We start from the raw sequence: 72089 nt of genomic DNA, 5'->3' as shown, positions 1-72089 counted from the left end.
ATGATTATCTTCTGGGTTACCCAACAATATCACGTTGGCCAAGTCCGTCCCAAAGAAGATGGCTAAATATGTAATCCGAGGGTCACTGGAACCCACAGATAACTTTGATATAATGTTTGTTAAATCATAGAACCAAGCATCTATAGAACCCACCTGGCCTAAATGCATTTAGGCCAGGCTTTCTTTAACATTGTCTTGGGTGGACTCTCTGAGCATACATACATACATACATACATACATACATACATACATACATACATACAAACATACATACATACATACATACATACATACACACACACACACACACACACACACACACACACACACACACACACACACACACACACACACACACACACACACACACACACACACACACACACACGCACGCACACACACACACCCCCATCCATCCATCCATCCATCCATCCATCCATCCATCCATCCATCCATCCATCCATCCATACATACATACATACTCCCAGCCAGAGCGTTGTGGGTTAAATTGATTAAAAAAATCAATCAATAATCACAAACAATTTTAAAAAAGTATGTTAGTATATAAATGTGTGCACAGGCGTAAGGTGTAAAAAAAAAACATATTCACTAATAATAAACCAAGGGGTTACTAAGGAACTTGATATGTCATCAAAAAAGACTCAAGACTCACCTGTTCAGAGTCCACCTCGACACTGCATAGCCACCCTCCCCCTTCTGGCCACCATTGTACACTGTATTGTGTTGTGTTGTATTGTATTGTATTGTATTATAGTACTGAACTGTGTAGCAACTGCAGTAGCTGCTCTCATTGCTGTAACATGGGGAATTGGTTAGCCTAGCGATTGTTGTACTTGCACTTGGTTCTATGAACATCCTTTCTGTACCGACAGCGATATATTGATGCACTTCTTATGACAAATGTACTTAATGTAAGTCGCTTTGGATAAAAGCGTCTGCTAAATGCCGAAAATGTAAATGTAAATGTGAATGTAAAAAAAATTGTGGACGCATTTCATGGGAGGAATAGCCAGAAAATAAAGAAATGATCAGAGCAGTAGGGAATGAGATAAGGGAAGCAAACATAAAGTGAAAGTGAAGATGGAGCATTGGTACAGTAGTGCTGATCTGGGGACAGCCTGGAGGTGATGTCCTCAGTCACTCAGAGAGCCACTGACAGTGACAGGAACCTTTTAAAATCCAGGGAGAAAAGATGCCCATCTCCCAAATATTTATACTCTGAAAAACATGACTTTTCCGTAAATATCTCTCTCCTTGGAGTCTCTCTCTTCTGACTCCGATACTGTTATCAGGCAGGAATGTGTTAGAGATCTTTAGGAATGGGTAAACATCCACAAGGCCCCTAGTGAAGATCACATCTTTTGGCCCACAATGTGATATTATGCTGACCAGCGGTGTCCTTCACCATATTTTCACTTGCCTGTAACCAAATCCCTACCATCTTGAAATCTTCGCCTGTGATGCCTGTTCCAAAGTACACAAATCCCATGCTATTTAATAATTGTGCTTCAATGAATCTACAATGAAGTGCAATGCATTTCATTGTAAATTCCTTGACTGGTCTCTAGTCTCTCCTGACGGCGACTGGATGACTTGCTCTTTGTGGGGGGGGGGGGTGTGAGTGTAAGTGCTTTGTGAATGTCGGTAAGATGAGACATGCCTGTAGGACGAACTGATAAACAAAGAAAGAGCTATTTGCCGACCAGCCTTTATTAATTTGTAGAATATATCAGTTGCAGGATGTGAATTCATTGATAACATTATTTCACCGGTCATCATATTTAAAGGTAATTTCAAGCTACAAGCTATGGGAAATGTTTTATTGCAACTTTTAACTTTACGAAAGATATATATTGTGTTTCTGTATTTGTGTCATCCTTTTTATTTCCGTTTCACGTTTCATTGTTTCCATCGGATTTCCTTTGATGGCTATTACTGTCTCAACTTGAGGCAGAAGTTCAAACTCATGTCCTTTGCTCACTCTCACAGAGGAAGCGGGTTTGAATGAAACTCAATGAGAAAAACGTTCAATTGTGACTGTTTGTTACGCTACCTGTCACATCTCTGTCAATATCATTGATCTCTCGTATTGACAGCCATGTTTTATTCATGTGTAGCGCATCGGAAAAGAACATCGTAGAGAAACAAATAGTAGGAGAACTGGGCACTATCTCCTCCTCCACTCCTTTATTTGTTTCCCTGGTGCTTTTCATTAAATGTCAATTCACAGCAGCTCAGGTGAAGTGGAAGGAAGTCGGTATATACCGCCATGACAGCTTAGCTCCAGGATTGAAGGCTGTCCAATGTCTGCTGCATCGATGCACTACGAGAAGTAAAGAAAAGAAAAAGTGTACAGTACTTCAAAACGAAAGAAAATGGAAGTTAATTATGTTTTAAGATTGCAATTAGCACCTTTCAAATAGTTTACTTCCAAATCAGAGATTTTCTATGGCGTGGTGGTTCTTAGACATCGTAAGAAGTCCTTATTGTAACATAACAGCATCACATCAGCATGACATGATATATGTAAAAAATTGCATGATAGAAATTTCTTATTAAGCATACAACTTGTAGGCCTGAGCTATGGAAAGGGATCATCATGACGACCGTACTTCCATCAACATCAGCCAGAGTGTCGCACCGCAATAGTAATAAAGTGCGGCTACAGGAGGTCCCCACCCCCCCACAGCTGTAAGTCCTCACACTGTTGAATCTAATAACCAAATGATGGCTCCTGCTGGTGGTAATGTTGCTGTAAGGTTATGGCTGTCAGTGATCATCTCCAGCAATGAGCATAACAGCCTAAGTCCTCCCAAGAACCAGTCCAGCAGAGGCTATAAAGGCTACCCTGCAACACCCCCCGCACCCAAACTTTCAGATCAGCCAATCAGGATATATCCATGGACATTAGCTATCAGAAAGCCAAATGGTGCAATTGAACTCTGACCCGCTTTCAGTGGAGAATGAATTGATAGTGAATTATTCTCCCCCTGCTAAGTTTTCTTACTCAGCAACGTCCAGAATAGCTGCCCAACTCTAATTTCCTTTGACAGATCGTTAAAGAGCGCCCTGCACTCACGTGTTAATCACGTCCACTTGTTAGAAACACAGGCTGCTAACACGCCCGGCTCCAGCCTCAGCTACACACCGTAGAATAAGAAACACCTCGATGGGAAGAAATAACTGAGCTGAATCAAACTCCCTTGTATTTCATTATGAGAACCAAGCCAAGGCCCTCATACATCATTATGAGCACCAAGCCAAGGCCCTCATAAAGCTCTTATAAGAAGAGGGGATATTTATGTTATCCCCATATTTTGTTAACACCAATAATATTAGATCTACTACTGCTATGATAACTACTACCACTACTGCCTCTACTAATACTACTACTACTACTCATCATCATCTCAAACATAACCTCCTAACCCTGTTATCTTGCACGTATTTCTACTTGGAATACAATGACTGAAATATATTGATCTATTATGTTAAATTCCAATGAAAGATTGCTGACCAGATCTAACTATATGTGAGTGTGTTTGTGTGTATGATTTCACATGCATAAGGCACACATATCTGTTTGTTATGCGAGAGGCATGCATTCAGACAGCTCACACACATGTGTCTGTGAGCTGTCTGGATGCATGGCTCTCACGTTACAAACAGAAATGTGTTCGGAAATTAGCACTGGTCAGATGCAGACTCACAAGCAGCATGGAGCCGATTTCTACGTGAGACAGCAGTAATAAGCCCTCCAAATAGCGACAGCAGATTAAGCAACACCGCTGACGGATGCCTGCCACTGGCTCGCCAACACCTCCCGAAAAGGCAATGTCAATGTATGGTTATTATTACCCCTTTATTTACCCAGGCAAGCAAATTAAGAACAAAATTCTTATTTTCAGGTGCAGCCTGAAACAAAATGGTAAACAAAATGAGCATTCATCGCAAACACTCAGAAATGATAGATCGCTCCTGCCATTGGTTGGGTTCTCCAAGCAGCAGCCTGTGTTATATGGCCAGTGTGTGTGTGATTCAAAATCATTACTTGATTGCATTTGTGAATGCGGTAACTCAGCGTCATATTTTAAACATTATACTCGTAAGGAATAGCATTTTATTGTGTATTTAGGTGTTGATGCTGGTGGAAAGGTATAAAATCCTGGAGAGATTAAAAATGGTCATACAAATAGCAACTAATAATGACGGCAAAACAAATGCAATAAAAGCATAGGGGCCTCTTTATATCCTCTCAATACAATGGTAGCGGTCATTAAATATTTTATAAAAAAAAAAAAAATTTGACTGAGACAACATCATAATATTTTTTGTTATACAAAAAATGTCCATCATAAGCATTCTGAAAATAGCATTGAAACTGAAGGAGTTCCTACACTCTTATTTTGCAGATCGCTCACATAAGGTCGAGCCCCAATAACTCATAAACTAAAGATTACAGTTGGATGATACGATTGGATGTGTGTTGTGACACATATTTGACCGTTCCCCACATTATTTCCATTCAACCCGGTATCACGAGGTATCACGTGATTTCGTGCTCATGCGCACGAATAAAGTCTGACAATCGTGCTCTTGGACACGATTCAATAGATTAACGTTTGTGCGCTTGAGCACGAAATAGGTGATACCGGGTTGTTCCATTAGCTCTTTGACATGCAGGATATGACTTATTTTCCCTATAGGATAATTCTGGTTGGGCAACAAACCAAACACTATTTGTAGATTCCGCAATTCAGAGAACATGGTTGTTCTATTTTAAACAAATTAATTTAAAGGGCAGTAAAAAACATAGTCGCTCTTTAGCTTAGTGGCTCAGATGGAAATAAGCAGGCACAGTCCTGTTAAAGGGGCGGTTCACTAAATGATCTTCAATAGACTCATCTACAGCCGTTGTATCACTGTTACTGAAATCAGACCATCATATAGTGAGCATAGGACTAAAATCTGAGTTTTTGCCTCCAAAATAACTCTTGTGTCGATGAGGTGTCGATGAGGTGCAACAGGGGTGTGTTGATGTGTGGAGCTCTGTCCAGCAGCGCCGGATACTGATTGCACCGTCCGAGAGAGGGTTACGCTTCCCAAACACTTTAAATATAACGCCACACTGCGTGTGGATATGTGGACCTCTATCCATGCAGCTTTTGATGTTTGCGTCCTATAGTGGGTAATGCTTCCTGGACACTTGGTTTTATAGAGACAGATTGTGTGGCGCATTTCATACACAAGACTGCTCATTATAACGCTCCTACACAATGAAGGTACTAAAAAAGTTGAATAAATGAGTCATAGCATTTGTTGCCAGGTCGGATTTGCAATTTCCAGCCCAACTAGAGTCTTAATACTGAAGAAAACCGATAAAGCATTTACATTCTTGCAATGGTAAACATGCGAATACAGACCAGAATACAATCTAATTATTAACTATGACTTCATACATTTTTCCTCTATCTCTCCCACACGCACACATGCACCTCACCAGCTCCGTAAAGAACACACTGACAGCAGCAATCGATGAGCTGACATTAAAAAACAATACAACATAGGCATGTAAAAGGCTAATGGTGAGCATAATAAACACCTAAATGTGACTTAATTAGCGAAATAACCATAACGATAGGTGTTAACAAGGAACTTCGCTCTCACACATACACACGCACACATACACACACAAACACACACGCACACACACACGCGGTGTACAAGGGCACAGCCACTGAAAATGTATGCTATATGTATGGTATATGAGCTGAAATAAATCAACCCTCAAAATAGTTATGAATAAAATGACCTTACATTAAAGTATAACTTAAACTTGAAATCATCTTTAAGAACTTAAAAAACATCAACCGGAGAACTATATCCATTCAACACCAGCTTGACTGAGACATCATGAATCAAATCCCCCAACAACTGGCACAGAGGTTTGAGTGACAGGTCTGATGGCCCTCCCTCGCCCCTAATTACTATTGGACAGGTGTCCATCTCCCGCCTCTTAATACTAACATTATTGGGTCAATTCGAAACGTCAACCTCAATTTATTGGTATGAATGTTTGTAAAAAAATGCTGACAGTTCATCCTGACAGTTTTTCCAAAACCAGCCTGAATTGTATGTACCCGCCCAATTGTAATTTTTCCAGCATAACGTGATCCAAAGTTGCCCAATTGGGTGGGAATCCGCCCAATCTGACAACACTTGTCAGGTCCATGGGATAACATGCCCCCCCATGTCCTTCCTTGAACCCTCATCCCAAAGCACTTTTCTTTTTTGTTATAGTGTTCAAATTCAAGCTGAAACAGGAGGGTTCACTTACATTTAAAAATGTGGTGCTCCTCTGGTCCTTTTAGATACACATTGTATTTTCCTGAAATCAATGAATGTTAGCAAATCAGCCCTTTTGCTATGCTATTCACTGTTCTATTACCCCCATGTGCATACAATTTTAATAATAATACAAACATTACATTTACACAAAACCAATGACAAATAGATACAATTAAATACAGTCCAAGCCTTGGCTTGAATATGAATCATCATTGATCAAGTGTCTGGGTGTGAAAATTAGAAAGTACAAATTACAGCAGAACAATGTGGTTGGTTTTGCGTCTACAGCATATCACATAAAAGGGAAAATCCCTCCATTCTGTTGAGCTGACTCACCAGTAACCTGTTGTGAACATGCAGTGGATTTGTAGTGTGTCATCTAATCCTTTCTTAATTGTGGGGGAGGGAGAAACGATTCAACCCTTTTGTGGCATGCTCTGGGTCTAATACTGCTAAGTCTGTTAGAATCGAACCATGGAGGAAGGCTTTGGGGAAGCCTTTTGTTGAGGAGATGTTGGTGCATAAGCGATAACAAGATTTAGCTGCTCTCATGTTTTAACAACAAAGTTTAGGGGGTAATCCACCGACGGCGGAATGGGTAATCTAGCGTATCAGCAGAAGGGAAGTGGGCCTCCGGACAGACCTGAATGGTTGGATTTCAAGAGAAAATGAACCAATTCTGTTTTGACTCTAATTGATTTAGGAAATGGAACCTTGCACTGATGACTCCAACCATGACTGAGGAAGACAAACGTGAACTCCAAGCTTCAAACTTTAGATTTTAAAGAGTTATCGATTGAACAGGTTTAGCAAACACCAAATTAAAGGATAATTCTGACATGGCAAGGGTGTAAACTATAATGAGGTACAAGGGTTAACGTCATATTTAGCAATTATTCGCCGAAGGCGAAGTGAATGGTGGGGAATAGGGCTATACACGTGAACATTCCAAAAACAAGAAGATAACACCTTTTGCCGGGATTTATTTGTTTTTATTAGCGATTCATTTGTATTTATTAGCGTGACGAGACGACCGTCACGCGCATGAAAACAATATCCCGAGTTTGAAATCTCAATGATGGAATATTGCCCAATATCCCGAGATAGGACACCAATCAAATTGCGCCATCTTAGGAGGTTCACGTGTAGCATATACTAATAAACATTAACGTTATCATCATCGCATAATGCCTGTGAATTGTCTTATTCATATTGAAGTTGATGTCAGGTGGTCTGCTTGACAGTGTTGCAGTGGACATACTTTATTGAGCACATTTAGCACACAACAACTTGATTATAGAACGGCTGAAATAAGAACATGATATATTGTATGTTTGCGTCCGACAGATGGATTGTGGATTGGTCACTGGGTTACGTAAGGTTGCATTGATGTAGGCATACGGTGTTGCCATGGTGTTTTGCTATGGCAGTGTGGGCTTTTCATCACTTGAAGAAAAGCCACAACAAAAAATTATACAGACTACACAGGATAGATACACAGCCGTTTTCATATGCCATCTATTGTATACAATTATTAAACATAGTGGTACTAACAAGGGATGATTAGGTAAGTGAAATTTTGGTTCAGTGTAAATGTAAGGTATTTCAAAATGCATTCGTAAAACAAGTGTACCTTTAAAAGCACAACTTTACTATTACAGTAAATACTTTACTGTAATAGTAGACACTTTACATTATGGGTATATTAACTAACCACTAATTAACGGTAGTTATTGCAGTTATACACATTATTATAGTGCATAAACATTATCCCCTTGCGTTGCGTAGCATTGCGTTGAGCTGCAAGGAATGATCCAGCTCTGATCACTGAGAGCTACTGCACCGAGCCGTCAGAGAGCAGCAGACAGGCGGACCACTCGAAGCAAAGTGTTCAAATAGACTAGAAATCTATTTGGACACACGTCGACTTGTGCCTCCACAACTGAATCTATGAATAAACATCCATTTGTGTGCGGTTTCAAAGTTCAAGTACATAATCAAAACCTAGCAATTTTAATGTTTAAAGGAGCATTTCACCGGTGGAGGCATGAATATGTACTGCAATTGGGTCCTATATGTAGTCAAATGTAGTAAAATTCTAATTTGGCGCCGTCTTGACCGAGAAAAGGCAGAGAGTGACTTTTTGGCACTTGTGGATTGAAGACAACAACTCCCACCATGCACCACGATGCACAGCTTCGCTGGCCACTCCCGCTGATCTAGATCTCCGCCTATCGGACACCTCGCTGTTCCATCTACCAAGCTGATACCGCAAGACTGCTTGAAAATCATTTCACTCAACATTTCTAGTGAAGAGTATTAGTTGGTGAAAAAGATCCGATTTCGTTTTATGCGGTTCAGGGATATCTCCGTAAAGACGGAGTCATTTCGAAACCGCATCGAGCTGTAGAAACGCTGTAGTAAATATTCAAGGCGCTGGTTCTCCACAGAAAAAAGTGGAGCGCATCAAGCCTGCGCGCCGTATACAAACATTCAGTCACGAGGAGATTCAACCTTTTAAATTGAGCAGAAATACTTTTTAATGTACAGTTAGTAAATACATTTATCAAGGGGCTTTATTTAAAGCTACAAAAAGAATACAAACTAGAACTGCAAGCAGTTATGCAGGGGTCCAAGAAGTGTGCATTTCGCCGGCACAACGCGACAAGAAATGTGCGTTTCGCCGGCACGACGCGAAGCATGTGTTCAAAACGCTACCCTGAACCTGTGGATACAAAGAATTTGACTGTGGTAGGAGTAGCGAGAAGTCAGTGCAGCGTTTTCGCGGCGAAATTTTGTAGAAGATATACAATTTCCTCGTTTATGGCGCCCCCTAATGGCGAAATTTTGCGTTTTTTGTATCGAACGACATTAAGGTTAGCACCAACATGTGTGTACAATTTGGACTCGATCCGATGTCTACTTTTGGATTTTTGGGGATTTTTGATATTCCACGTCTGATTTAGCTAATAAACCAATATTCAAAACGCTACCGTTTCGTCGTCGAAGGTCGGATCAAAAAACTGTCTCACGATTCCTTTGCGTGTGCGTCTGAAGATGTCGTGTGCAAAGTTTGGTGTCGATTGGTCAAGAAATGTGGGAGGAGTAGGGAAAAAACAGTTTTGCGGTTTTCGTGATTTTGCGAAAAAAAATTATTGACGCAAATGGGCGTGGCCTATGCCAAAAGATGCAGCAGACTCCAGTGAATCTGTGCGTGTAAGGTTTTGAATGTGGGAGGTTCGGTTTGGGAGTTATAGCCCCAAACGCGTCTTTCCTTGGTATAGCGCCACCTAGTGGCCGGCGTGTCTGGATTTTGTCGTCTGCCTAGAACTCAGGGACCTGGATCTAGTCATGCAATTGGCGTGTCGGCACCATTTACGGTTTGGGCTGTGGACCCACTTCTAGGGGGGAAAAATAATAATAGGAAAAATCCTTACAAAAACAATAGGGATCCAACCTGTTGGCTTGGACCCCTAATAAAATAATGAATAAAAAATTCAACGCAACTCTGACGTCCCCCAGCTAGTGGGGGGCTAATGCCATCAAGCGTTTCAGACGTCCACACGAATCCTAACACAAAACCGCATAGGTCCGGATAGATTTGAAACCACCTCCGAGGGTGGTTTCAGAAATGTGCGGTTTCCGGCACCGTCTGGACGGTCGGCCGAACGGACAAGACTTATGCGGTTTCACCAAAAAATCGGCTTTGTGTGGACGGGGCCTTAGAAGGCGAACACACGTTCACCAAGACGGGGAGACAGCGCCGGGCGATTTACGCCACTATCTGCCAATGGATCGTGCGTGGATGCCTGGGCTGATATATCAGTCTCAACTGTGGTCCAAGCTTTCACAAAGGCAGGAATAATCACTGAACTGCAAGGCAACAGCAACAACACTGACTCAGATAATGACGAGAGGGAGCCGGGCATGTTGGATGCCGTACTCGCCCAACTGTTCAATTCGGACACTGAAGAAGAGGAATTCGAGGGATTCGTGGACGGGGAATGAACTGAAAAAGTGAGCTTTGCACTAACGTTTGAATTAGCGGTAACAGTCTGTGTTTCTTTTACGTGTTTACAACTGAACAAGGCTGGGAGATAGTTAATATGCACATTAACGTTAGAACATCGTTACCATGGGAGTGAACGGAGTTTTCAGAACGCTTAATAAAGTTTGACTGCAGTATCTTCTACTATGCGCCTTATAATCCAGTGCGCCCTATATATGAAAACAGTTCTAAAATAGGCCATTCATTGAAGGTGCGCCTTATAATCCGGTGCGCCTTATAGTGCGGAAAATACGGTAGTCCTCGTTTGTATTTCTTTTGAAATGGTGAACTTTTGCATGGTGCCATCTTCTATGTCAGATCCAGTACCCTCCGCCATTGTACTTCAGTTTTATCAACAGCCTCTGTTAGCTTAGCTTCAGACGCTGTGGATGTTATTTTCTGCTGGTGAAGTCCCACCCACTGGCACTGCTCTAATAGGTCTGTAGCGTCAGTGGGTCCCACCCCCTATAGAGGGGAGGGACTAGTGGTTGTAGTCTTACGAGAATCCTCCCCTCTTACACTTCGTATTTACTTCTACGCAAAAATCGTCATATTGCGTCATCTTAAACAGGAAGTGTTGGAGATCGATACAGATCTCTGCAGTCTCTCCAGAAAATAAGGGAATGATGCACGACCATTCAAAAATATGAGTGGGTTTCTAACGATACAAAGCTTAATGGAAATGGGGGAAGTTTCCCTTCCCGTGAAAGATATTTCATGTTGTTTTCGGTGACCGTCCCTCACTGCCGCTCAGACGATTGTTACAAATCTGGCACATACCTGTTAGTTGCATCCTGCAGGGGGCTGTATTTAAAGCTACAAAAAGAATACAAATAAAAAACAAAATATATTCAACGCAACTCTGATGTCGCCCAGCTGGTGGGGGGCAATGACGTCATCGTTCGCGTTTCAGGCGTCCACACGGATCCTAACACGAAACAGCATAGGTCCGGATATATTTTAAACCACCCTGGGACATGGTTTCAGAAATGTGCGGTTTCAGGCACCGGATCCGCCGGCTCCGTCTGGACAGTCGGCCGAAAAGCGCAAGACTTATGCGGTTTCACCAAAAAATCGTCTCCGTATGGACGGGGCCTTAGATAAGATTTGAATGACCATTTTCAAATATTTTAATAGCTTGACAGGACTAGAAATAATGCACAAATAAAATAATGCATGAATTACTACTGTAGCTCTGATGAACCATTACCATTACCATTAGTAAACATGAAAACCATAAGTAAATCGTTACTTGACCATTAGTCAACTGATAATTAACTGCTGGTTAAGGATTATTCATGCCTTTACAAATTAAATAGTTATTTGCGTTAACCTTATTGTAAAGTTTTACCAATTCACATTGTTTCACTTCCATTTCATTAGGCTGCTTATGATTGCCTTTCTCTGAGCAAGAAATCTAATCTTGCTTTTACAGAAGCTTTCTCATTCCACTCATTCATTTGATGAGAAGTGGCTGAAGGGAAGGAAATTCTCGGGATGGATAATACTTCTGCCAGGTAAAGCCTTAACACACTGCTCCTGTATCTTGCCAAAATGTTAATTGGCACTCAGTTTGTATATTCAACATAGAGCTGAAACTGAAATATTCTTAGAGGGCCAGCAAGACAACTCAAGTTTTGAAGTTTACAGAGTGGAAGAGGCTGGTAATAAATATTGATAAAGTCACCGTTCCAAAGAGCAAAAACAATGTCTGCTTACCTTCTACCTCACCAACCACCACCAGCTTTCCACTACGAATGCTAAATTTTTTGTCACATTTACTTCTAGTACAAATACTGCTACTGCTGCAACTACTATGTGTCTATACAACAACTATACCTTTACTATTATTGCTACTACGAGAAACGGCTAATATTACTACTACTAGAGTTTGAGTTTGAGCGCACACATATTGCGTGCGCTCAACCTCTTGTAATTAAACCCATAGTAATAATGTGGAAATCCCAGTGGATAATGTAACAATAATAGTGCATAATATAATACCATTTTGCCTATAATTTAACAACGTATAACATTCGTTGACCACAAATTACTTAAAAGCAGTGCCAACATTTTAATATTTTTTAACCATTCATCGAACAAAAGGCAACAGGCTGATCATTTAGGGGGCCACTCAATGACATGCAGAACCGTCATCAACACGCCTACTGAAGTGGTGTGAGAAATACCGACATTCACATATAAGTTAATTAGCATTTCCTACAGAGAAAACATTACCTCAGGGTTAGTATTTTTCAGGGTAGAAATGTCAGGATATGTTGTTCACACAAACAGTCCATCAGGAGAATATCAGGACTTACATGTGTGTCTGAAAGCAGCTAGTGTGTGAGCATTTGATTACGTTATAGAATTAGTCAATTTATGGTAACAGGGGTAATTGTTCAATGGAAAGTGTAGTATACTATGCATGCAAATTAATTATTAAATAGCTTTTAGTGTTATTCAGGGCTGAAAAGTGCTTTGACATTTTAAAATGCAAGGCAACTTCTTGTGTCAGTTGAAAAATAATAATAATCATTGTGATTAAACGTCTCTTCCAGTGTCCTGGCCACGACATGTAGCATTAGCCTACAGTCACACATAGCATACACACAAAACATAAGAAAAATAAAACATCTAAAACAGTCCAAAGGGGGGAGGAGGGGATATCGATGTCGCAAGACATTTGGGGAGGCTCAAGGAGCAGAGTAATATAAAGTTTGAGCAACAAAGTGTAAAGACATTTCGGGAGACTAAAGGAGGAAAAGTAATATTATATTTGAGCAACAAAGTGTAGTCTTGTGGTGGACTCTATAGACATTATTCATGTTATGAATATAACATGTTATTGACATGTGTGTTATCACGTGACTTCTTTGTTGATATGCCGGTCGGTCCGATGTTTGAATTTAACGGTTTATATGTGACAAAATGAACGACCCGCCGTTGCTTGTCGAGGTGAGAAATTGTCTTTTCTCTTATTTTATTGCAATTTCTACAGTCTATAGACAGAACGTGTTACCTGGCAGAGTTTGTCGACGTATTTAAAAACATCTTACCTGGGTGAGTGTCGTTTCGGTGTGTGCGCGTGCGTGTGTGTTGTTACCTGCGCGTGTGCCGAGGGCGGAGCCGCTAAACGTCTTTACCTATGCGTGCGTGTGTGTGCACGCGTGTGTGCGCTTCCATGCATGCTGCGCTGCCTCTGTGTTGACGTGCGGTGTGTGCGCTTCCGTGTATGCTGCGCTGCCTCTGTGTTGACGTGCGGTGTGTGTGTGTGTGTGTGTGTGTGTGTGTGTGTGTGTGTGTGTGTGTGTGTGTGTGTGTGTGTGTGTGTGTGTGTGTGTGTGTGTGTGTGTGTGCGTTTCCGTGTATGTTCGTGTGCATGTGCTTGCTTGCGTGCATTGTGCGTTCGTGCATATACGTTTTACACTTGAGTAACTCGAGTAACTGGTGCGACAGGCCTGCTATTAGTAGTAAGATTATTATCAGGAGTAGGCTTAGTAAGGTCTAGTAGCAGGCTCATTATTACTACTGCTTCAACGTTTGCAACTACCACTATTTGTAGTAGTGTACAAAATACATTCAAACATAAGAATAGTAAATTATTGTTATTAGTTTTTTATTATTGTGACTATTGTTATTATTATTATTATTATTATTATCTTTAATGATGTAATGATCTCTTCAAATATCCTTACCCCATATTTGTTCAGTATATTTTTCTTGTACGTTCATTCTTCGGAGCATCCTTTATTCAGCAGCGGTTGCATGTCCGTGCATCAATATTGACTTGTCTTGTGTTAACAAACCTTAGGTTCAAGTCCTTGACTTGTCAAGATACAAACTTAAGTAAAGTCATGCTGGATTCAGCCCATGTACTCTCGACCAAATCTCATTCGGTCTGCACTGAGATTGGCCTCCGAGCTGGAGTTTGCTCAGGGGCAGACGTGCTTTGGTCTCTCTCTCTCTCTCTCTCTCTCTCTCTCTCTCTCTCTCTCTCTCTCTCTCTCTCTCTCTCTCTCTCTCTCTCTCTCCTCTGCAGGTTAACAGAGCAGGGGCCATGGCCAGAATCACTTCCCTGAACCCTCAATTCTATCTATCCCCCAGCGCCAGCTACATTCTCATTGGCTTTGGTGATCGTCTCGTTAGATATCCAGGGATCCCAACCAAATGGATTGTGCTGTGTGTGTGTGTGTTATTGTTTGTTACCAAACTTAGGTTATGTCCGTGTGTTTTGTTTATCCCTGTCTGTGTGTCACCACCCGGTGATCCTCCAGAGGCCAATCACCAACCTCTGCTCGGACGTCTTAAGAAGAGCAGTCCCTGGGGTTGTGAACCTAGGCTCTCACGGATCAAGGAGCTCTGCAGCCTTGACCCCCGGGCGTTCCTCTCCGCGCAGGTTCACCCCGACACTATCACCCCCCCCCCCCCCCCCCCCCCCGCCTTCCACCCACAGTCCATACGTCTAATTAAACCTGGGCCGTGGACAATGGGCAGCCGGACTCAAAATAATGACCTCACCACCAGCGGCTCTACAATACTTTCTCAATAGCTTTTCTCTTCTGCTCTTACTTTTTCCGAGCTAATCAAACTCCAGATCTGGTGCTCTGATGATGTACTGTGTTGAGCAAAGTAAACAGAAGCAGGGGGGAATGGACTGAAATTGGCAGTAATTATATTGAAAGGGGAGCGACTTATCTCTCTTAAAATCCTGCTTAAGACATTTTCCTCCTATTGATTGAGAGATTGACTTTTTAAAATGCAATATAAGTACGCATCGCTATCTAGCAAGCATGGTGATTTTTAGCGACAAAGACATCGATTTGCTGAGAGGCCGTATAGATCCGGAGAGATAATGTTATCAATAAGTTAGCAACCTTGTCAGGGTAAGAAATTCCGAGGGAATTCTTCAGACATGTTATTTATCGTCCTCAATAGTTAGCGGCTGAAGCTGCTGCAGTAGTTGGTAAAACCATGGCAATGCCATGTTCCATTTACTGTAATCAAATCAGGGAAGCGACAAGGCCTGGGCTAGTAACATCTTTATTATTGAAAAAGGTGAGTGTTTTTCACCTGACTAAATACCTGAATACTGTAATAATGTCCAATCATAATGTCTTAATCTAACTGCATACAAATTGCTCAAACTGTTTTATTGGTAATGTTCAGTTATTTGCTGATAATAAAAATACTTACTATTAGTATAAACAATTCATATGCCTCCACCGGTTTATCCCATCTATCCAACTACCGTCTATGTATCTCTGTTCGGCCCTCCACCTACCTACTATCTACCCGTCCATCCGTCCCGCCGTGGATCTAATCAAACTATCTATCTTAGATATATCTATCTTACATTGAAACCATCTGGAAATGAATCCATAAGAAATGCAAATAGAAACTTCGGTTTCATATCTCTATTTGCATTTGAGATGATGAATACTTCGGACCCTACTTTGCATCCGGCGCAATTTACTTTCTACACTGACGCATGTGTCGTTGCTAGTTTGCAACTGGCGCAGAGCATTATTTTCCCTCCACCGCCACGCACCTGTAAATTAGGGAAAGATCTTGAGCCCCAAGAGGCGGTTCGGCGAAAGGAGGAGGCGTGTTTTGGCGCAAACGTTCCCTGGTGCTATTTTGCAGTTTCAGAAAACAATTGCGCCACAAACCAGGAAATACTTGGTTTAAAGTCAGTGGCGTGTTGTTCAGATGCTATTTTAAGGGCGCATGCATAATGTTGGTTGTGCACCTCGCGCATACAGTTTGCTTCTCTCATCTACCTAGCCACACATTCCTGGTAAATTATTTGGGAAAGAACAGCTGATACAGCGGTAATAAGTTGTACTTTTAAATCAATGCATCTGCAAACACCATACAGCAATCACATATTTTCTTGACACAGACATCGTGTACAAGCCCATAACTATTAGGATTGCTGATTATTTGATCTTGAGAAAACATTGTTTTACCGCGAGTGAGTGTTAAAAAGAATGAATGAATGCGGGTGAGCGTGTGTGTATGTGTAAAATAATTAAAGAAAACGGGCGCTCGTGTGTGCGTCCATCTGTAACACACACAAACTAAAAATGTAACGCATAATACAGTCCATGGCAATGTATATTAACGGGGGGACACATGCTATTAGGAACTCAAGTCTCAAGGACTCAGTGTTTCTGAAGATGTGGTAGAAATCGCTATTACATGTGTGAATTAGGCCATATTATTTACCCAAAAACTGAGCCATTTGAAGTTTGAAGTTCATATGGTCATGCATCTGTCTCATCGGAGACTGCAAATGCGCTGTCAAAATATCAACTCGTCAGATTCAAATGCGCTCATGGCTCTTAAAGGGGATGGGAGATGGCACTCTCATTGGTATATTGCACGTTACGCCCAAACCACACCTACGGGTAATTAGGCTACTTCATACAAACCCTTTTTTTGATTTGCGCCGGGCGCAAGAGTAATTTATGCGCCGGTAAAATAGCAACATCACCATAGAACCGCCCACAAAGCTACTTGCGCTTGCCGCTTCTCACATGCGTTTCATACATTTAAAAAAGGGCCCTTCATGTCCATACAGTATGGACATGAGGTAGTATGACGTATGTATGACGTACATCTGTATGCATATAGATGTACGTCAGGATTGTGCTGGATAGTGCGATGGCAGGGGAAGCATGGTGCTGGGGGGGTTTTGAGGGAGAATGGTCCGTCTGTGTGGTGGATCACTAAGATAAGACATAGCATAAAAGCCACGTGGAAAGTGTGGAAGTTAAAAGTGAATGGTATAACAGGCAGCTTCTGCACCATGTATATTTATTGGCGCTCCATTTGACTGAAAGATGTTAGAGCAGCTGTGCTGCTCGCCAGCAGGGCTTTGGGATGTTAGTTTACTTAGAACACTTAATTTAGAGCAAAAAAAATAATTACAACAAACTTACAAACTAAATGATGCCTTTTACTCTAAGATGACCGCCCCAGTGTGTACAACATACTCTGAGAAGCTGGTGCATGTTTTGTACCCTCATATGACAAATTAATAAATACCATGCTGAATATTCAATTGGTACATTTGGCACAATTACAATTAGCATACTTGCTGAAGACAATTTATACGAAAAAGGCCAGTAGGCATACACGCGAAAATCTGTAAGAACAACATTAAAGATATGTCAGAAAAAAGAAGATACTGATATATAGCCAAGCAGAGATAGCTAAACAGGTACATCGATAAATGGATAACTACATATTTTGTATCTACCAATACCCTGATTCTCTCTCACAAAAAAACAGCTCGCACAAACACACACACACATGCACACAGAACACTACCTAAATGCCCCAATACATATAAACATAAATGCAGACAGTAGCTACCTTTACTCCTACTCACACTTTACTTTCCGTTCCCATAATCCCTGGCAGCCCAGCTGCAGTGTTCCAGGAGGAGCCTGTCCATCATTAGCACTTTGTCCACTTTGCACAGGCCCTGGCAAGAGGCCCTGCCTGCCTTTTCCCTTTCTCTCTCTCTTCTCCTCCCGTTGGCACACACTCCAACGCCTTGTGTCTTAAATTGTAGGAGGAAAAGAATGAAGCTGTGTGGGGCTTGTTTGTTAACGACACAACACCCTCATGAGTGTGTGCTGGCAGAGCGCCTAGCCCAGCGCTGTAGCGCCCCACATTAGAACAAGAACTGGAGTGAACCCAATCTGGTTTAAAACATGCATATTTATTTAGACATTTACCCAGCAGTCATCAGGGGCTACGTGTGCAGTTTTCTCACTATTAAGGCCGTGTCTGAGTAATTATATCAAACTTGCTCTTTGGGTTTTCATTTGTTTGCCATAGATGATATGAAGTAGGGCCCGCCTCGGATGGCTTCTTCAGTGATTGAAATGTTTGCAGCTGCTTGCAGAGTTTATTTTGCTGCCAACACCAGCCAAGGTGGCATTTCCCTTTGTAATGGACTACAGCTCTGTACAAGGGAATCCAGAACCACTCTTAATTCCTCCGCAATAAATGTAACAATTATTAATAAAATATAATACAAATTTTATTCACAACCAAAATAATACTTTTGCAGGCACATTTGTGCACACTGAGAGATGCACAGGCCCCAAGATGCACTCTCGCTAGAGTCTTGCATAAGAATGAAATCTAACTTTCCAACCAACCTAAAATAAAGGTGAGATATTATTTTCACCCATCCCGTAACTCGTCAAAGCACTCAGACCACCATTAAAGATGCACACATTCAAGACAACACATCTTCACAGCTCGGGGGGGACTGACTGTACAGTCATTCACAAAGGTGGTTCAATATTTAACATGTTAATGGGCCCAGATGGACTTCAAAGGACCGCATATTCTTAACCTCATAGTCTTTTCTTTCTACCCTTGGAAAATTTTTAATAATGCACGGAACCTCTTAAGGTGCCCATAGGCAAATGTAGCGGTCTTATAAACTTTTAATAACGAGCAGTGATAGCGTATAACCTTGATGGGATGATGGGGGGGATTATGCATTAATGATTAGGGTGGTTGTTCCTTTCTGCCATAAGTGCCCGAGCCTTTGGGTGGCCTGACCGGCAGGGGACCAATGGTTAATGTCTGGCTTTGCAGATAATAGACCAGGATGATGCAGAAATACGTCCAATCCTACATACATTAGTATGACTCCTATATGGATATGGTTATATATATATATATATATATATATATATATATATATATATATATATATATATATATATATATATATATATATATATAATGTTTGCATATACATATATATATGTGTAAATGTATATGTATGTATATGTATATGTATATATATATATATGTATTACTGCTGTCAAGCGATTAAAATATTTATGCACGATTAATCGCATTATGTCATAGTTAACTTGCGATTAATCGCGATTAATCACGCATTTTTTTTCTATTCTAAATATCCCTTGATTTAGTGCTGCTAGCCTTATAGTGAGATCAGAGAGTGTTGAGAAGGACAGTAAGAAGAGAGATCCGCAGTGAATTCAACCCGGTCGACTTGGCATCGAGTAGGTGCATGACAGTGGTAGGCCTACCGTAAAACTTCAATAGCCTAGGCTTTTATTTGTTTCAATCACTGAACTTTCGAACAAAACTCTTGCTCAGCAAAGATGGGAAATACTATAACATTTATTATTTAAACCAGTATGAATATTCCTACCGTACGTAGGCCTATACACATTACCAGTGTTATATCCTCCATTCTTCACATAAACACGGACAACGACGTTGCATTAACTGTTTACCACCATGGCACGTGAACAGTGGTAACAACCGAGAGGGGCTTCCCCCGAATATTACCCAGAATACCCCGGTGCTTCCTTACTACGGAATCCTAGTAAGCCCAGAATACAAAACATCTCCTCCCCTCTTACAAAGAACATACTTTTGTGAAACAACCATAAATGATATAACATTGCAGATGTCTGACACATCAACCATTAAACAGTTATGAATAACGTAAAATTTACAACACAGGTCATTATTCTCTATATAGCTACCTAGGGGTGAGGATGGACTACCTCAGTCCCCCGACCGTACCTATTCTGCCCCAGCAACTTGGATCAGTCACTAACTAAATCTCTACAAGTCCATACGAGCAGGAGGCCGTCGCTCTCTGGTAGGGTATCTATTCTCCGAAGACATATTAATCTCATGGTCTTCCAAAGGTGAACTTGATGCAGGTGCTACTGTAAGGGGCGGTCTCTCAGCATCTGCTACAGCCGCATCCTCCACTGGAACAGTTGTCTCTGGTGCAGTTGGGTCCTGCACTTGTGAGGGTAGATGAACCGGTGTAGTGACAGGTGCATCTGGAAAATTCCCCAGTACCAGCACCGCCGGCACTGACGGAGTCTGCAGGACTTGATCAACGTGTCTTCGCCAAACACTATCAGCGGTCTGGACCGTGTAAGACACCGGACCAGTTTGTGCAATAACAGTGGCGGGAATCCATTTAGGTTTGCCACGCTAGTTCCTTACCATCACAGATTCTCCGGCGGGGAAAACACTTTCTTTGCCCTTCTGTTCTCTGTACCCAACCTGTTTCTCTTGTTGACTTTGGACAACGTCCTTCACCGATGAGGGTTTTAAGAGGTCAAAGGTGGTGGGCAGGTCTCTCTTTAGCATTAGGCTAGCAGGAGAAGTCTTGGTGGTTGCATGTGCACTGTTGCGGTAGGTCAGCAGGAAGATATGCAGTCTCTGATGTAGTGTTCCTTGTCCCTGTTATGATTTCAAAGCATGCTTCATGGTCTGAACGAACCTTTCAGCAAAACCATTTGTTGCGGGGTGGTAAGGAACTGACTTAATGTGTTGAACTCCATTAGCTTGTAGGAACCCAGCCATTCCCTGTGAGACAACTGGGGTCCATTGTCAGAGACGAGCTGTGCAGGAGATCCAAACCGACTAAACATTTCCCCCAACTTCTCAATAGTCTTCTCTGCCGTGGTTGATCTCATGATAGCCATCTCCGGCCATTTACTGTGTGCATCAACAGCAATAAGAAACATTCTGTCCTCAAATGCTCCCGCAAAATCAATATGCACACGCTGCCATGGTCCTTGTGGAAACTCCCAGGGGTGAAGAGGTGCGGCGGGGAGGGTTGTTTCTGACTTTTTGGCATGATGAAATTTCGGCAAGCTCCTCAATTTGGCTATCCATCTTAGGCCACCAAAAGTAGCTTCTTGCTATTTCTTTCATACGTACTATTCCACTGTGTCCCGAATGCAGCTGTTGCAGCACTTTTGTGCAAAGTGACAAGGGAATGACGACCCTCCTCCCCCACATCAAACACCCAGACTGGACAGACAGCTCCAACCTCCTTCCGAGGAAAGGTTTCAAGTTTGCGTCATCACCAGCAGGTCGACCCTTGATAATGATGTCCATCACAGCAGACAACTCCGGGTCATTTTGTGTCTCTTTCTTAACCTGTACAGCTGAAACAGGTGCTTTTTCTACCTCCCTAAAGTAGAATATGTCCACTGTGTTAGACTCCGGGTTCGTGACAGGCAGTGGCAGCCTAGATAAACCATCCGCATTGCAGTGGGAGTCTGCCTTCCGATATTTGATGTCATATGTATGTGCTGACAACAACAAAGCCCACCGCTGCAGTCGGGAAGCGGCAAGCGATGGTATACCTGTGTGTGGACCAAGGATGGTTTTGAGGGGTCTGTGGTCAGTTAGGAGTGTAAACCGTCTCCCATATAGGTATTGATGAAACTTCCGAACTCCGAACACAATGCTCAGTGCCTCCCGTTCTAGCTGAGCATAATTAGACTCTGCCTTGTTTAATGTCCTTGATGCAAAAGTAATTGGCTTTTCCTCACCACTTGGTAAAACATGAGAAAGGACAGCCCCTACTCCGTATGGGGAGGCGTCACAGGCGAGCTGAAGCTGAAGTGATGGGTTGAAGTGAGTCAGGACCTCGGACGACGTCGGCATATTTTTAGCCTTTTCAAAAGCCTCCTGACAGCCAGCCGTCCACTTCCAATTTTTATCTTGGCGTAGCAGTTCGTACAGCGGTTGTAGCAGCGAAGATAAATTGGGAATGAAGCGCCCGTAGTAGTTCAACAGTCCTAAGAAGGATCGTAGCTGGCTGACGTTCTGGGGCGGAGGTGCATCTACGACTGCTGCTACCTTTGATGGTGCAGTGTGTAGCCCATCTGCATTAATTACATGCCCCAGATATTCCACTGATGGTCGGAAGAAGTAACATTTCTCGTTACGGACTCTCAAGCCGTAGTCATTCAGTCTTTGGAGGGTAGCGTCCAAGTTGTGCAGATGTTCATCATCGCTAGTTCCGGTGCACAAGATATCGTTGAGGTAGCACTGCACCCCTGGCAATCCGCTGAGGATCTGATCCATCGCCCGCTGAAAGAGCGCTGGGGCTGAGGTGTTGCCAAAAGGCAGTCTGCCGTATCTAAAAAGTCCCTTATGTGTGTTGATGGTCAACATTTCACGTGACTGAATTTTTTTCCCCCACTCAGCCCAGAAAACAAGTAATCAATTAGGGGAAGGGGATATTGTTCTGCTAGTAACACAAGATTAAGCTTTACTTTAAAGTCTCCACAAGTCCGAATTCCCCCGTCTTTTTTTGGTGACGGAACGATGGGCGTGGCCCATTAACTGATCGTCACAGGCTCCAAAACGCCATTCTTGACCAGAGCATCCAGGGCCACTTCCACCTTGCTTCGGATTGCATATGGCACTGGTCTAGCTTTCATGAACACAGGCTTGGAGTCAGCTTTGACATGTAACTTCAGAATTATATCTTTCATGCTGCCTAATTCGTCACGGAAAACATCAGAGTTTTTCTCCAGTATCTCCTGTAGGGGAGTGAGACTGTGTGACAGCTTCCTTACCACCTGCCTCATGTATTTCTTGTACAGTTTGTGCGACAGTAATGATGCTTTAGAACCCGTGTCTATCTGCATTTTTACTGAGTGCCCTTCCAACTGTGGCTCAGCCCAGTAGCCATCTGAGCTCCCATCCACACTCATTATCCGCACAGTATTTACTTCTTCTGAAGAGGAATCACCCCTCTCATTTTTATGCTGGACAGTGCGCACATGTCTTTTCTGTTTGTATTTGACATTGTCTCTTTTGTTCTCCATTTTTGAGCTTGTGCCTGTGCTCGTATTACTTCTGCATGCCTGTTCTACGTGGCCTTTTTTTCCAAATTTATGAATGTCCAACTCTTTAGCCCAGCATGTCGCTGAAAGGTGTCCAGATTTACCACAGCAAAAATGTTGCCCTTGTACGTATGTTTTATCACTGACGAGTTGGTGTACTCTTCCTGTAGCATTTAGTTGTTGGGCTTCCTTTGATGCCATTTACATTGTCACACTAACATTTATGGCTTTTTCCAGCGTCAATGTTCTTTCTGTGAGCAATCTCTTCTGTGCTGCTTCATTTCTCAGTCTACATACCAGCCTGTCCCTTAGTGTGTCATTTAACCCATCCCCAAACTCACAGTGTTCAGCCAACTTGCGTAGGGCTGCCATAAACATAGGGACAGACTCACCCTCTTCCTGGCAACGTTTGTGAAATCTGAATCTTTCTGCAATTACCAGGGGTTTGTGTGAAAGGTGGTTTGTCAGTATATCCACTATTTCCTCGTATGTTTTACTGCCTGGCTTTACTGGTTGTAGCAAATCTCGCAGCAGGTTAAACGTTTTTGGTCCCATTATACTCAAAAAAGTGGGCACCAGTTTCTCATCTGTTATTCCATTAGCCACGGCAAAGTAGCCAAAACGCTCTGTATATGAGCTCCATTGCTCGATGCTCTCATCAAAGGTGCCGATTGAGCCAATAATTGCAGCCATTTTAAGCCCCTTGCTATAAGTGCTGCTTCCCCCTCAAATAAAACTCACAACGTCATAGATTGTCCGTTCTTCCCTCCAGCTGACTTGTCCGGAGCACACCCCGCACGCTGAAGTCGGCAGTCATGCGAACCGCGAGGCATCAGCGGGAAACAGAAAACTCCACTTCTAGTAGACAATACGCGCCGGTTCAGACGTCCTCGTCGCCAGTTTTGTTATATCCTTACTTCTTCACGTAAACACGGACAACGTCGTTGCGTTGACTGTTTATTAAGCCACCATGACACGTGAACAGTGGTAACAACCGAGAGGGGCTTCCCTGAATATTACCCAGAATACCCCGGTGCTTCATTACTACGGAATCCTAATAAGCCCAGAATACACAACAACCAGGCTATCGAATAATGCCTACACACACACACACACACACACACACACACACACACACACACACACACACACACACACGGTGACGGAGTGGTAATCGGGAGAGTCGGGAGAATTCCCGGTGGGCCGTTAACGTTTCGGGGCTGTCGGGCTGATTACTGCTGGATAACAACATTACGTTTATAAAAGTTCCTTGCAGCGCCGTCCGGCAGCCTGAGCTTTGCGCCCGCAACCTCTCACTCACTCAACACAACAGACGCAACACTCACAAACTGTCAACATCGCAACCAAGTCGATTTTGTCTAGAGGGCAGTAACTGAGCGGCCTCTCCCGAAGTGGTACAGCCCAGATGGGCCTTGAATTCAAGTAACGGCTGCGGCCTGCGGAAAGGCGGGGCTTGAGCTCCAGCCGGTCAAGCCCCGCCCATTGCACACTCGTCACACGCCAAGCCCTGCCTAGAGTGCACTATGTCATCGTGGTTTGTTCAGGGACAGTCGGGAGTTCCACAAAAGTGAAGTCGGTGAGTGAAATTACGTTGCTACAATAAATGACAAACTTTATTGACATCACACAGCGCTGTTGTTGGTGTATATTTAAGTCAGTGGCATGTGCTCATTATACCACTGTGAAGGGGGTCGCCGGCCCTCCGCTGCGCGTCGGGGCCAGACAACGCCCCTTAACAGTGGTATAATGAGCACATACCACAGCCTGGCGTGATCTATTGCTTTTATACAACGGTTACTATTATGGCGAAACGAAAGTCATAGACACACTACATTTAAAAAGAAACCAAGAAAGTCAAAATAGCCGTTTAATTAAAGAATACAAAAAAGTAGTCCCTCCTGGCTGCCGCTATGCATCGACGGTCGCTATGCAACACACTTTAGCGTCCCTCCGAGAGAAGGCTCCGATAGAGTGGTTCGCCGGCAATTTATCCTATGGAGCAGTTCACTCGCCGTGTGCCTAAGCTTTCGTTAGTCTCTCCATCGCCTTGCTCACTCCCGGAGTAACAAGATTTACACGCTCTCCATCATCCAACATATGTTTTACTTTGTAACTGTTTCTACTTCCAGGCGCGGAGTGATATGCAAACTTTCACAAAATGATCGGGCGTCATAGCAGTTATGTGTACGCTCATTATACAACAGTTGGGAACCAATCAGATCGCTGGATTTAGGTCCCCCGTTGTATAATTCTGTATAACGTTTGCGTATTTTGGCAGTTTAATGGCCAGCATTCAGCATGTGTGATAACATTCTACACAACGGTAGCGTTAGCATTAGAGTTGTTGTAATTTTAATTTAGCTGTGTGTGTGTGTGTGTGTGTCTGTGTGCCCGCGCGTAACGTTATATCGAAAGTGACGAATGTGACAAAGTCTTATGAGATGGCAAGGTTAATAGAAAGAGTTATATTTTTCACATCTCACAGCGCTTTTGTTGGTGTATATTTTTGTATAACGTTTGGGTATTTCGGCAGTTTAATGGCCAGCATTCAGCATGTGTGATAGGTAGGGATGTCCGATATTGGCTTTTTTGCCGATATCCGATATGCGATATTGTCCAACTCTAAATTTTCGATTCCGATATCAGCCGATACCGATGTCGATATTTGGGTTATTTTTCCTCAAACCTAATTTAGGTAACATTACATATCTCCTGTTGTGGAATTAACACAACATGCTTAATGTTATTGTGATGCCCCACTGGATGCATTCTTGAATGCAACAAGGCTTTCCAAATGTTAACATTGTCTGTGCAAAATAAGAAAAATACTTCAACTTAATTTAAGGGAAAAGTGCCATGTTTATTTTTAGTTTTTTAATGGTCTCAGATAACAGTTTGGATTACACTCTCCCTGAGATAATCTTGACAATGCCCACAACAAATAGGGCAAACTTGACTTCACAAATGATAAAACATTGTACCTGAACAACTATGTGCAACATAGCAGTATGTTTCTTTAACTAAAACTCAATAACCTTAATTGAATAAATGCACAAATATGAGTCAATTACAATGTGCACTGTACTGCACAATTTTGAAAACATTTATTTGAGCTATAAAAAAAAAAAAAAAAAAAAAAAAAATCGGTTTTAAGGCAAAAAAATCCGATACCGATATTGACAGATACTACATTTTTATGCTAATATCGGGCCGATAATATCGGTGGGCCGATAATATCGGACATCTCTAGTGATAGGCTACATTGTTGCTATTGTGGAATAATGTGTCCTCACATCTATAATCATTTCAAGTAATTCAATATTTCCATTTGTCTTGAAATGTTTGTTTAGTAAACATTTATGTAGTAGCTACTAGGGAAGAACAACATGAAATCCGACATCCAGGCAAATCCAGGCGCTGCTTCGACCGAATTTCTGAAATCCCGACTGTCCCTGAACAAACCACGATGACGTATAGTGCACTTGGCGTGTGACGTGCGTGACATGGGCGGGGCTTGACCGGCTGGAGCTCAAGCCCCGTCTTCCCGCAGGCCGCAGCCGCTACCCGCTCCTTGAACTGCAATTGGTCAGAATGACGTAACAGCATTGAACTCTCGTGCAGGCTCAAACAGACTGACACATAAACTCCCACACACACTTTTGAGGAGTTTTTAATCGGCTCCATATCCTTGCTTGCCCCAACAAGTTTGTGCGGCGTGCTTGTTGTTTTGTTTCCGGTGTAGCTAGATCCGGTATGGTGTTGTAGTTTTTCTAACGTTACTAGTTGTCGCTAGACAGCAGGTGAAAAAACGACAACGTTTGCCAAGCCAAAAGAGCGTTAATCGCGCAATAAAACAATTAACGCCGTTAAAATTGGTTTGCGTTTACGCCGTTAATGACGCGTTAAACTGGCAGTACTACATATATATATATATTAAACTGGCAGTACTATATATATATATATATATATATATATATATATATATATATATATATATATATATATATATATATATATATATATATATGTATAAGTTGAAGGTATTTCTGTAGTGCTTATTACATTTCTACATCTATGTGTCAATAGATTTTCCTTTCCTCCATCCTACGCTATCAAGGGGGCAGCTCAGTCGTAGCTAGGGTGATCGACTCCCAAACGGATGGCACTGAGTTTGACCCTTGTCTCCTAGTCTAGTCTCCCAGAGAAAGAAGCCTAGTCCCTAACTGCTCTGTAATATCATGTACAGTTCTGATCTATTGACTGTGTGTTGCTCAGATAAAGCATCTGCTAAAATGCTAACTAATATTTATGATCAACAGTAATTTTCTCGAACCCCTGACTAACTTTTGGGTTCAGCAGCAGCCCCAGTGCTCTGATGTGGCAAAACGCCTTGATGTGTCAAAATACGTCCATATTGAAATGCAGAATCGCTTTTAACATTCCAAGTTGTTAAATAATACTTTCAATCAATCAAGACGTCTGTCCAATGTGAGGTGAGGTGACATCAAAAAAAGTTCCCCCACAATAATCCTCCACATGACACGACTGTGTTGACATGTGTGTAGACGCCTATAGACAGGTGGAAGGAAGTAACGTGAAATGGGGGAGAAGGATTGACGTTTGGGGATTATGATTATTTGCAGTTCTATAAAACCCCACTGAGCCCAAGACAAAATATATCAAACAAACTACCAGGACGGAGCCAAGAGTTTTCATGTTTGCACAAGATTTAGAGATGGGGGTGGGGAAGCAGTTGTAGGTTGTCAGAAACCTGTAAGGATGAATAAATCTGATGAAGGGCCTTAATTACGTGATTGCTGGCTTGGAAACCGTATCCCTGAAAATAGACAGAAAGCTCTGTGGGGAGGGAGAGAACTCCTACGCTACTCACAGTAAGAGAATGACAAGTCCTGTTTTTATAGGGATTTTGAACGGTCTATTTCCAATGTGTAGATTTCACCGTTAGTTCTCAATAGCTCAGCAGGTTCCTAATCTACGTTCACTATACTAACATTATTGGATGAAGAAAATAAACTAGCCCATCTTTTACAAATCAAAATCCTCTATATGAAATTGGATCAATATTAATAATGTAATAAGTTTTTGCCATTTGGTGGATGATTTTTATCCAAAGCATGTGAGAGCATGCAAGAGTGTGTACATTTCTTAACTGATGGCCGCAGTCTGGATAAAATCCCTAATGCAAGGCAGTGTTGCTATCCTTAAGCAACAGAGCTACACGAAGAGCCTATATCTATATCACTCCAGTCTCCAGCAAGCTTCAAAAAGAGTTTCAAATATGGAAAGAATCCAATAAACGGGGAATCTTAATGGACAATAGGACAGACTGTGCAGCAACTTTCTAATGTGGCCGATGCATACAGAGGATGTTAACATAGCTCAGGATAGATATTCAGAAAGGAAGGCCAGGGCTTCCACCGGCCCTCTCCTCGCTCCGATTAGCACCTGAAGAGATGGAGGCTGAAACAAATACTTAGTGAGAGGTTGTTTTTCCCTTCTAAAAGAACAACAAACTTAGCATTTCTGAAGCACGTATCCCGGCAGAGTTAACTGGAGCAGGAGGGCTCCCAATTGATTCTTACTCCCTGTGGCTCCTTCACAGTCTAATCAAAGTTAGGAAACAATGACACAGGTGTCCCCTGAAGATACTGCCAGAGCCATTAAGTATTTAAATACAATGGCGTGCCTCCGAGGATGTATTCCTTCGCTTCAAGTGCAACCTACTTCTCTCTACTGATTGAATACAAATGCTTGTTGCCGCGGACTGCATTCTGTATTTTCTTTAAATAAAAAACAGTATTTAAAATTCACACATTCCCATTGAAACCATGTTCCCTGCTGTGGACGACAGATGCTAATAATAATTTAGAAAAATTAACATGTTGGAACTGAAAATAATACAAAATTAATGGTTCGGAAGGTGACAGCAATGGGGTTGTTCGCATACTTACAATATTATGTTTCCTTCTGTTAATGTTTGGTGTGTAGTTGTTGTGTGCATATTCTCCTTCCAAAAGTTCTTGTTTTGTTCAGAGGTTTTTTCTACCCAGTTTTTATCTCATGCAGTTATTCTGTTTGAGGCCCCTGGATATTTCCCCCCCCCCCCCACTCTGAGTCCACATAACCCCTTTACGTGTTTACCTTGTGCAACACAAATCCGCACACTACACAGTATGCGGCCGGTGAATGTCTCTCCTCAAACCTCAACCTCCAGCACCAAACAAGGTGGGGGCATCGGAACCACAGATCATTCCCTTTTTCCCCCCATGCGCCGCCAAAGATAAAGGTTAGCTTCAAACACAGAGCCAATGTGTGCGGTTGTCACATCATTCAGGTGTGTAACCTTTCTCGTTCGCTCTCTCTCTCTGTCTCTCTCTCGTGAACGGCCACAATCCTCTCAGCGCTGTGAGCTGTCCTCACATGCAGCACGCTTTTATTATTTTTTCTTTTTCCTTATTCCTCTTTCTCTCCATCTTCCCCTCTCCATTGGACCCCCACCGCCGCGGGGCAAGGGTTTTGTCTGGCCCAATTGACAGTCAATGATGCAGTTTAGCTTTTTGTCTTTCCCTGGCCTGAGGACCGCGTATAATTGAGAAATCAGCAGGGCTCCCTCCCTCTCTCTCTCTCCTGCCCTCCCTCCTCATCATCCTCCTCCTTCGTCTCAAAGTCATCCGCTTACATACTGTGATTCCATCCCTCCCCCCCCACACACACCCCCAACAACAATCATCAGCTTAGCAGCTTAGCCATATTTGTACTTGAAGATTGTGGCTGGTGCCGTCTGCTGATCGGTAGCGGTACAGCCTCGTGTGAGGGAGAGGAAACACTTCTTTCCTGTTCCGTGTGTTTGTGTGTTGTGTATTTTAGTTTGTGTATGCACGTAGGATAGATGCAGTCTGAGCTGTCGTTGATTTGATTAAAAGCATTTACACTGAAGAACGCATCAGGGAGGTTAAAGATCTTTTTAAAATAGTTTACTCTCTATGTTTTACGCAAAATCAAAGAATTGCTTTATGCATCCAACACCTATTTCAGTTAGAAATGTTTCTAACTGAAATAGGTTTCCGCTGAGAAATGTTTCTCAGCGGAAAACACAATTTCAGTGAGGATTAATAATCAAGGTTGTGATAGCCGATTGGCGATAAAGGAGCAGACTTCAAAATGGGTGCCTCTTTCCACAGCCGGCAGCGCTGACTGTGATCAAAGGCAGATGGAGGAGATATGGAGCTGGTAGCCGTGCTGCCCTACGGCTTCAGCGCACTACCTGGGAAACATGAGACACATAGGGTATATTTAGATAGTAAACATTATCAATATCAAAGGAGGTTGGGAATCTGAAATGAGGAACAAGGGTCAAAATGTGTTCTTAAGCTCGTCCCTCAAACAGATGGCATGGAATCAGTCATTAAATAGAACGCAGAAAAGCCTGTGAACAGGCTAGAAGTAAATAGTGTGTAATAACTTGTACTCAATGATTTAGTCATAATCACAATGCAACATCTCCAAAGACCTCTGCTCCTCACCTGGTGTCCCACTGTGAAGGCACCGTGTTCAAAATCCAAGTTAGAGTGGCAAACCTGCTGAGCCCGCGTTTTTCCTCCAGAACCCTGTGTCATCACTTTCCGGGGCTGGGTTACGGTGAGGAGTCAAGCCCTTGGAGATCGGAGCCTTCTCCTTTCTATATATTTTTTTTAAGAATAGCAAATTGTATTCTGAAATGGTTTCGTTCCCATCTGGCTCGGTATCTTCTTGAGCCGAGCCAGGAAGCATTGCACAATATTTCTCAAGTAATTGTGGGTCTAAAAGTAGATGAGTAGTCCGTCCCCGCCTTTTGTGACGATAACACATTTTCTATGAGGCATAGTTTTTTTTATGGCCGATTCAAAGTCTGTCTGGGAGGATACAGTGCAGCATTATAATACTGCCTTTTTGGCAGATTGTTACCCTCAATCATATTCCCAAAGCTGAGACAGGGTTAGTCAGTTAGCTCAATATGAATCAGCCTCATCCCACTACACACGGACGGACCCCCGGACCCACACCAGAACGGGCTGTTATAATTTTATGCTGACAGGCGGCAGAAGGCCCTTGAATGAATAAAATAGACGAAAGCGCCACAGTTGAGCTCTTTAACTATTAACAAAATGCTATACATTTTTTTTCATGTCAGCGTTTGAAAAGTAGGGATCAAAGAGGCGTGAGCTCACAGTCCTGTATCCCTACTTAACAGGGGCAGCGCCGACAACTTAATTACCTGAATGCAACTCTTGCAGATTCTGTTACAGGGATGGGCGCTTTGGAAAAGTCTCCGAACTTGACTAGAGAGGGTTACATACAAGTCGGGTGCCAAATCGTATACAAATCCACTGTACCGACTGATGTACAAATTCTTATCCATGTGAGAAATCTAAATGAAAAGAAACATCATTTATACAAATTATGAATATGAATGATCCATAAGAAGAATTGTGTTCACACAGAAAATGAAATAACAACCCAACAAACACTATAGACATCCATCATACATGTCCAAATTTAGGGGTGGGGGGTGTTATCTCCATGGTTACTTTCCACGTCACCTTGTGACTTGTTTTTATATCTAGCTAGTGTGCATTGATAATTTTTTAATAAGCAACGTGAGAAATGTGTCGCACAATGTGATATAAGGCCTAAAGGCTCCCAATATGAAGCTCCACACATCCACAAACACATCCACACATACATCCTCACACAGATCCTCATAAACATCCACACACACACATCCAGACACCCATCCTCACATACATCCACATGTACATCCTCATGGCAACTACAGGATGTTTTCTCTAATTACGTTATTATTTTAGTAACGGTTACAAAATAGCACAGATTACTAGTTCTAAGATCACAGAAGGCATTCTAACATTCTATCCCGATTTTTGGGGTTTACTGGCTCTTTAAACCATTACGTTCCCATCTGAGCTGACATGGGAATGAAGATAATAACAGTCAGACAGCGATTACCCCAGTGTTAACAGAGGATAAGTTAAAGTTGATGATAATGGTCTGAGACAGAGTCGGAGCGATCCACCGGAGGAGCCCCACGCTACAGCTGTCTTCATGGATATAAGAAAGCACTGCTACCGTTTCTCTATCCAGCCCGTTACCTTTGAGACAAAAAACCCTTCCCAGATCTCTTGCTGAGAAGCTGCTTGTAGAGAGGGGGAGTGAGCCAGAGAGAAAGGGAGGGAGGGAGGGAGGGAGATAGAGCAGCCATCGATGTGTAGCGGGTGAATGGCTGTAGACAGAGAAAGCGCTGATGATGCGATTGAATGTAATCCTCTGGCGTTTACGCGCTAATCTTCCAATCTGAAAGGTGAGCGATAGCGCCGCTGCCGTTTCCTCAAGTTAAAACACAGTAGCTTAAGGCCCCAACAACCGCCGAGGCAGTGGTGTATGGAGAGGGAATCTGACGCCTTTTGCTTTACAGATTGATGTGCGGGAATATAAGCTGCAGCCTAAGGGTTTTATAACGGCAAAGCCTGAACTTGATTTTATCCACTGTCTGTTCACTCTGTCTCTTGCAGGATTATGATAAATAATACACTTTTAAAATACTACAATTTTTCTAAAAGCTGGTAGATATGTGGCTTCTATAAAGATTTTATACCTTCATACCACATGTATACGCAATGTTAGTTTTTTGTCAAATAGTAACCGGGTGGTATGAACGAATAATTGATTATTTGATGTATGCTGACGTTCACAAAGGCCGCCATTGTTAACGCTGGTGCAAACAGCAGTAGGAAGCTTGACGACGGCTGGTGGAATCAGAGAGAGTCGTCCATGATTTGGTACACGGGTCGGCCGTCATAATCAGAACAAAGGCACAAATACGTTAACCGATGCTGTCATGAGGATATAAAATAAAATATGAACAAATATTAAAATAAGAAATGAAAAATACAAATTTCAAGGGAAATATAGCTGTGAGCAGCAATGTGGGGGTCAAGCAGAATAGGACTCCATAAAATGATTTTGCTGGACAGACGTAATCGGTTAGGTGGTTACATGATGACCGTCTCAGTAATTTCACCTACAATGAAAGCTATTGGCAAATGGTTATCACAATGAAAATACATTGAAGTTGCTTTCAAAGGGCTGGAATAGACTTGCTGCCTACAATGCACCCCTAAAAGTCAAATGTTACCAAATTATTTGGGCATCATTAGGATAGGGTCATAAGACCATGAGCCAAGTTTGGTTTGAATGCATGAAGGCCTTGCAGAGATCTGAGCTCACTTCCTGTTTGACGTCCCCCTGAGGTCAAAGGTCACCAAATGTTTGGGTGTCCCCAAAATGATGTCATAAGTCTATGTAACAAGTTTGGCCATGATATGTTAAAGTGTTGCTGAGAACAGGCTCACTTCCTGTTTGGCGGCTTTGCCGCAAAGTTTGATGGCTGTCACAGCCAAATGGTTTTGAATTCGAAAAAGCTGTTCGAAACATTTTTTCAGCTTGGTCTGAAGATCAAATAAGGCAAGGTTCATGTAGAACAGCATTTGTGGCTTGTGGAAATGTACTATTGATTTTGACAACTTTCAACATGGCGGCCAAATTCTGATGTTGCCATGAGAAATAATTTATTAGCTATATGGAGAGTTCTGACAGTATCACACAACATTGAAAATAAGATTTAAATATACTCATTTGAAGAGAGAAGAGTTAAAACACATCATCATTAATTACAGTGCCTCCTAGAGGTCAGAGGTCACCATTATCATGGAGTATCCTCATGATGATGTCATGGGTCTATCTAATAAGTTTGGTTATGATTAGGGGTGTGAATCTTTGGCTTCAGACGATTCGATTCGATTAACGATTCAGTAGTTGGCGATTCGATTCAAGAACAATTTTTTTTTTTGAAAAGATTCGATTCGATTCTGTAAACCACGATTCGATTCAGTAACTTTGAACCAAAATTCTATATCCGTGAAATAAACATGCAATAATGTGACACCCCTTGTCAATTTTACCATTATTCTTTGCGAAGCCAAAATGCTCCACACTTTGGATTTCAAGTTTGCTGGTGCATTAACAATCTCACTGCCGCTCTCTGCCATGTTTGAAATGCACCAGTAGAGGGTGAGGGAGAGAAAAAACTCTTGTGGGACTTCCTTGTAAGCCGACTAGCTGATGACAGAGTTACGGATTACCGAGCTGCACTTCACAAAATAAACGTGTAAACTAACTCTTAAAACATTACCGTATTTTCCACACTATAAGGCGCACCGGAGTAGCCTATTAGCCGCAGCAGCTAAATTTTTTTTTTTTTTTTTGTAGTTTATTTAGCAGGGACAAAGTAGTGCACATTATTACAAACATGACATGGCAAGGCCATGACACAACTTGCAAATTTGAATACATAAAAGGTTTGTAGCTAGATAGCTAATTTGCAACCTCAGTCCCTGATCAGGCTACCTATTCTACTAAAATATATAAGTCACCTAAAATATACAATTATACAATTAAACAATATATAGGCCTACAGTATACAATTATACAATTATACAAATATATGCCAGTGTTTCCCCCAGCACTGTGTTGTTACGGCGGCCGCCTTATCAACAATAGGGCCCCGCCTTGACTACCAATGTATATAAAATAAATAAAAAAAATTATCAAAAAAAAAAAAAAATATATATTTTTTTTTTTTAAATTATTATGCATTAACAAAGTAGAAAACTCTCGTAGGGAAAGAAAACATACTTCCATCAAACCTTGTGCAGAGAGAAGAAACAATATGATGAATGTGACCTATATATGCTGTGTGTGCATGTATGTGTGTTATCTATTGTGTGTTGTCATGATTACATTTTTGGTTTTCCTTCAGCCAGTGTTTCAGTTGTCTGTTAAATGTTTTAAACTCAGTTTGTGTTTTTATTATAGTTGGTAAATTGTTCCACATTTGAGTTCCAATAACTGAGAAACTCGACTGGCCAAAAGAAGTTTTGCGCACCTCTGCTATGCAGTTGCCGTTCACTGCTCCTCTGGTGGCCACCCTTCTTGTACTTATTTTTGTTACAAAAGGACATAATACTGCAGGAGCAAGATTATTTGCACATTTAAAAATTAGTTTAAGAGAAGAGAACTTCATAAAATTCTCAAAGCTCAAGAGATTATATTTCTTTACTATGATGCAGTGGTGCCACCTTATTGGTTTCTGATCCAATATCTTTAAAGCCTGTTTGTATAATGATAAAATAGGTTTAATTGATGTCTGGGAGACTTGGCTCCATACGGTGATGCAGTAAGACAAGTGAGACAGTATCATGGCATGAAAAAACAGTAAGGCTGCCTTAACAGGTATATGATGCCTTGTCAATCTAAAACAGTTCAAATTTGTTCGGAGCGTTGTAGTGAGTTTCTTAAAGGGGTAGTTCGGAATTTTGGACATAGGGCCTGATTCCTAAGTGAGCATTGGTATTCTATATCACTGGAGACAGTTTTCAACACATTTCATTCAGTCCTTCTAGTTGCAGAGTTCGCTCGTGCTAGGCTAGCGCAAGTCAACGGGAAATGCTAGCCTGCTATTAAAAACAGGTTACCTGCCGCTGTCATTGCTACAAACGCAGAGTACAGTGAACGAAGGAATTCTACAAGAGTATTAAATTAACAAGATATGGCCACGTTTGGAGGAGTTAGCGATGCATCTGCTTTTGAAGACGATTATGAGGAATTTGTTGTATCCAACGAACCGTACATGTACGAGCCGGTGTTTTGATGTCAAAGCCAGCAGCAACAAGCCACAGTTGAGTCCTTTCTGGATCTCGCACTGGAAATTGGTGGAAACTTTGTGGTGCCCATCTGTACCGTTTATTTCTACAATTTCTAAAAGCACACTGAACCATCATGTTGCCTAGTCGTTCAATTGCGCTTCTGTCCCACGCTTCTCTGTTTACGTTCTTCTGTCGTGATTCGGTTACAAACCTAACCAGCGCATAGTAGAATTCCGCTTCTGCTGAGAAAGTAGTCCCTCGATGATTCATGCGATGCATGGTTAGTTTTATTTCTAACATTATTCTATCAACACAGACATTTAAATCTATAGTCTGGCGTTATAATTGATTTACCTCGGGTGTACTGTGGAGTGGGTAAGACTGTTTTTAATAGCAGGCTAGCATTTCCCGTTGACTTGCGCTAGCCTAGCACGAGCGAACTCTGCAACTAGAAGGACTGAATGAAATGTGTTGAAAACTGTCTCCAGTGATATAGAATACCAATGCTCACTTCGGAATCAGGCCCTATGTCCAAAATTCCGAACTACCCCTTTAATGTGTTTATTAAGCTTAAGCTGTGAGTCTATGATGATTCCTAACAATTTAAATTCATTGACTTGGTCAATTGTGTCCTGGTCAATTTTGATAGAACAGGAGGCTTTCCCTCTTATAGAAAAACACATAGATACTGTCTTTTTAATGTTAAGAGTGAGATGGTTGTCTTTGAGCCAACGGGATACATCTTCCATCTCCTTAGTTAATATGTCCGCTGCTGCGCTTGATGTTCTGGCTGACGCATAAATCACTGTATCATCAGCGTACATTTGGCAGTTGGATGACCGACAGCAGGTGGGCAGGTCATTTATGTAGAGACTGAAGAGCAGAGGCCCCAAAATCGATCCCTGCGGAATACCTAAGTTTGCAGCTAATGGCAGTGATAGCTCAGAGTTTATCCTGACCCTCTGCTCCCTATGCTCCAAGTATGAAGCAAACCAGCTTATGGCGGGTTTTGACATATTAAAAGTGCAGAGCTTGTTTAGAAGTATGTTATGGTTGACGGTGTCAAAGGCCTTTTTAAGGTCTATGAATACAGCCCCCACAACATTACCTCTGTCCAGACTACTCTTGATATTCTCTGTGAGGTAGCAGTTCGCCAGTTCTGTTGAGTATCCTAGTCTAAAACCAAACTGTTTATTGTTAATGAGACCATTACTCTCAAGATGGTCTATTAATTGCTCTGTAACAGCCTTTTCTAAGATTTTGGAAAGAGCAGGCAGTATAGAGATTGGTCTATAGTTACAAGCCTGGGGTCTCATTTATAAAACTGTGCGTGGGATCGTTACTAAAAATGTGCGTACGCCAAGAAGCCAAGTTTTGCGTGCGCCAAAAAATATTTGGATTTATAAAACACTGCGTACGCACACCTGTACGCAATCTTTGCTTTATAAATCACATACTGACTACAATTGTGCGCAGCTGTATCAGCTTCACGTTCCGCCCTCTACACGCCCCTTTTTAACCATAAATGGTCAATGCAAATGACCTCATGAATGCGACCTGCATATAAAACAGACTCAGATGCCGGTATTATGTCTTGTTGGAAACAATGGCAGAAGTACTGAGAAAATCAAAAAAGCGAAATTTCACGGAGGTTGAAGTGGAGACACTTGTGGGTGAGATGGAGGCCCGAAAGGTAGGTTTGTTCGGCGGTCACGGGATTGGGATCGCCAACAACAAAAAGCAGAGTGAGTGGCAACATGTTGCTGCAGCAGTGAACTCTGTCAGTAGCACGGAGCGCACTGTCCCAGAATTAAAAAAGAAGTGGTCTGACATAGAGTTACATATTTTTATGTAGCCTACCAATAAATCGTTATGGTCCCTAAATACCCTCTCCCTCCGAATAAGACTAATAAGACTGACGAGAACTCCTTGGATAATCAGTTTGTAATCACCCACGTAAAATGTTCTTGAACATAACCCCTTTTTAATGGCTGATTTGTCAAGAAGAGCATCAAGAGTAACAGACAACGATTGTGATGAGTAGTGTGGCTTGGATTTTCACACTTGGGATTTAATTGACATTTGATTATGTGTTTACAGTCTCATCTAATCTCATTTTCGTCCGCTTATCCGGGGTCGGGTCGCGGGGGGGGCAGCTCAAGCAGGGGGCCCCAGACTTCCCCTTCCCGGGCCACATTGACCAGCTCTGACGGGAGGATCCCGAGGCGTTCCCAGGCCAGTGTTGAGATATAATCTCTCCACCTAGTCCTGGGTCTTCCCCGAGGTCTCCTCCCCACTGGACGTGCTTGAAACACCTCACAAGGAAGGCGCCCAGTGGGCATCCTTACCAGATGCCCGAACCACCTCAGCTGACTCCTTTCTAAGTAAAGGAGCAGCGGCTCTAATCCGAGTTCCTCACGGATGGCTGAGCTTCTCACCCTATCCCTAAGGGAGACGCCAGCCACCCTTCTGAGAAAACTCATCTCGGCCGCTTGTACCCGCAATCTCGTCCTTTCGGTCATCACCCAGCCCTCATGACCATAGGTGAGGATAGGAACGAAGATCGACCGGTAGATCGAGAGCTTTGCCTTGCGACTCAGCTCTCTTTTTGTTACAACGGTGCGGTAAAGCGAACGCAATACCGCCCCGGCTGCTCCGATTCTCCGGCCAATCTCACGCTCCATACCCTCACTCGCGAACAAGACGAGACCCCGAGGTACTTGAACTCCTTCACTTGGGCTAAGGATTACAGGTGTTTACAGTGTCACATAAAATTATGTTATTGACACATGTTGGACAGATGCTCTATTCCATGCAGTCGCGCCGTCAGTGGACAGTATGGAGTGACGGGATTAAATATAGAGAATTTCTTTTTATTTCTATTCTAAGGAGATATTTCTGGAGTTATAACTGAGAAATAACGCAGTGGATTTAAATTATTCTGATTAGGATTTAACGCATGATACGGGTTGAAATTACATTTATGAAGGGCGATGATAAAACATAATCGTTCTTCTCACTCTGCAATTCTTCGGTCTGACTTTAGTTCACCACCACACCGTCTGTGTCGCCAATTCTCCTTTTCACCCCTGGGGTCTCATTTATAACCGTTGCGTACGCACAAAACGGGGCTGAAAGTTGCGTACGTGACTTTTCACGCCAAGGTTGTGATCTATAAAAAACCAACTTGACGGGAAAATGTGCACAGCCCTAAGCAAACTCTGACCCATGCGTACGCATGGTTTGGAGGAAAAGGAGAATTGGCGACACAGACGGTCGGGAGTGAGGGTATAGAGCGTGAGATGGCCGGAGAATCGGAGCAGCCGGGGCGGTATTGCGTTCGCTTTACCGCACCGTTGTAACGAAAAGATAGCTGAGCCGCAAGGCAAAGCTCTCGATCTACCGGTCGATCTTCGTTCCTATCCTCACCTATGGTCATGACTCATGAGGGCTGGGTGATGACCGAAAGGACGAGATCGCGGGTACAAGCGGCCGAGATGAGTTCTCTCAGAAGGGTGGCTGGCGTCTCCCTTAGGGATAGGGTGAGAAGCTCAGCCATCCGTGAGGAACTCGGATTAGAGCCGCTGCTCCTTTACTTAGAAAGGAGTCAGCTGAGGTGGTTCGGGCATCTGGTAAGGATGCCCACTGGGCGCCTTCCTTGGGAGGTGTTTCAGGCACGTCCAGTGGGGAGGAGACCTCGGGGAAGAGGACTAGGTGGAGAGATTATAGCTCAACACTGGCCTGGGAACGCCTCGGGATCCCCCCGTCAGAGCTGGTCAATGTGGCCCGGGAAGGGGAAGTCTGGGGCCCCCTGCTTGAGCTGCCCCCCCCGCGACCCGACCCCGGATAAGCGGACGAAAATGAGATGAGATGAGACTGTAAACACATAATCAAATGTCAATTAAATCCCAAGTGTGAAAAACCAAGCCAACCTCCTCATCACAATCGTTGTCCGTTACTCTTGATGCTTTTCATGACAAATCAGCCATTAAAAAGGGGTTATGTTCAAGAACATTTTACGTGGGTGATTACAAACTGATTATCCTAGGCGTTCTCGTCAGTCTTATTACCGTAACCCTATAAATACAGAGGTGAGCGCCGTGGTAATGCTGCACCATATGGCACTTCTGGCGGACCATGCAAATGGCAGGAATCGGAGGGAGAGGGTATTTAGGGACCATAACGATTTATTGGTAGGCTAGATAAAAATATGTAACTCTATGTCAGACCACTTCTTTTTTTAATTATGGGACAGTGCGCTCCGTGCTACTGACAGAGTTCACTGCTGCAGCAACATGTTGCCACTCACTCTGCTTTTTGTTGTTGGCGATCCCAATCCCGTGACCGCCGAACAAAACTACCTTTCGGGCCTCCATCTCACCCACAAGTGTCTCCACTTCAACCTCCGTGAAATTTCGCTTTTTTGATTTTCTCAGTACTTCTGCCATTGTTTCCAACAAGACATAATACCGGCATCTGAGTCTGTTTTATATGCAGATCGCATTCATGAGGTCATTTGCATTGACCATTTATGGTTAAAAAGGGGCGTGTAGAGGGCGGAACGTGAAGCTGATTCAGCTGCGCACAATTGTAGTCAGTATGTGATTTATAAAGCAAAGATTGCGTACAGGTGTGCGTACGCAGTGTTTTATAAATCCGAATATTTTTTGGCGCACGCAAAACTTGGCTTCTGGGCGTACGCACATTTTTAGTAACGATCCCACACACAGTTTTATAAATGAGACCCCTGGTCTTTTGCACCCGCCTTAAAAATCGGTGTTATAATAGCTTGTTTCCAGCTTTGTGGAAATTTGCCAACTCTGATGGAGAGATTTACTAAGTGTGTTATGGGTTTCACCAGGACAGAACAATGAGTTTTAATGAAGCCTGTATCAAGTCCAAACGCGTCCTTTGCTTTAGAAGCATTTAGTTTGTTAATGATTTTAAGTGTTTGTTCCTGACTTACCTCCTTAATATGGAAGAGCTTTGAGGGCTCTGAATTTGTGGGCAGGGATAAGATTGCTGGTTCAAAATTCTCTGCTAGCTCCTCTACTGACCTTTTAAAAAAGTTATTAAATTCATTTGCTATAGCTGAGTTATCTGTGCTATTAACACCATTCACTTCTAGTTCTGTAATTATTTTTTGTTGACTAGGTTAAGTTTAGTTAGGCTGTTCAGGTGCTTCCATAATGCAGTGCTGTTCCCTTCAGACTCCTCTATTAATTGCATAAAATAGGCCGTTTTTGCTTTGCGCAGTTCTCTGACTACTGCATTTCTCAGTCCTTTAAAAATAAGATGATCAGTATTGGTTTTAGAGAGCAATGCTTTTTTCAGTGCATAATCCCTTTTTTTCAATAACTGGCGGATATCATTCCCAAACCATGGTAAAGAAACCTTTTTTGGTTTCTGCTTAGATATCCTAGTGTATTTCTCAGTTATTTTTGTTAAAATTTTCATCAGGGAATTACAGCAGTTTTCTAAATTGCTGGATTGTGTTACACTATTCCAGTCTGTGTTATTAAGATCATTTTTTTACTTTGACTATTTTATTTTTGGGGATTACCTGGTTCCTTGGTTTGCTTTTGTTTGCAAATTGTTGGAAGCGCTGTTTGGTGAGTTTTCGAGCAACCAATATCATATTATGGTCAGAGAGCCCTGTTAGAAGATTGTACACTCTTGTGATCCGCTCAGGTCTGTTAGTGACAATCAAATCTATCATAGTTTTACTTGTTCGAGTAACCCTTGTTGGGCCCTTTACCATTTGCTGCAGGCTATGTTTTTGTAGTAGCCTTTTTAGTTTGATCCTATGGCTTTTCTCTAGCCAGTTGATATTAAAATCACCAAGAAAAATAGATTCATTGTGGCTTTTCACATGTTTAAAAATTGTGTCTAAGTCATCATAAAATGAAACCCCATGGGATGGTGGATTATACAAAACAACAAAATTCATCTTCAGAGATAAAATTGAATTGAATGATGTGTACATATATAATCCGCACTGGACTATCAGCCCCAGGTGTTTTAATGTTTAATTACCATAAGGGCTGGCCCGAATGCCATTTTTCTGGCTTTGAATACTCGTTGGTTTTTCCAAGCGAACATTCTAATACTCGTTCCAGAAAAAAAAACACCATCAAAAACAACATTAATAATCCCTATATACTCCCTGGAACCGATTTTGACAGTATCTGCATATTTTGTTGAATATTTAATAGCTTTTGACCGTTAATTAGTAGGCCTAAGTAGGTTGAAGTTCCTTATACGTTTTTCCCCGTGAAAGCGAACAGCTGTTGTTCCGTTCCAAATCAGCTGTCCTCTGCCATCTCAGCCCTTACGGGAGCTTTTCAATTCATCCTGGAACGTGCATCTTTTCAGGGAATTTGTACAATAAATCCATAACAAATACCGAGAGACATAAGACAATATTGATTGTCTTATGTGTCCATATTATATCCATGATTCTGGCTGTTTCCCAATGTCAAGGAAGCATGCTCAACGGCCGCCCTTTTAAGGACGCTACGTCATAGAACGCCGACAAGCACTGTTCCAATGTTGAGGACACTCGAAAGCCGCGCCATTTTTGCGTCCTTTGTTTTTGAGAATTCCGAGATTTTTCAAGGATGCATCGCTGCATCCTAGACGAACCAAAACTACCCACAATCCTCTGCGTTCACTGGGCGGGTTCTTGAAAATGGCAGAGCAGTACATGTTCAAATGAAGTGAAGTTATATTAGTTTTCAGAAATATTTTGTGCCGTATTGCTTTTTATAGATTCATCATGTTAATGCCGATAATCAAGCCGACCTGTGCCACTTTTCAAACGTTTTTGCAACTTAATGATAAGTTGCTATATTTTGCATGGACGTAGCTGGTGTTAAATACCACTGTCAATTTACTCGCTCACAAGATTACATTATTTAAGTATACCTATTTATGTTTGTGTTGAATCGTTTTTTTTAGGGTCAGCCCAGCAAACGGAGGCTTTTGTGCGCCTTAGGGTGGCGCACAAACATTTGTTTACCGGTGGAAGGGATAGTGCCACTATTCAATGTTGTAAAATTAATGCGCAGCACAACCGATCATTTGCAATGTTTGTAATTTTGAATGAACGTATATAATTGTATTTTATATGATATACTTATGTGTTCAAAGCACTGGTAGATTGTAGGCATATATGAATGAATGAATCAGATCAGTTAAATAATATATCCAAATAAATACATGTTTATCATCTCTTTCTTTGTCTTTTTCCCCCTGCATAATAGTAATCAACCGTACTGTAAATGTGATGCATGAATTAAGTTCTCAGACAATTTCACTTAGTTTTATAAAAATGGAATGGATTTTCCTTTTAATAAAGACGATTCGATCAACCGCAACAAAGCTTTTGTGACTTCCCCAAAAGAGGCTCCATGCGAAGGAGACATGACCGCATTCATAACAGACGAAAGTCAAATAAATATTGATCAGCTTGATTGCTGCCATGTTTTATTCATAAGCGCACATGTGTTTACAAGCGGACACGCAGTATTAAAAAGCGGAAACGGAAGCGCTTCCACACTACCAAGTCGTTCCAAAGTCTGAACGTTACAAACGCTAGGAAGCACTCGAGCTAGCGCTAGTCTCATCTCCATAGGACGCGACTAGCAAGGACGCGTCCTAGCAAGGCTGCAGCCTTCACTTTGGGAAACAGCCATTGTCCGGGTATTCCCAAGGCGCTCACGCTCTGCAGCAAGCCAGTCACAGTTGATTGGCGCGGCGCTGTACAGCGAACGTAAAGTAAGTAAGTAAGTAAAATGTATTTATAAGGCACATTTAAAAACAGTTTTCACTGGCCAAAGTGCTGTACATGGTGCAAAGAGGCATATAAAGGAACACATACCACATACATAGACATAGATAATAACATATAAAATAAACGAGATATCACAGAAGGGGAGGAAAGGCCAGGGAGAAAAGGTGTGTTTTAAGCCTAGATTTAAAAATGGTGATGGAAGGAGCGTTTCTGACTGCAGGCGGCAGCTCGTTCCAAAGGCGGGGGGCCGCCACAGCAAAAGCCCTGTCACCCCTCTGTTTTTGCCTAGTGCGTGGAACGTGCAGGAGGCCCAAGCTACCTGATCTAAGGGACCTGGGTGCTGAGTGGTGGTGGATGAGCTCTGTGATGTAGGGCGGGGACAGGCCATTTAGGGCTTTAAAAACCATAAGTACGGTTTTAAAATGAATTATGTGCTGGATGGGCAACCAGTGGAGGGATGCTAGGATGGGGGTTACATGTTCCCGCTTTCTGGATCCAGTCAGCAGCCTTGCTGCGGAGCTCTGGACCAACTGAAGGCGAGAGAGGAGTGATTGAGGGAGTCCTAGGTAAAGGGAGTTGCAGTAATCCAGCCGTGATGTGATGAAGGCGTGCATTACTATTTCCAGATTGTGAAGTGATAAATGGGGTTTCATCTTGGCAATGACTCTGAGCTGGTAAAAACTGCTCTTGACTACAGCAGCAATTTGCTTGTCAAAGCAGAAAATAGAATCAAAGATGACACCCAGGTTTCTGGAGTGGGATTTGACTTAGGGGGAGAGAACACCTAAGTCGTCCGTGCGAGGGGTTTTGGATTTGGAAGGGCCAAAAATAATGACTTCCGTTTTGTCATTATTAATTTGGAGGAAGTTACTACCCAACCAAACTTTTACCTCCTCAAGGCAGTCAAGGAGGGTCTGGAGCGAGTCTGCAGATTTGAGAGGGAGATATAATTGCGAGTCATCAGCATAAAAGTGAAATGCAATGTTATGCTTCCTGATTATATTCCCTAGAGGGAGCATGTATAGGCAGAAGAGGACAGGGCCTAAAATGGACCCCTGGGGAACCCCACAGGACACAGGGGCAGAGGGTGAGGAGAACTGTCCGATAGACACTGTGAAAGATCTATTGGTGAGATAGGAGGAAAACCATTGAAGAGCTGTGCTACTAATACCAACCCACTGCTCTAGGCGCGACAAGAGGGTGTTGTGGTCGACAGTGTCGAAGGCGGCACTGAGGTCTAGTAAGATCAAAATGGCATTTTCTCCAGAGTCTAGAGTGAGGAGCAGGTCATTTGTTACTTTCAACAAGGCTGTCTCAGTGCTGTGACGTGATCTAAAACCTGATTGGAAGGGTTCTAAAATCTCGGCATGGTTTAAAAAGGGCAATAGTTGTGATAAAACCACCTTTTCCAGGATTTTTTAAATAAAAGGTAATTTAGAGATTGGACGGTAGTTTCTTGGACATTTTGCATCCAGGTTATGTTTTTTAAGCAGTGGCTGGACAACCGCCTGCTTAAAACTTGCAGGAACAAAACCCCTGGTCAGGCAAGAGTTGAGGATGACCTGAATACTTGGGCCGATGGAGTCAAAGACGTCTTTTACTATTTTGGAGGGGACAGCATCGTTAGGAGAAGTTGAGGGCTTCATGACCCTAACAATGTCCCTCAGTTCCTCTAGTGACACTGGTAGGAAATGGTCAAAAAGAGCTGAAGGCCTAACGCCTAAGTGATGCAGGGAAGTGACTGGTGATGAGGGGGTGAAAGACTGCCTAATGTGATTGATTTTGTCAATAAAACATTTCATAAATGTCGTGCAGATGTCAGTGGATGGCTCGACTTGTGAGGGGGCTTGTGGATTGATGATTGAGTTTGAAGTGCTAAAAAGGATTTTGGGACGATGGACGTGTGCTGTTTGGAATGTTGCTAGAGAGTTCTTGAAAATTTGGAAAGAAACAGTGAGGTGATCTTTCTTCCACTTTCGCTCAGCTGTCCGACAGGCTCGCCTGAGAGAGCGGGTAGTGTCATCCAGCCATGGTTGTGATATGAGTTTGGGGAGTTTGAGCTTAAAGGGGGCAATGGAATCTAAGATTGCTGAGCATGAGGAGTTGAAAATACTCAGTAGTTCATCTGCACAAGGGGGGGGATCAGTAGTAGTTAAAATGGAAGTAGCAACATCACTAGCTAGAAAGCTATCTGCAAACTGTTCGGCAGTGAGAGGGCCTATGTAGCGTGCATAGCGATCAGGGGATTTGGCTGTGCATTGAGGATCAGAAATGTTAACATTGAATACAATAGGTTTGTGATCGGATAAGTAAGCATCCTCAACATTAACATTATCAATGGACAGGCCATGGGATAAAATTAAGTCTAGGGTGTGCCCGAGTACATGAGTGGACTGATTAATATGTTGCATAAAGCCAAGAGAATCCAACAGATGACAGAATTCCTTAACCATAGGTTTATCTGGGCAGCAGACGTGGATATTAAAATCACCCAAAACCAACAGTCGATCATGCAAAGTTATATAATGCGACAGAAAGTCAGAAAATTCTGAAATGAAGTCCTTGTTTGGTTTCGGGGGCCTGTAAACAAACATCTAAGCTAAGGTTAGCATTTCGTGGGAGCGTGTCTATGTTCCCCGGGTCCTATGTTCCCGGGTCCTATGTTCCCCTCTTCGTATGAGACTGGGGAACATAGGACCCTTTTTTAAAAAAAGGGTTCTATGTTCCCCGGTCTGTTACTTTTTCCACCATTACTGCCAAATTCCGGCCGAGATAACTACCATTGCATGTCTTTACCTTTTGTGGAAGAGGGAGAGACGTCGGAGAACCTGACGCAGTCTATTCATACGCCGGTAAACAAACCCTGAGAAGCCCAATCCCTACGAGAGCTCCCCGCGCTACGGCCATCCGGAGGCGCACAGAGCTTTTGGCCGTGATAATATTATATAATTATATTATATTATATAGGCCTACTATTAAATAAAGAGCTCCGGGAGTCGCAAATGGCAACAATCAGTTTCTCCTCCATGCTGCAGTTCACCCCGGACTGCACTGCACTGAGTTGGCCGGTTGAACGCTGATTGGCTGTTATGTTACACATGTCACTCAGTGGCCACGCTGTTGAACGCCGATTGGCTGTCATCACGCGAATGTCGCGTCAAACTTTAAATAATTTTAAAGATCGAAAAAAGGCGCGGCTTATAGTCCGAAAATTACGGTAATCATAATCGATTCATACGATTTAAAGCATTTATATCGATTATTGGTGAAGCCAAAGCGATTCATTCTATTTATTTATTTTAGCAGATTGATTTAGTTGAATTGGTAGGACTGACAATCGATTCATCGATGCATCGCATGAATCGTTACACCCCTAGTTATGATATGTCAAAGGGCTGCTGAGAAATTGACTTACTTCCTATTTAGCGGCGTCGTGATCGAATTTGATTTGCTGTCGCAGAAAATTCACCATAGTGCAAAAGAACGAAGGGTGCTTTGAACTCGGCTTGGACCAACGATTCCAATGATATCGTGTTGTGAATATTGGATGAATGAGTCAAAAGTTATAAACACGAGTACATGTCCAACTTTGACCTGTTGGTGGCGCTAGAGCTCATGAGCTAACGACCACAAATTTGCTTCATGGGATAATGGGACAATCCTGAATCAGTGTGCAAAATTTCACAACTTTTGACTATGGCGTTCTATAGGCTGCCATAGACTCCCATGACAGAATAATACAGTCACATTTCACAAGAGAATTAAGGGCTTCCTTAAAAGATTTGCATCGTATGGGCAAAACGAGACTGTGGGCGTTTGGCTTTTCTATGAAATTGTGGGAAAGGTAAACATTTTTAGAGCAGAAGACCAGGGTGGAAAAGATGCATCTGATTTTAGAGATGAATATGATGAAATAATTTTGAGTCCAGGTCAATCTCGTAAAGAGAAATAAGGCATAGTTCATATATTTTTTAAATAGCGCCACCTTTGGGTGCAGTACCACAATTTGAGTTTATTAGTAGTGGGGGTATTGGTATCCACCTAATAATAGTCATATGTTTTTTTATACAATAACAAAATGGTCATATAAGAAAAATGGGCTAACTGCTCCAACTTTATTGGCCAATATTTCTCAAATGGAACTAAATTAATTAATGTTTGATAATTTTTTTGAGGCTTGGTCTAAAGATTTTATTTGGTGATTTTGGTGAATTTAATTTTTTTTTTATAAATGCGTCTGATTCTAGAAATTAATATTCTGAAAGAATTCTCAGTCCAGGTCAATCTGGTGAGGAGAAATAAGCCTAATTCATGAATTTTACAACGCCCCTTTTGGGTGCAGTGCCACAAATTTGGGTTCATGGGTAGAGGTTTAGGCTGCAGTATGACTTTTACAGAATTTGAGAAATAAAACGTTACAGAAACAATTGGGGCCAAGCGGTTACGCTGCTCGGACCGCTAATAATAATAGGACAACATACAAAAATGGTTATTCGTTCTTCGCGACCCAGTACCACATTAGCCACGACCCCGTACCGCTGCTATAGATCACTGGGAAATGTATGCTGGAATGCTAGACAGGCAGGTGGTAAGTCAAACTGACACAGAAGGAGCACAGTGACTAAATACAGTGGGAGGGGAACACACTGACTAAATACAGTAGGAGGGGAACACTGACTAAATACAGTAGCAGGGGAACACACTGAATAAATACAGTAGGAGGGGATCACACTGAAAAAATACAGTAGGAGGGGTCACTGACTAAATACAGTAGGAGGGGAACACTGACTGATACCAAGTAACACAGAAAACAATGACAGAATGAACGGAACAAATAAACATCGCTAAGGAGAAGAGCGAGGCGTGGCAATACCATCCCCCCCCCAAGGGTTAGATGTCCCAGGCCCGTCAGGAGGATGATGGTGGAAATCAGGGGTGAGGCAGTAGTCGAGAGCACGGCCACAGCCACAGACCTCCGTTGATGAACCGGGTGGCTGGTGGGAGCTGTGAGGAGGGAACCAGAGGGCTCTGCTAGGTTTGAAGAAGCGGGGGTGGGTGGGTGAGCCAAGAACCGTCAGTGAGGATACGTAAGGATCAACATCAGAGCTGTTGTGAAGATCTCATTTAACCTCTGGAAGGCCCGGTCAGCCTGAGAAGTCCACTGAAAGCTTGTCTTGGTAGACGTTAGAGCCTGCAACAGGACTACAGTTCATCTTTAGAAGTTTGCAAACCCCAGAAAACGTTGAACATGTTTGCGACAGCCCGGATTGTCCCACTTCAAGACAGCAATAAACTTGGCTGGATCGATTGAGAGTCTCCCCTCGGAAACAATGAACCCCAGGAGGACACTGAAGAAACACAATCTCACATTTTTATGTTTTGACAAAAAGCTTGTGGTGAAGGAGACGACGAAGGACTTGTTGGACATGTTGGTTGTGACTTATTTCGTTCGGGGAGAAGATGAGGATACCGTCCCAATAGTCAAACAAGGAGTTGATGGGCATATCTCTGAGGACATCATTGGCCAGGGCCTGAAAGACCGATGGAGCATTTGTGAGACCAAAGGGCATCATGAGATATTCGTTATGCCAACTAGGATTGTGTATTGTGACCATTGTTTGTGTCTATATTTTATTAATTAATAAGACATTAGTTCCATCCTTTCATTTGTGTTTGCATGAATAAGGGGGGAAAAAGATAGGGAACCAATAATTAAATAATTGATTATCCTGACCCTTCCCTAATATATATATACGTGTGTGAGGTTAATCTATATGCTGTGCAAAGTACACACAATGTATTATTTTGCAAGCAGACTTGGGAAATCTGTAAATGGATCATTCTTCATATGAATGAGTAATGTCGCTCAAGAGTGATTCAGTGTCAGTAATGACGTCTGAAATATCATTGTGACAGAGGACTGAAACTTTATCCTATCTCAGTTACCAAGCTACATCTCAATATTGTAGTCTAGAATTATTCAGGATATACGTGCTGAGCTTAAATCTTGGCTTTCCTTTGGACTGGAAACATCAATGGTAGAAACCAATAGGGGGAACAAAGACAATAGGTTTAGCTTTGACTGTTAAACCCTCACCCTCTGGTTAGTCATCATAGTGCACTTTAACAGTTTGAATTACAGTGCATTGGATTTGGTATCATGGATTTTTGGAAGAAGAATATTTTTCAAACCCTTGAAACCTGGAAATGTATTACATAAATAGACCAAATATGTAACAAATATATTTTAAGTTATTCTTTGCATAAATGTGTTTAGATCCATTATTTTTCTCAATTTTGTATCCAACATGATTTACCTTGTGGCAACAGTTCAAATGTGCTGTTGGGGAGATTTAAGAGATTTAATCAGAGTGTAAATTTAGGAAAATGCCCTAGCCATTGTTCAGCTATAAGTGAGAAGCGCTCTGCGAATTCAGGTGGACTGCATGCCTGACACTGTACAAGACGATTCCAATCTAAGCACTCCCGGCAAATTCCTGGCCAATCAAGGTCATTCTTCACGGATTGGGTGAGGGAATCCATTTCCCCTGCCAATCACATGTTGGTGAAGGCATACTTTAATGCTCTCTTGTGCTCTTTTCTGTTTTCTTTCTTCATTTGTAAAATAAGATGCCGTTGTTTACCTAATCCCTGTTAGTCACTTTGGATATAATAGTCTGTTTACTGAATTGATATAAACAGTGCAACAATGCTTGATCCCTTTCCAACTCGCAGCAATGGTTGGTTCCTCTCGCAGGGCTGTAGCAATAGCACTCAAACTCTGGCAACTACCTCAGCAATGTGTGTGTGTGTGTGTGTGTATAACAAAAGCTGCTAATGGATAGACCAACTATAATACACACCTCCGCAATAAGTCACTAATCCGCCCATTAACCCTCACAAAAAAACTGGGGGAGAAACAAATAGTAAAAAAAAAAAAGGTAACACTTTCTGTCCCATGCATTATTGAATCGGGTTCACCTTGGCATATTACTTCATGAGATTAAAAGAATAATTTCATAGCTGGTAAAAAGTCGGCACACACAACCTGCACACACATACTCATACTCTGAAGAGAAGTGAATTATTTATTGTAATCTGGCAATGTGAGGTTGCTTATCACATATTAATGTGATACATCAGGGAAGTATTCTCCACTGGCGCACCACAAGCAGTTCCACTCACTAGGTGTCAGGACGAACGCTCTATCTCTAAGGATTCATGGGGCTGTAATCTGAGAGGAAGCTAATCTACACCTGCAGCGTTCTGTCAGAGACTCCGGCTCCGATTACCTTCTAAAACTCTGTTCGACTATGTGAAGATAAATTGCTCCCGTATAGATATTCCCAGAACAGCCGTTTCTGAAGCGCTTGGCGTACGGAGAGAAAAGAAAAATAATGTTTCCATGGACGAATATTTTCATTATTGTTCCCTTTGTAAGGAGCCAGGAGGGAGCACTAGTTATCCCCATTAGTACGACAACAGAGGGGAAATTACAAGAATGTGCGCAGTGTTCAATTCTGATTTAAGAATCAGATTATGATGCTAAGACGCTCTCACACACACCGTCTCACTCTCGCCAAGTGAGGAGACTGTTCAGGAGGAGAGGTGAGAGAGATGGCTACATCGATGAATAGATTGACGGACAGATAGACAGGCCAACGGATAGACCAATAGACTAACAGACAGATGTGACGGACACACACATGGACAGACAGGTACGTCCGATGCGGTTTTCGGTCTTTCTATCCCATTGTGTGCAGCGCTATGTTGATAACAAAAAAACGATCAAACAAGCGAGCCGTTGGTGACAGAGGAGTTCATTTCCAGGGGGGTCGGCCCTCACTAGGTGGGCAGACGATGTGTCACCAGTTGCTCCAGAGACAAGGCTAAAAGTTCTACGATGAAAGATTGCCTTCAGGCTCATTAGTGGGAACAGCTGGTTGGGTAATGAACAGGAAACAGGATGTCAAGAGGTTCAGCCAGGCTTCCCCTGAGATGAGGAACCAGAGTATATATCATTGAAAAGAAAGATGAATGTTGATCCATTTTAACTTTACTGCCTTTTAATGGCTGAGGCGCAGGAATGGATGGCTGTCTCTAGGGGTACAATCAAGTATCCAATGCAATGGAAAAAACAGACAGTTGCCACCGAATCTGAGTCAAATTGAAGCATCCACAGTAACACTTTATATTAAGGTCCTTGTATTAAGCCTTAGTTAATATATAATAAGACCTTATTATATGCTTATGAACATTAATTTGTGTTGATAACACTATCAATGAGTGTTAATAATAACATAATAAACTGCTTAATAACATTAATAATGGTCTTATATATAATAATGAGATTGTTCTAGTTGTTAATAAACGCATTACAAACCCATTTAGTAAGTCTTCCTAACCTACATATTATGTAATTGTTAAACCTTTACTAAGCATTTTTCATGCTAATTAAGGTTAATAAATCCTTTATTAAACTGCCAATTATGCATTTTGTAGGTGCAGGATCTAAAGCGGGAACCATGCTTATTAAGGTTAATAAATCCTTTATTAAACTGCTAATTATGCATTTTGCAGGTACGGGATCTAAAGCGGGAACCACGCTTATTAAGGTTAATAAATCCTTTTATATACTCTTAATAACAGTTAATGAGTACTATATATTATCAGGATTGATAAAATGTAAAATATAAAATACTAGGGCTGTAACGATACACAAACTCACGATTCAGTTTGTATCACGATTTTTGACCCACGGTTCGATACATCCCACGATTTTTTGAAATTTAAAAAGCATTTTATTTAAACAACACTTACATACCAATTAACTTAATGTAACATTTAATAACAAATAATTTGGAACACTGAACAGATTTGAACAGAAAGAATACTATTAAAGTATAGCTAAATGAATAAAGAAATAACGTGTGGGAGGATGCTTTTTTCAACTGTTTGGTTGGTTTAGTCAAATATCCTTATTAGCACTTCTTATTAGGCTATGTAGCTTAAATTATGACATAATCAGGCCGTATAGAATGCAACATGTTTAATAGCCTAACTTTCAATAGATGGAGAAAAACCTGAATGTCATGAACGTCGCAATAACGAGGCGTTACGAGTAGCATATGTGTGTGCGCCAGAATCATGGACATAATAAAGGCCAGAATGGCAATGTGCGTATGCGTGTGTGAGTGACGTCAGCGAGTGAGTGGACGAGCGAGGAGAGCGAGCGGTAGCGCGTGTGTCTAGTGAAGAAGCGAACGAGTCCGGTAGAATAAAGTAGGCCCTACCCATCCTGTCAATAATTGGTGGCCGCTTCATTCCGACCTATAAGCAGACAAACTGCCAGTCAAATCACACAAAACACTAGAGACAGGATCACACAGGCCCCCTCTGGATAAATGTCGTTCATATCGCATATGAGCACTTCGACGGCTGTGGAGAAATGCGATCCTCCGTAGCCACGGAGGATTGCAGTCGCATACTTACGGCATCGATAGGAGGGGGCACTGTCAGCAGACTATTATTTAGACAAATGATTAGCAAATTTCAATCGGACAATTTCACCGCAGTTAGAAAGGGCGTATCGCGCTTCTGCCTTCTCACACCGCGAGACAGGATCGTGGCTTTGAGTATCGCGATTTTCGGTTTGATACGCGTATCGTTACAGCCCTATAAAATACATATATCGTAAATACAATGGCGGTGAAGCACATCATTTGAAAGATATTTATTTTTTTAATTTTTAAAAACTTCAGAACGTATTCTTCAGACCTGCAAACTTCTCAGAGTAAAAAAGGTGACAGTGTCACGGGGGGGGGGCCCGAAAAAATCATCGGTCCAAGGACTGATCAGTGTTTCGAGATATACAGCTACTCGAATCTGAGCTACCCTGGGCGGGATTTAGCGTGAATATTAAATGAGGAGGTTGCAGCACACAATACAATGGAAAGATTTCAAATGACAGACTTGGATGCAAAATGTAGCCCTTTATTATACAGAAATTTGCTGTTGGTGTGTTAGCCTAGGAAAACACCCTTGCCAGATTATTTATCTAAATAGCCCTATGTTGTTAGAATTTACTAACTTCATGCAAGGTCTACGTTCATGCAGTACTCAGCGTTGACTCTGTCCTAAAAATACAATATTATTGCAAATTATATCACATCAAAAAAGCGGTAGCAAACGTTAGTTGTATCAAGCAAACAAATAGCTGTTGTTTTTGCTCCAAAAAGCTTGACTTACCTCGAATTAAACATAAGATAGTTCCTTCAAATTAGGGCAGTACGGTATGGACTAAAATGGATTTCACAGTATGATTTGAGGCATAGACGGTAACGGTATTATATCGGGGTATGTTAATTTTATCTTCTAATTTTGATATAAATGCTTCTGAAGGGGTACATTTTTTTTTTAATCTTTTCTCAAGTTACTTCCATCTCTGAAAAACACTAATGTTTAATAGTGTGGATTTGTTTCTCCACTGCTTGAAGACCTTGCCGTTTAGTTTTGGCATATTAATATGGCTGAAGTGTCCTTACACAGGTATACAGTGACAGCGTTTGTTATCTCGTTCCAGCGCTGGCATTTTGTCGTAAGGACTGGCTTTGGAAAATGCCTGCGGAGGCAATGTCTGATATGCAGAGACAGCTTCACACTACCAGAGTCTGTCTCATACGCTGTGGAATGAGAGCTTGTGAAGGGACTATTGCGCAAGCATGCATGCGCGCTTGTTGCACGCCTGCGTGCTTGTTGCACGCCTGCGTGCTTGTTGCACGCCTGCGTGCTTGTTGCACGCCTGCGTGCTTGTTGCACACCTGCGTGCTTGCGCAATAGCATACTGACTGAGAAGGCAGTATCGCTGTCGAATCTGGCCCTGGGAAAAGTAACGTTGCGCCGAACTGAAAAAGGAACTATGTTTCGTAACCATTTTTTCAGTAGTTGCGCGTAACTGTACTTTTTACATGAAAAAGTAGTTAGGTGTACTTTCTATACTGTTTATACCGTACACCCCTACTTCAAATTGACGTTAACAGTTTCGATCAGACTCGCACGGTAGCCAGGCGTCTCATCCAAAGTCGAGCTCAGTTGGCGCTGTGTGCTTCAAGATTCTGAAGCAAGTGCTGAGATTCCGATTGGCCCAGAGAAATGTCAATTATAAGAATTATCCAATAATGTTTCATATGAAGGACAGCAGTCCCCCCCCCCCCCACCCCCCTAAAAAAAAAGGGGTCCAAGCGATTCATGTGAATGACCCAATTGACCAATAAAACGGCGATTGTCGCCGAAAAGCGATAAGTATGCAGGTGTGATTCTTCAACATCAGCATTAAAAAAAAAAACGGATTCGACGAATCCGCGTACGTCTTCTCCATGGCCTCAAGGGATGGTTGGAAGTTATTCTGTCTTTTTTGTTACTGTATAAAGAAACACAAAGAACCTTGACCACAATAGACAGTTAGCAGACAGGTTACAATAAGCATTCAGTCGTTTAGACATGGATCCATGACACAACTGTTATAATTAGATACGTTTGGTTACCTAATTTCATATGATAGCATAAGCTAAACCTTACCTCAAATGTAGCACGCCAAAGCCTCTGAAAGAAAGTAATGCAAGCCAAAAAAGTTCGCTAGCAAACAGCTAGCTAGCTGGAATCAGCTACCATTACTGTAGCATCACAAATTTACCAGAGACTCGTCCTCCAGTTCGGACCTCTTCCTCTTATCCATTTTTTCTGCTCTGGTTCCTGTCTTTTGTCTGTCAGTTGTTGGTCTTGGGTGCTCGTGCCGACGATTCCGAAATGTTCTCCTAACGTTCGTCAAACACTTCATCAAGCATATGCGTCAAGCCGTCATCCACTTGCAAAAAACATAACTTCCGGTTTAAAACGACCTTCAAAATAAAAGCCTTTAAATGATATTATATGAGGCACAAAACAGATCACACACGCTCAACATGTGTGGATTTATTAACCTTAATAAGCCTAAAAAATGCTTAGCAAAGTTTTAACAATGAGCTAATAGGTAAGTTAGTAAGACTCAATAAATGGGTTTGTAATGTTTTTATTAACTATAAGAAACTCATAAGACTATTATTAATATTATAAAGCAATCAATAAATAGTTAACACGTTTCTTTTAATAAACATGATTATAATGTTATTATTAACACTTATAGATAGTCTTATTAATACCAATGAATGTTAATAAGCATATAATAAGTGTATTATTACCTATTAACAAAGGCAATAAGTGTCTTATTACCTATTAACAAAGGCTTATTACAAGGACCTTATTAAAGTAAGGTTCTTGTAAGGGCCTTGCCGCATTACCGGATCCACTACTGTCGTATTATGATGCAACATGCCTAGGTTATGGTTTTACATATCCATTGCATCTCTTACTGTTCCAATAATCTTCTATTCTGAGCTTCAAAGCCCTGGCTAGGGGGGGGGGGGACTGTCTCTGATTATGAGATTGCAGAAGTCCTCCACAGGGACGCTGGCCTGCATGGAGACCAGCAGTGAACAGTACAGGTCGACGTAAAACTGGCAATTTCTGTCATCGCTTTATATTGCATTTCAATGTATGTTGTGTTCGAACCAAATCCATTAACAAACGCATGGCCTCGCACTCAAGGATGCCCTTGAAGGACAGCACAGTTCAGATGGTCAGGGGTGGCTGAAGACACAATGTTCACTACAAGAAGTCTGCACAACAGCAGTAGCAGAACGGTGGTCAACGACAACCCTGATGCGTGTTATCTGTGTTATCTGTTATCATGTTATCTGTGGTCTTGTACGCTGTGTTTGATTTAGTTCAATTAAATTGCAAAGACATGGAAGCAAAAAAAAAATCTCTCACCTATTCAATGATTTCAGTTTATGACAGAACAAGAGGCTTGTTGCCAAGCCTCTTGTTCTGTCCCATGCCATGTTGTTAGTGTATATTGCTGCTTATTATCCACCCCTTTCAAAAGCTTGTTTCCAGAAAAGTAACGTATTGTGGTGACCCACAACTACAATGATAAGACATTCACCAAGGGACTGTACCTTTTAAGGAAAAGGGTTTTGGGATAACAGTTTCAGTTTACGGCAGTTCCAGTTTACGCCAGTTCCAGTTTACGGCAGTTACGTTTTGAACTCATGCTGGAGTAACACTTGTTTAATTGAAGTGGAGAGTAAAGCCGACCCGACCCATCTCTGTCTCTTGTCTCGTCATTTACCGCACTCCACAATTGGTGACCCCCGACGCGAGTTGGATACGGCTGAATTATGTTACACATCGACGGTGATAACAACGCTCCTGCTGCGGTGCCGGCCGCCGCTGGCGGCGCGGCTAACGACGCGGCTAACGCCGGCGCTATCTATGCTGCCACTGTCAAGGTACCAGACTTTTGGCAGCACAACCCACGGTCGTGGTTCCAACACATCGAAGCCCAATTCCAGCTGAGAGGAATAACGCAGGACGTGTTGAAGTATTTCCAGGCTTGGAGGCTCCTCCAGCTGTCGGCAAGTACGACGCACTCAAGACATTCCTCTTGGACCTCTTCGAGCTGTCGGAGCTGGAGAAGGCGGACCGCCTGCTTTCCCTGAACGGCCTGGGCGACAGCAAGCCGTCCGAGTTGATGGAGAGGATGCTGTCTATGCTGGGCTCGGCGGATCCCTCCTTCCTTTTCGCCCACATCTTCCTGCGGCAGCTTCCAGCACCCGTGGGCACCGCACTGGCCAGCTCCCCCCTCTTTGCCTCCAAGGACTACCGGACGGTGGCTGTGGAGGCCGACAGGATTTTCCTCGCCAACAGGCAGCAGTTTGTCCATGTGCTGCTGCCCCCCCAGCACACGTCGGCCCCGCTACTGCCCCCGGGGTAAGACCAGGACACCGCAGCCGCTGTGACAGCCCGCCGACAGCGTGACGACGGGCGTTGTTAGTACCATGCCAGGTTTGGGGCCAAGGCCAAGCATTGTCGCCAGCCTTGCAGTTTTAGGGCCCTGGGAAAATCCTGGGCCAGCACTCATTAACAGCTGTGAGCGCTGGTCGGGACTGCAAGCTGTTGTTCGTCACTGACACCTTTTCTGGCTGGCGGCTACTGGTCGATTTTGGGGCCGCCATCTCTATCGAAGGTGGACCTGGTACGCGGTTACCATCAGGTGCCCGTCCGCCCGCAGGATGTCCCCAAGATGGCGTCAACACGCCCTTTGGACTTTTTGAATTTCTGAGGATGCCTTTCGGCCTCAAGGGTGCAGCACAGATGTTTCAGCGCCTCATGGACTCTGTGCTGTGGGACATGCCGGTCCTGTTTGTCTACTTGGACGACATTCTTGTTGCCAGTGCAGCCTGGCAGCCGCTGGCCTTTTTCAGCAGGAAGCTCCATGACAACGAGAGGAAATACAGCGCCTTCGACAGGGAGCTCCTGGCTCTTTTCCTCGCCACCCGTCATTTCCGTTTCCTGTTGGAGTGCCGTCGGTTCACGGCTTTCGTTGACCACAAGCCGCTGACGTTCGCCATGGCCAAGTCTTCGGAGCCGTGGTCTGGTCGACAGCAGCGTCAGCTCTCCGCCACCTCTGAGTACACCACTGACATTCAGCATGTGGCCGGCAAAGACAATTTTGTAGCCGACTGCCTCTCTCGGGTGGTTATTGGTTCCGTCCACTTGGGCCTCGACTACGCAGCTATGGCTGGGGATCAGGCTACGGACTCTGAGTTTACAGGCCTACAGGATGGCCCCCACGGCGCTCCTCATGGAGGATGTGGTATTTGGCACGGCCAACACTACGCTCCTCTGCGACGTCTCCACTGGCCAACCGCGCCCCATGGTGCCTGCTGGCTGGAGGCGTAAGGTCTTTCACACGATCCACAGCCTTTCCCGTCCGGGGGTGAAGGCCTCTGCCAATCTGGTGGGGGCCAAGTTCGTCTGGCCGGGCCTGCGGAAGGACGTTAGGGCCTGGGCCGCTGTCTGTGGGGCATGCCAGCGTGCAATGGTGACTCGTCATACCAAAGCCCCCTTGGCACTCTTCAAAGTGCCAGAGAGGCATTTCGACCATGTGAATGTGGACCTGATGGGCCCGCTTTCACCCTCCCGTGGTTACACCTAGCTCCTCACCATGGTGGACAGGACCACCAGGTGGCCAGAAGTAGTTCCCCTGTCCTCCACTACAGCAGCTGAGGTGGCCCGGGTGATCGTTATGGCTTGGGTGGCCCGTTTCGGCACACCGTCCGACCCAATGATAAGACATTCACTTAGGGACTGTACCTTTTAAGGAAAAGGGTTTTGGGATCACAGTTCCGGTTTACGGGCAGTTCCGGTTTACGGCAGTTCCGGTTTGCGGCAGTTACGTTTTGCACTCATGCTGGACGCATTTCCTATCACTACTCTCCACTTCAACTTGTTTAATTGAAGTGGAGAGTAAAGCCGACTCGACCCATCTCCGTTTCTTGTCTCGTCATTTACCGCACTCCACAGTATAATAATAGAGGCCAGGACTATGGAGTCCATTTATCTTGGGAAACAATATTTCATGACAGTGTACCGGCAAAAGAAGACTAAAACACTTTCACAAAGGACAGATCACTGTCCTAACACACCATTACCTCCACTGGGGTATGGAGGAACAGAATATAGTGTGATTGGTTGAAATTCTCTCAATCGCCACCTCGGCGAAAGCAGCAATCCTTCCTAAGTCTTGGTTGAATAAGGTTGAACAAATGTAGGTCTGTCCACTACAGTGTCTGGCTGAACCCAGTGACATCAGAGGTGTCTGTGGGTGAACTACGGGCACTAAGTCATCACTTCGAACTCTGAAAAAGAGAATATCAATGGCTTTAACTTATCTGACTGCTTGAGCAACTGCTATGTCTGCATTTTCCCATACCACCACCTTATCCTGCAAACACTTTATTAACTTATGAACTCTGAAACTTTATTGCCAGTGTAGATGTACACTGTAGTGTACTGCTTCATTGGTTAGAGACAGTTGGGTGGTGATTTGATGAATCTAGGCAATGTTTGTGGTGGATGACTATGATATTTTACTATGTACCTTACAGTGTAATGTTAAACAGTATGCAAATTGTCATGGACAACCGTAAGTAAACAAAAATAATTCTTAAACAGATTTTTTACTTTAGTATCCTGCTGGGTAAACGCCAACATAATCACAAGAGATAGAATGCTATGTTCAAGACAGCTATGAAGCAATTGTGATGAAGCAGCGGTGGTTAGGGTGGTGTTCGGATAGTGTTAAGCTGCTGATCGCTTGGTGTTTAGAGACTTGACTCCCTGTGCAGTGAATGCCTCTGGGAGAACTGCAGCACACCTTAACAGATAAGAGAGACACTTTTAAAGTGTCCTGTTGGTTCTGAGTGTGTGTGTGTGTGTGTGTGTGTGTGTGTGTGTGTGTGTGTGTGTGTGTGTGTGTGTGTGTGTGTGTGTGTGTGTGTGTGTGTGTGTGTGTGTGTGTGGTCTGGAATAAATACATCTTTGCCAGACAAATCCAACAAGCAGCAGGATGAAACTACTGGAATGTGACCCATGTCTCTCCACCACCGCTATCCAACAACCTCTGCAATCTGACTCACAAACACAAACTCTTTCTAAAGAGAAACCACAACATATCAGGTTGCGTAATAGCAGATGTATGACGAAAGCGTGTCATTCCCAGGACTGGCCATCGGGAGAACCGGGAGTTTTCCCTTCTAAACGGTCCGCAAGCCTGAAACAAAACACATTAAATAAAAAAAAGATATACGTTTTTATACTTGTTTTTGCCAGCAGTCACGCCAGTGAACTTTGAACTCGGGGGTGTTTCTAGATGTGGCTGAAAGATAGGTTGAACGCAAACTGTCGAGTATAATGGGCGTTTGAAGATAAAAAAAAGAGGAAGGGTGGAGCAGTGAGGGAGAGAGAACAAATTAAGAAAGGCCCTGGGAGGAGATGCCCCTACATGACACAAAATTGACAGACATGTTTTCATGGACGGAACCACCAGGTTAGTCAGTGATAAAAATAAACATGCTAGCTAGCTCATAGAGGTGCATGTGTGCATGGTGTGATGGCTATATTCGTCAGCCAATTCGTGCTACTGTAATTACAGTATTCTTGAAAGGTCAGTTATTTAATGTTTGTTGGTTAAAGGGATATTTTAACTTTTGATGGGTATCTTATCTGTAAACTGAATAGACTAATACGTCTCGCTCTGTTCTTTGAATAGGTGGAGAATAATTCACTCTAATTCACTACTTTAAGGTAGAGGGAGAAGCATTGGTAGTGCCACAGTAGCAGTGAGAAAATGAGGAGAGAAGCCCACTAGTTCAGAGCAACCTGCAGGTTCATGACATTTATTTTGCATTCATATTTGACAATGTATACTGTTTAGGGTATTTTTATGCATGAAAAAAGGTTAGGTAACTTTTGATGTGTAGCTTATATCAATGAATTGAAGGATGTTGTGCTCTTGCTCTGTTCTTTGGATAGGTGGAGAGAGTAGCGGTGTAATTGTGGTGCTAGTTAGGCAGGAGTCTTTGGAGAGAGAGATGGGTCTAGCATCCAGCGCAATGAAGAAGGTGCACAAAAGTCCCCTGAATGTAGACAATGAATTATTTTGAACTACAATTGTCCTGGTGGGGAACCCCCAGGCCCCTGCCAATTTTTAAACCTATATGGTGTATAGGGATCGGTCTTTTTTTTCATTAAGATATTGTGCGATAGTAAATTTGCTTAAGGTAAATGCAATACTGAGGGCTCTATCAGGAGGAAATTAGGTGTACATGCATGGGCAGCCTGGCAGTTACAAATGCCTGCCCTAACCTTTGTCAATGGCCGTGGCCATCGGGCCCTCTATCGAATTTATAATTAACTTGTGGGAAAATGTAGGCATTTTTCTATTGAAAGAGACATCTTGTCAATTACTGAGTTGGTGCAGATAGTCAGTGAACTTCCCATTGGAAGAGAGGTCAATAGCTATGTGTAATGAGTAATTTACTCAAGGAAGAGATCAGCTCAGGCACAATCTGTGGTTTTGATCAAGTAGCAAACTGTGATTTATTCCCATATCCATTTCTCGCTCATTTTCCATGGTGTTATGGAAAATCAGGCATGATTTGAGTTGGGGCCAATCCATCACGGGAAAGGAGTTAAGTAAATGGAGTTTAAATGGAGGGATGATGACAAGAACATGGCTTTTTGAATATGAACAATGTCACATACAGAGACTAACGATCTGCTGGAATGAACATTGTCCTTTAACAATTGGTTAATGTTCTCAGCCAGCAATGATCACAGTGCATATGAGCTAACAAGCAACATGAGTCGTATAGGTAGGTGCTATTAATCATCCAAAATAGGTGACTGAAAATAATAGGGAACACCGGCATGTACAAGGAAGGCACAATAAGAAAAAAGCATTGCTTTTTTAACAAAGGTTATTGTAAAACACGGTAATCCATTTGAGAATAAATGGATTATATTATGTTAATTAGAGCCTAGATGCAGTCATAATTCATTCAGCTTTTCGGGTAGTACAATGAGTTTTGATCTGAAAGATATCAATTAGGCCATGATAAAGGCAACAACTAAGTCCACACCAGGCATGATGTGGCAAATAAAACCAAGTTGGGCCAATTAGTCGTCAGGATCATGTGATGCGACAAACGAAAAAATGTCTCAGGGCCTCAAGTCTCATCAAAATGATAATGGCCTCTGGGTAGCAGCTGGAAGATCTTATCATCCACACCAATGTTTGCTTGGTCAGAAAACTGCAAAAGGGAGGTGGGTCGTTGGGTGTCCTTGAACAGAGTGGTTCCCAATAGGGCAGAATAACACGTTATGAATGAATAAATCGACTTCAAACACTGGGGTTCATCTTCAGGAGAAATGCTCAGAACCAGTGGGATCCTTATCGAGATGCTAGGACCCAGAATGAAGAGGCTTCTGGAGCATGCCTCACAGCTGGTCAGCCCAGGCTTTAAACCCCTTGGTTCCGTACCAACAGATACTTTACCCCAGATGCTCGGGTTCTCTGGATCCTTCATTCACCAGGGGGGGGGGGGGGGGGGGGGGGTTGGTGGGAGGGTTCGTACTGATGGAGACGTTACTGCAGGCTCGGGGGGGATGATGGGGGACGTCATTCGAGCAATCCCCATGCTTACCCCACAATTTATATCCCCCATGTCGCAGATAAAACATATGTGATGTAGTGCCCCTTTTTCTTTTGTCCCAGGGAACCACACCTCTTCCTTGCATTTACATGAGAGTGCCGGGCCTTGAATTTATGACAGAATTTATAAGCTGGAACATGCTCTGGATTCTGCGTTTAGTTTCGTGAGGTTAATATCCAGGAGAGTAGAACATGAAATATGAAGGGGGCAATGGTTGAACAAGTAAAATAATTCATAAGCGGGCATATAGAAATAAATAATGTAGGGGGTGGTGAGATTGTTTTTTCGTAGACACGTTGCCGTTCAGCGGCTAGTCCTGCTGATTGAATATTAATAGAGAAAACGATGACTAACGCCAGGGAAATACAGTCCGTGCCACCGGTTTGATCATGGTCTTTGGGCCTTAAAGCATATGCAGATTTGTAATTTTGATACATTTGTTTGTTCTGCGTACCCAGTGTAATATGACAAACTAACACAAACACACACACACCCTGCATAAGTTCAATTGTTATGATCATAACCAGATTCCAGTATTAATCCTCCTTCTAGCTAAGGCAAAAAATAACTTTCTCAATTCCATGTGATCCAGTCAAATTGAATCCTTATGTAGGATATCAGTTTGATAAAACATATTCAATTTGAAAAGGTACCATGGGGCTTTCAGGCTGATTAGCATGCATGTTCGGAGAGGCTTCAGATGGCTGGAGATCTCAAGAGCCCCGAAAAGAGAAATGGATTGAGGTCATCATTACTTCCTGCTGCCATCCTCTCCACGATACAGGGAAGAACGACGAGGACTGGCGACTTAAGTAAAACAAAATGTGCCACAAAAATGGGGAGTAATTCAATTAATTTCCATGGGAGACAGCAAAAGCCTAAACCACCCTTTCCATGATGAGGAGCAATAAGCAGACTTCACACCGAGGTTGGAGCCGTTTCAATCTCGGGCCGAATGTGAGATGTGTAAGCATATTTTGTTAATCTAGACGACTGGACGCTTTAGGTCTGCGTGAGATGTGTAAGCATATTTTGTTAATCTAGACAACTGGACGCTTTAGGTCTGTGTGATGTGGCACCTCTACTGTGTTGAAAGCACCATGTATAATTCTCTGTGAAGAGTAAAGGCTAAGACTAAACGCTTCTGACAGATCCCAGCAGGTAAAAGTTTGTAAAGCTCTGGGGGGATATGGAGTTTGCCGAAGTCGATCGCACATTTCAAAAGGTTAGGAAAACACTCATTGCCCCAAAAATGTTTGTCCCATAAAGCAAGAGCAAGATCTTGGAAAACTCTTTTCAAGATTCATTATCGTTGGAATTCAAACTTGTTATTCATCTTGCCTATAAACAAGCTTTTTGGCACGATTTTCATTTCATTAGAGTATGTGTTTAAATATGCCCACGTTTTAGTATTTTGTTATGTTGTGTCTTGCTGTTATTTGTACGGTCTGTGTGATTTCTAGATTTATTGTTGCCTGTACATGAGACTTTAGGGAGAAAATTGACCCACAGAGTGGTATGTTCATCATCAGTCACTGGGTTCAGCTCAAGCGCCTTTTTTCAACTGTGAAGCCGAGGTAAAATATCCCTCCACTGGAGCTGCTGGTTAAGGTGAGGAGGGAGAGAAGCTGTTGTGTGGCAGGAGAGGGGAGTGAGGGCAAGAACATACTTAGAGCCATCGCCGCAATTATCTTACCTCGCTCGTGACAGAAAACCAAACTCAATACAAGCTAGGGCTGCAGGAATAATCGTACTTCTATAATAGCAGGCCAGTCGCACCAGTTACTCAAAGTTATTCATGTGCGCATGTGCCAAGCAGCCTGCAGCACACACACACACACACACACACACACACACACACACACACACACACACACACACACACACACACACACACACACACAGCAAGCGCGAACGTATGCATACACCGCAAGCACACACATACACACCGCATACACACGCACATGCGCGCAAACATACACGGATACGCACACAAACGCACACTCACGCCTCGTGCCCACTACCTCCGTCCGTTGACTGATCCCCATTGACTTTGAATGGGGACGGACGCGCAATGCATTGTGGATCCGTCCGTTCCGTTGGAGCCTTCGGCTCCGTCAAAAAGTTGAAAAATGTTCAACTTTTTCGGCAGCGACGGATCCGTCATCCAATCAGATCGCGTATGCAAATTTAAGCACTGTGACGCGACTCGGGCTCTGACGATACTGGAAAGCGGAAAAGCGGGTCATCTTGCATCGCAACAAGCAGGAAGAAGCGGGAAGAACCCGGCGAAGCGATTTGATTGGCTGACGGATGCCTCTGCAAAGACTACTCCCCCATCCGTCAGCCACGCCTTCCCACGTCCGTTGACTGACGGTGCAGTGGGCACAAAGCGTCACGCCTCGTGCCCACTGCCTCCGTCCGTTGACTGATCCCCATTGACTTTGAATGGGGACGGACGCGCAATGCATTGTGGATCCGTGCGCTGAAGGCTCCGTCAAAAAGTTGAAAAATGTTCAACTTTTTCGGCAGCGACGGATCCGTCATCCAATCAGATCACGTATGCAAATTTAAGCACTGTGACACTACTCGTGCCGTGTTCCAATATCCATACTATCCGTACTTACTAGCCTAAGTTTGAGTATGTAGGGCGTTCCGATTCAGATCGGGCGAAAATAAGTGTACTGAAAGGACCCGGATGGTGTACTCAAAACTGTCAAATCGCGAAGTGTGTGGCGATCTACACTTTTCGTACTCAACGGCAGCCATCTTAGCTATTTAGCGGAAGAGGGCAAGGCCAGGATGAGCCAACGTCGGCGCATTTTCCACTTAGCCTACATTAATAGTCATTTTGTAGTTTTTATAGTTTTTATAGCTTTTTATAGCTGCTAGGCGTAAAGAGTTTACCGTTCAAAGCGGGATGTTTATTGCGGGGCAGGAGCCGCGGCGGGAGTCGTGATCGTGATTTCCGGTTAGTGCACCACGGATTATTCGATTTGGAACAACACTGCCATCTTAAAATTAGCGCACTTAGTGAGTGCGGATAGTGTACTTCGTTTAAGTGGAAGTATGGATATTGGAACACGGCATCGGGCTCTGACGACCCTGGAAACCTCCCCCATCCGTCAGCCCCGCCTTCTGAGTGCTTTGGCTGACGGTGCAGTGGGCACGAGGCGTCACACACACACCGCACGTCAAGAAAAAGGCAGAGACACATACACGGAAGCGCACACACATAAGCACGCGCACACCGCATACACACACCGCACACACACGCACATGCGCACAGACATACACGGATACGCACACAAACGCACTCACACCGCACGTCAAGACAAAGGCAGAGACGGAAGCGCGCACACACACACGCACATGTCAAGACAAAGGCAGCGACACACTAGCCGGGGTAAGAGTTATGTTTTTAAACATAACGGCTCCGCCATTGACACACGCACAGGTGAGAACACACACTCACCCAGGTAAGACGTTATGTTTTTAAACATAACGGCTCCGCCATCGACACGCGCGCCTAGGTAAGAACACACACGCACACACCGCAGCGAGACACTCGCCCAGGTAAGTGTGAAAAGCGAGGGTCGCATTTCCCCAGATCGTACCATTTAGCCTCGTTTACCTGTGCATACATACATAGCACCACACTACAAACAGCAACCACACACCACAGTTTAATCCACTTCATTTATTTACATGATACATAATTCACACAGTTAACCATGCATTAATTTGTCGGTCACAACACAACACTCTTAATTTAACTACCCTTCTTCCTGTCTTCCTTCCGGCAAACTGGTCCATGGGGAATGAGTGTCCCATGGGAACCAGGGCTTTATTTTCTGTTCCGGGACAGTTAATTTGGTTTTCTAATGGCGCAAGTAGCTTTGTGGGCGGTTCTATGGCGCTGTAGCTATTTTACCAGCGCATAAATGACTCTTGCGCCTGGCGCAAATCTAAAAAGGAGTGGTCTGAAGTAGCCTAATTACCCGTAGGTGTGGTTAGGGCGTTACGTGCAATAGACCAATGATGGTGCGATCTCCCATCCCCTTTAAGAGCCATGAGCGCCTTTGAATCTGACAAATTGATTTTAATTGATTTCGACAGCACGTTTGCAGTCTCTGATGAGACAGATTTAAACTTCAATGGCTCAGTTTATGGCCAAATAATATGGCCTAATTCACACATGGAATTGCGTTTTCTTCCACAATTTCAGAAACTGTGTCCTAAAATAAATTTCGGCAAAGAAAACCACATATGATGTGCGGTAACTGTTGTTCTATTTAATGACGTACGCAATACATTAACAACCATGTTTCTTACCAGTATTGTATGCATTATCGTTATCGACTTGTGTTCCTAATATGCATGTGTCCCCCCGTTAATATACCTTGCCATGGACTGTATTATGCATTACGTGTTTAGTTTGCGTGTGTTAAAACAAATGGACGCACACACGCACGCCCGCTTTCATTAATTATTTTATACATACACACACACGCGCGCCCGCATTCATTCATTCATTTTTTTTAATTCTTTTTTTATTGGTTTGTAGTGTCAAACATTACCTCATCATTCATCATATCTTATGTGTGTGCTCACCATTATGACATGAATAGTACAAGTCTCTCAAAAGTACACACATACCGACACAATACAGTAAAGAAATAAAATTAAAGTAGAAAGAACAGTAAAACAGTGAGGGAGTAGTCTGTTTGTTTGTTAAATGACCTGTGATCTGTGAAAACAAAATGAGGCCTTAGGGGCGTTATAAAGTGAATCCACTTTTTAAAGTATGAGGTAAATTGCTCTGTTTTATGATTGACAAATGCTGTTATCTCTTCCATTTTGTAAATGTCCATTGTGATGTCCATCCATCCATTTAGAGTTGGGCTCTCCTGCGATAACCACTTCCTGGTTAATGCCTTTTTAGCTGCAACCAACAGAATGTTCAATAAGTATTTGTCCTTTTTCATCCAGGTCATAGGTAAATCCCAAAGTACATAGTCTTGATTTCTAAAGGCAGAACATCTTTGAAAATGTCTTGTACGGCATTGTGTATCCCCTTCCAGTAGTCTTTGATAACAGGGCAGTCCCAAAAAGCGTGGAAGTGGTTTGCATTCTGGTTACCGCATTTCCTCCAACATATAGGGGATATTCCATCATAGTGGGATTTCTGAGAGTGTGTTATAAAGTATCTCAAGTTCAAGTTCTTCCAGTTATATTCCCTCCATTTATGTGAACTGGTACATTCCCAATGAAACCTCCACATTATTGTCCATTCCTCTTCAGATACATTCATCCCACCTTCGTTTAAAGATTTGAAAGTATTTTGTACGCACATGAAATTATTCTCCCATTCACATCGGAGTTATATGATTTCTATCAAGTTTACATTTATCTCCAACACATTTTTCATCTTCATATTAATATAATGCCGCATTTGGAGATACCGATAGAAATCCTGTTTTCCAAAAGGTATTTCTCTTTGAGTGAATCAAAACTAGGCATTGTTCCTCCTTTCATTACCTTAAATAAAGCTGTTAATCCCTTAAGTTTCCTGTCCTTAAATCTACTGTCCAGTTGGTTAGGAATGAAGTCTGAGTCATAGGCACACCATTAAAGAAAAATAATATTGCCTTCCAATTTATACACTTTTAGGCCACGTTCACATCTAGCGTTTTTTGTAATAGGGAAAAGTTGAGCCTACCGTTTTTTCAACAAAAAGAAAAGCTCGCAGCGTTTTTGGCCCTAAAAGCGCAGAGAGTGTTTTTTCTATCGCCTAGCAACGAATCCATTCTAGACCCGACGTTACTCGCCTGCAACGTATCCAGGCTAGAGCCCATTAGACACGTTGTAGATCTCGACATGTTCTGTAATTAAAACTATTAATCGCTCCACCGGCACTTTCCCGAGTGATTTGTCGGCCATTGTTTCTTGTTTTGACAGTTGAGAGTTTCCTTCGTGACGAAGTGTCAATGTTCCACTTGTGATTGGTCAGTTGCCCAAAAGACGCCTGACGTCGGCCGCTTTCTTCCTGAAAGTTGAACTTTTTTCAACGCTCCGTATGGCAGAAAAAAACGCTGGGAGAGGCGTTTAAAAAAGCGGCCGTGACTTTTTCCAGAAACGCTCTGCTCCATAGGAATATAATGTAAAACAAGCGCTGGCAGATTTAAAAAAACGCTAGATGTGAACGCGGCCTTATGATAGTTTTCCACATTTTTAAAGTACATTTCACCCATGGATTCTCAATACTGTTTATGTAATTTTGTAAATTATTGTCTGCTATAACTGCCTGTATGGTGGTGGAACACATTTTCTCTTCAATAGATTTCCATTGAGCATTATATTTTGGGTTGCACCAATATACAATGGTTCTTATCTTTGTTGCCAAGAAATAGACTGAGAGAGGGTAGACCCCATCCCCCTTTTTCTTTTGTCAGTTGTAGAGTTTTGAGACGGACCCTTGGTCTTTTGCTTTGCCATATATATCTTGACAGCATTTTTTCCCATTCATTGAATTGGTTTTGATTGATCTCAATTGGTAGGGTTTGAAAAAGGTACAATAATCGAGGTACATACTATTTTTGATAGATTCAATACTTGAAGAAAGGCTAAAGAAAGGGATTAGGTTCCATCTTGCTATATCTTCCTTATTTTTTTTCTGTACTGGTAGGTACTTACATTCTAATAATTTTGTAAGATCTATGGGTATATTAATCCCCAAATAACTGATGGATTTTGTTTGCCATATCAATGGGTATTTCTCCTTAATTTCTTCAGGTGGGCTGAAATTAAATGAAATAGTTGGGTCTTACCTTGTATCACCATATTGTTTACCATATTGTTGATCAATTTAGGTAAAGTGTTTGTTAGCTGCCCCAAAAAACACAAAATATCGTCCGCATAACAGGCCAAAGTCTCTTTGATAGAAATTCCCCTTATATCTTTGTTTTGTCTAATATGTTGAGCCAATGGTTCTAAATATAGCGCGAAAAGTGTTGGCTGCCCCAAAAAACACAAAATATCATCCGCATAACAGGCCAAAGTCTCTTTGATAGAAATTCCCCTTATATCTTTGTTTTGTCTAATATGTTGAGCCAATGGTTCTAAATATAGCACAAAAAGTAAGGGTGACCATGCACAGCCCTGTCTGGTGCCTCTTTCTAGGGTAAAACCTTTTTTTTTTTTTGCAATTTTTTTCTGCAATTTCCAGGCCAATATCTTCATAGATATAGACCCACTTTCATCATACCTCTGTTTCAAGAACATTCCATTTTTTATTAAATGCCAGTTTAGCTAAATCAATGATTTCGTTCCTAATAATTTTTATATCCTCCAATATCTTTTGCTCAGAATGTAATTTATGTTTCCTTTCTAGTTCCTTCAATTAGTTTTGCAATTCTTCATTTTTTTTCTTCCTCATTTGCTTCTTGTATGATGAAAAAGCTAAAATTTTCCCTCTTAATACAGCCTTTAAGGCATCCCATAGAATGGGAGGTGTGACCTCATCATTGTCATTGGATTCTAAATAGAGGCTTATTTCTCTTGTAATTTTTTCCTTAAATTTAGAATCATTGAGAAGACTTGAATTCAATTTTCATGTGGTATTCTTTGGTTGCAGGTTTAAGTCAACATATAAGTAGATGGGTGCATGGTCAGTTAGATCTATCGTCCCAATTCCACACTCATTCATGACATCCTAATCTTTTCCAAATGTTATAAAATAATCTATTCTTTAATACGAGGAGTGTGGGGCAGAGTAGTGTGTATAATCTCTCCTGTTAGGGAAAAGGTTTCTCAATATGTCGATTAGACCCACCTCCTCAAAAAGTGTATTTACTTTTCTACTTTTCTTCCAAGGATTTTTTTACTTGAGTTATCCAACCCGGGTTGTAGGTGTACATTTAAATCTCCCCTGCAGACCAGAAGTCCTACCGTTTCTGTTGCCATAATATTAGTGATTTTTTTTAAAGAAGCCAACATCACTTCCAGGGGGCGCATACATATTTAATAAAGTTATTGGCCGCTCATATATTTCCCTCTCACTAAAATAAATCCATTTCAAGTACTACCCATTTCAAATACCTTTTCAAAATTCAGCCTGTTAGAAATAAGGATAGCAACTCCTCTTCTATGTCCTAATTTATATGACGAGAATATTTTTTTGGTGAAGCCAATTCTCTTGAGTTCTCGATGTTCAATATCTCTTGAATGAGTTTCCTGGAGGTATACTATGTGGGCCTGTTCTTTCTTCATTTTAGATAAAATTATACTAGGCTTAATTGGATTTAAAAACCCATTAACATTATATGAGATGAATTTCACTTTGCAAATAGACATATGTATTTATCTGTCTATGTAAAATTAATATCCGCAAAACAAAACAGATTGCAGACACCTGTCCGCAATCAGACCCCATCACCCCAGCAGACCCGGTGCTCCATACTCCCCCTGCAGGCCAGACGCCGCCCCACCTCCACATACCCCCACCGCCCGACACAGGCCGGGGACCCATCCGGCCGTAAACCTACTCCCCCCCCCGGGACGGGAGAGGAAGTCTGCCACGACCATCTGCGCCCCCGGCCTGTGGGCCACCCGGAAATTGAACGGCTGCAATGCGAGGTACCACCGGGTGATCCTCGCGTTGGCATCCTTCATCCGGTGGAGCCACTGGAGGGGCGCGTGGTCGGAGTAGAGGGCGACCCAGCAATTAGTAGCGAAGGGCACCGACCACCCACCGGATGGCGAGACACTCCTTCTCTACCGTGCTGTACCGACCCTCGCGGTCCGACAGCTTGCGGCTCAGGTACAGCACCGGATGGTCGGTCCCCTCCACCTGCTGGGTCAGGACCACGCCCAACCCCCTATCCGACGCATCTGCCTGGACGGAGAAAGGGAGAACAAAATTAGGAGCACACAGGACTGCTTCCCCACAGAGGGCTGTTTTAATAGCCTCAAACGACACCTGGCATGGCTCCGACCACTGGACTGTATCTGGGGCCCTCTTCCGGGTGAGGTCGGTCAAGGGGCTGGCCAGGTCGGAGAAGTTCGGCACGAACTGCCGATAGTAACCCGCCAGCCCCAGGAACCGCCTCACCTCCTTCTTGGTCCTGGGTCGAGGGGAGGCGGCGACCGCCACGGTCTTACCGACCTGCGGCCGGACCTTCCCCCGCCCCAGGTGGAACCCCAGATACTGAATCTCCCTCCGCCCGATCACGCACT

The 72089-nt window shown here is 42.8% G+C and overlaps 1 protein-coding gene across 1 annotated transcript; it reads right to left on the bottom strand.

Moving 5' to 3' along the window:
• Nucleotides 1–20695: 20695 nt before the first annotated feature.
• Nucleotides 20696–22968, bottom strand: LOC115552732 (uncharacterized protein K02A2.6-like). The gene is given in 4 exon segments (XM_030369041.1): nucleotides 20696–20808; nucleotides 20811–21060; nucleotides 21062–22450; nucleotides 22606–22968. Coding segments are annotated over 4 exon segments (2115 nt in total).
• Between the last annotated feature and the right edge of the window lie 49121 nt (nucleotides 22969–72089).

This window comes from Gadus morhua, chromosome 10 (genome assembly GCF_902167405.1).
Source record: "Gadus morhua chromosome 10, gadMor3.0, whole genome shotgun sequence".
Lineage (NCBI taxonomy): Eukaryota > Metazoa > Chordata > Actinopteri > Gadiformes > Gadidae > Gadus > Gadus morhua.
This window is presented reverse-complemented; position numbering and strand designations above follow the sequence as displayed.